This window comes from Pelophylax lessonae (assembly GCF_965119305.1).
Source record: "Pelophylax lessonae genome assembly, contig: HAP1_SCAFFOLD_354, whole genome shotgun sequence".
NCBI lineage: Eukaryota > Metazoa > Chordata > Amphibia > Anura > Ranidae > Pelophylax > Pelophylax lessonae.
The window spans coordinates 3262-75350 of NW_028119990.1; the positions used below are offsets into that span (position 1 = coordinate 3262).

Genomic DNA, 72089 nt, shown 5'->3' on the forward strand with positions numbered 1-72089 from the left:
GTGGCCTGGGTCGTGGTGCTGCTGGTAGAGCTCCTGTTGCAAGGAGAGGATGTGGTCGATCTGTGCCAGCTACACGCACAAGTGAAACACCTTCCTCAAGTGTTAGTAGGCGACAAAACCTGCATCAGTATTTGGTAGGGCATCATACGCCTCTAGAAGTGATGAGGCCAGAACACAGAGAGGCGATAGTAGATTGGTTTGCTGCTGACAGTGCCTCCAGTTCCTTCACATTGTCTCCCACCCAGTCTACTGCAGAAAGGTCAGAGTTGGCACCTGCAGCCAATGTCCAACTGTCTTTCACCTCACCCCCTTGCAAATCAGGCAAGCAGTCTGAGCCCCAAGCCATACAGCAGTCTCTTCTTCTTTTTGAGGACTCTGTCAGCAGGGTTTCCCAGGGCCATCCACCTAGCCCTGCCCCAGAAGTGGAAGAGATTGAGTGCAGCGATGCCCAACCACTCATTTCTCAAGATGAGTACATGCAAGGACCATCGCAGCACGTCTCCGATGATGTTGAAACGCAGGTGCCAACTGCTGCGGCGTTCAGCATTGTGGAGACCGACAAGGAGGGCAGGGGTGAAGACTGGGTGGAAGATGATGTGGAGGACGATGAGGTCCTCGACCCCACATGGAATGAAATGGAATGAACATCATGCAGGTGACCTGAGTAGTTTGGAGGAAGAGGCGGTGGTCGCACAGAGCCACCAGCACAGCAGAAGAGGGAGCAGGGTGCAGAAGCGGAGCGCCCGTGCCCTAGACACTACGCCTGCTACTGCCCAACGCAGCAAGGGAACGAGCGCACCAAAGTCAGCTCAAAGGAGTTCTCTAGCGTGGAAGTTCTTTAGAAAATGTGCTGATGACAGGACACGAGTGGTTTGCACCCTGTGCAATCAGAGCCTGAAGTGAGGCATAAACCTTCTCAACCTGAGCACAACCTGCATGATCAGGCATCTAAGTGCAAAGCACGAGCTGCAGTGGAGTAGACACCTTCAAAACCAAGAAACGTCTCTGGCTCATCCTGCTCCCTCTTCTGCTGCAGTCTCGGCATTACAAACATGAGCTCACATGGGTTGAACTGACAGTAAAGAACGTAGTATATGATGGCTAGAGGTACAGTAGGCGTTCACAGTATACACAAGTTGGTGGCGGGCTGTTTAGGCCGCAAACATGAGCTCACATGGGTTGAACGGACATCTTTTTTTTTACGCTCCAACATTTGAGCCACAGAAGCCTGCCTTTTTCCAGAACAACGTGACGACAGCATCATGGAAGGTTGAGTGTTAGACAACTGTGAGGAGAAGTAGAAGGAGGAGGAGAAGGAGAAGAGGCTGGACGGTGAGAGCATGGAGTGTGGCTTTATGGGTTCTGACAGTTTTGCTCCCACTGGGCTTGGTGATGGGATTTCAGGTGCCTTCTTAAGGCGGTTGTCCCTAGGTGAGTGTTGGGCTTACCACGACTTATGCATTGACTGCAAAGGCTGCAGATGGCAACACTGGTGTCAGCAACGGACACCCCCCCCCCTCCCATACCCACCACTGTGCACAGTGCAGCCATGCATGAACCTCACCCAGCACTCTACCATCCAGCACCATTCTCCATCCATTGCCACTTGCCAGCCCACTAGCCCAGTACAGTACTGTCTGCTTTGAAGGGGGCACGCACGCTGCATTGAAAGGGGGCATGCTGGTCACTACATTGAGGGGCATGTATGCTGGTCACTACATTGAAAGGGGGCATGTACAGTGCGCATGAGCGCGGGCACGAGAACGGACATTTTCTAGTCGCGCTCCGCACATCACCACAGACAATCCAGCTAAATACAGCGGCGGGAGGCTAAGTGGTGGCTGGGCTCTCTCCCGGAAGGTTCGTGAGGTGGTCATGCGGCGGGGATCGGGTGGACTGCCCAGGAAAAGGCCCTACAAGCGCGGCAACCAGAGGGATGGACTGCGGCCTATCTGCTCCGGGAAAACTCCCTCCCCAAAGATGGCGAGGGGCAAGCAGAGCACTCCGTGCGGTCGGGACGCGGCCCTGGAACGGCCTCCCACTCCAGCATCTCCCAACTTGGCAGCCGATTCCCCCTCAGTGGAGGACATGGGTGACCCCTTCTCCTCACAGGCATCGGGGGCATCCGGGAGATCTCCGGGCGCCGGGGTGAGTTACCAGCTACCCTCCCACCGCCCCCGAAAATGTCAGGCTCCCCGGGCTCCTCGATGGACCGGAACATGGCTGAAATGGCGGATTCACTGTCCAGCCAGCCTAGCCCCACGGGAGATAATCTGGCGCCCCCCCCCCCAGGCCCCTTTTCGGGTGATGCAGTGTTATTAGCAAGGTTTTCCACAATGCTCCAGCAGGAACTGTCCAAAGCATGTTCCATCATCACGACTGATATCAAACAGGATCTTCAGAGTTTTGGGGCAAGACTTGACACTATTAAAAGCAAGGTGGAGACTTCCGGTTCCGGCGCCTGATGCGATAGACGGGGAAACGGCGGCTCCGGACTCATCGGCATATTAGACCAGCTTGAACCACCTCCTCGGCCGGCAGGGACACTCTTCTGTGCTCCCCGCGCCTCCAGCCTGTATCGGCATGGATCGCTTCGTCACACACGGCAATCCGCCGCCTGGAGATCCCCGCTCAGCAGCCGCTCCGGCGCCGCAGGAATCCAATATGGCGGATGTCTCCTCTCCCCATGCGGCGGGGCCGGCAGAGCCAGGGCTGATGCCTCACTTTCCCTCCGCTCTACCACAGGAGGAAGAACAATATGCCAGGATTGCTCAGGCAGTGGCAGCGATCCTGTCCCCCACCATCACATCAGCCGTTGATAGAGCTGTCACTGCAGGAATCATTCAGCTCCGCAAGGAATTGGGAGAACATTCTAAAAGAATTACTGATATAGAATCACGCTTATCAGATGTGGAAGAAGAGATACAGGCCAATATGGCTAACGATCAACGCTGCTTACAGACTCAGAACTTTATTTTGGAAAAACTTGACGATTTAGAAAATCGTTCTCGCCGAAATAACCTCCGCTTTATCGGCATTCCGGAAACTGTCACCACTGCTGCTTTGGAGGACTATTGCTCTTCCACAATTCCCCAGGCCTTGGGGATCTCTGCTAAATGTGTTGTGGAACGGGCACACCGCCTGGGTCCCCCCTCCAATGATAGGCGCTCTCCGCGCCCGGTTATTGCCCGCTTTCTTAATTACTCCGACAGGGTAGCTGTTCTGAAATCCTTCAGGAATGCAACATCTTTACAGCTGGATGGCCACAAAATCCTGCTTTTTGCGGACTACTCTCAGGAGGTCGCAAGGCGGCGAAAGGCGTTCCAACCAATCTGCTCCGCGCTTTTTCACAAGGGCATTAAGTTCACTCTGGCCTATCCAGCTGTTCTCCGTTTCACCACTTCCACGGGAGAAGCTAAATCATTTTCACACCCGGAAGAAGCGACCAATTACCTGCAGGCATACCTGCATATCCATCTGGAGACTCAGGCACCAATATCTTCTTCCCGGTCCCCGGGATCCAGCGACTTGCGCAACCCCAGAAAGGATTCCCCTAAGAGGCCTCGTTATGCTCCTAAGTAGCGGTGGGGCAACTTCTAGGATCTTCATGTGGATCTTACTATCCTAGCACTATATTTACTTCACTCGGTGCTGATGGGCCCTTTCGGAACACATTTATACTGCCTTACCACATATTATTATCTGTGTTGAGTGCCGGTCCGCACTCTCCAGACTGTTGATATATACGATTCTGTATTACTTTCTCTGTATTTGGGATACACCCAGTTCTGCTCTCCCACTAATGTTTATGTTCTTTCTTGTTTTCGTCCTCACAGCCTTACCGGAGCTGCAATGGTATGTGTAAACCTCCTCAGTTCCCCAATTGAAATCCATGATTTGCACGTTTTCCGTCCCTGGCGCTGCAGTCCAAGCGGAGGTGCGGGAGGTATCCCACTTGATCCTCTAACCACATCTGCCAGGAGGTGGCCCCCTCTGCAACTCCGGTAACGTCGTTGGGAGATGACGCCCCATCAGGAAAAAGGTGAAGTCCACTAGAATGATGGTATGTGATGTCCTGTTTTTTACCCTTTTGTTAGCTAGCTTTGTTCTGCTAGTTGTAGTTGTACCCTCCTACCCCTCAGGGAATACCACCTGGCCCTATACACATGTCGAGACGCAGTGTGCTTTTTCACTAGATTCACTACTACTGACACACAGCCTACTCCCTATCTCTTACGCTCCCCACCTATGTAAGCTCTATCCTCTCCTAGCCCTCCCTGACGATCCAACATAATATGAAAATAGTATCTTGGAACGTCAAGGGGCTGCGTTCCCCCCACAAACGGATGGCCGTCCTAAGACACCTGAAAAGATTACGAGCTGATATTGCCCTACTTCAGGAGACGCATTTAACAGCTGCCGATTTCCACAGAATGCGCAAATTATGGGTGGGCCAGGTCTATGGCTCGGCCTCTGAAAAACAAAAGGCAGGGACCCTCATACTCATCCACAAAAATTTCCCTCATGAGGTGCTGTCGGAGGAATCTGACACTTCAGGGCGTCTGACGATCCTCAAGCTAAAAGTGAACTCATCTACTCTAGTCCTCACAAACATCTATGCCCCCAATTCCCCCACAAAATCCTACTTCTCTGAGCTGTCGTCCACCTTGGCTCCGTATGTGCACTGCCCCCTCTTGTTGGGAGGCGATTTTAACGCGGTCATGCACCTGGTGGAGGACAGATCGAGGGGCTCGCAATCCAAACCACCGCCTCACCCTGACCACACTCCCCTTTCTGAATTCGCCTCCTCTATCCACCTTACCGATGTCTGGCGGCTGTCCCATCCTCTCGGGAAGGACTATACCTTCTTCTCCCCTCCTCATGACAGTCTCTCTCGCATAGACTACTTCCTGTGTAACAACCTGTTTTTAAAACACACGACAGACCCAACCATTGAAACGATTGCCATATCTGACCATGCTCCCATCACTGTATCCTTCACCGATCCGGCTATGTCCCCATCCCCTACGATTTGGCGATTTCCCTCCTACCTATCTGACAATAAGGAACTACGCGACATTCTAGACTCCACATGGTCCTCCTTCCTACTAGATAACGCAACACACTCTGAGAATCCCATTCTGTTGTGGGAGACGGGTAAAGCAGTACTCAGGGGTAGGATCATCGCTTTCGCTGCGGCCCACAAACGAGCCACCAACGCTGGCTTCCAAGCTGCCAGCAAGGCTCTGCGCATAGCCCAAGCGCAACTGGCACATGACAATTCCTCCTCCACCCGACAGGCCTGGAAAGAGGCTAAGTCCAAGTTTGATCTTTGGGCGGAGGCCGGGGAGAGGTTCCATCACTCTCTCCTCGACCTCCGACTCCACAAATTTGGCAACAAATCCGGGAAACTCCTTGCTCATTTGTGCAAGGGTCCACGCTCCCCTACACATATTTCGTCCGTCAAAAAACCGGCCGGGGGTCTATCCACGGACTCCAAGGAAATTAATTCAATTATCAAGGGTTATTTTGCTTCCCTCTATGGTCCCGACCCCATCGACCCATCTAAGGCCAAATCCTTTTTGGACAAGGTACAACTTCCCACTTTAACCCCGTCTGATCTTCAAAAACTTAATGCCCCCATTTTGTTGGAAGAAGTCCAATCGGTTATCAATTCTCTGTCCACTGGAAAAGCCCCGGGTCCGGACGGATATACCTCAGATTTTTATAAACTGACTAATTCCTTCACCTCCCCCGCCCTCACCAATGTCTACACCCACATTATGAACGGAGGTCCCTACTTACCCACAGGCTTTCAAGCACACATTAAACTTATTCCTAAACCGGGGAAAGACCCTTCAGAACCCAGTTCGTATCGCCCAATATCCCTGTTGAACCTAGACACCAAAATTCTTTCCAAACTAATAGCCAATAGACTGGCCGATATCATGCCTTCCCTGATCCTGCCCTCCCAGTCAGGTTTTACTAAGGGCCGCTCGGCTACTTCTAACATCAGAAAGGTTTTGGCAGTCTTGCACAAGGCCCACATGGAACCCGTAAATGACATGGCTATAATTACATTAGATGCAGAGAAAGCCTTTGACAACGTCAGTTTCTCCTGGCTCCGGATGGTCCTGGAGCAACTCGGCTTCGGTGGCTCTTTTCTGCATCTAATCTCTGCCATGTACTCTGCCCCTCGAGCAAGTGTTGTAGCCTGCGGCCATGTCTCGGATTCCTTTCCTCTCTACAAGGGCACCAGACAGGGCTGCCCGCTCTCCCCATTGCTCTTCAATATTGCCATTGAACCCCTCTCCCGCTATCTGTCCTCACACCATTCCCTACACGGTATACATATGGGTGACCAGGAGATCCGCACAGCATTGTTCGCTGACGACATACTGATATTCACCGCAGACCCGACATCCGACATCCCCCTTATTCACGATATTTTTACGAATTTCCGTGACTGTTCTGGACTCCGCATCAATTTCGCTAAAAGTGAAATTCTCCCGCTATCTCATTCTGCTAACCAACCATGGTTGAAGCACTCAGTATTTGCCATTGCTAAATCACACATTAAATACTTAGGTATTAAAATAGGTAGATTGCCATCTTCTATATACACTTTGAACCTCCCCCCAGTGGTGGAGGTAATTAGGAGACAACTGGAGTCTTGGTCAGAGTTGCCCCTCTCCCTCCTGGGCCGCTGCCACTTATTTAAAATGGTCAGCTACCCAAAACTACTTTATCCCATGCAGACCATTCCCCTTCTTCTAAAACATAAAGACGTCCAGATTCTCTATAAAGCACTTTCACAGTTTATCTGGCACAACAAACGTCCCCGCATCTCAATGAAAAAACTCCAGCGGCCCAGGAGGGGAGGGGGCGCCAATCTTCCAGATGTGAGGTTGTACAATCTGTCATGTCTCTTGAGGGTGGGGATTGATTGGATAACTGAGATCCCTAGGTTTTCAAATGTATCCCTTGAAACACAAATGGTAGCACCCTATACTCTGGGAGCAATCCTCCACTGCCCACTATATGCCTTACCAACCAGCATCAGAACCAACATTCTCTTACGGGACACTATAATAGCCTGGCGTGAAGTCAACAAGAAAATGGGATTATCCCCATATTTTTCCCGACATCTGACCATCATGGGACACCCACTATTTCCCCAATCCAGACAATACCAGGCCTTCGCAAAATGGGCAATTGGCGGCCTTACTCACTTTGCACAACTTTTTGACCCGCTTTCTGGTCTCCCACGCCCCCCCTCGGACATCTACACCATTTACAGCATTCCACGACGGCACTTCATCCATGTGCAGCAGGCGATCTCCTTTGCCAAAGACCTTTGCCCACGTCAGTTCAAACGCTTTAGCGACTCCTTGCTGGATGTGCTGATGGTAAAACAGAAACTTAAACTCTCTGACGTATACAAACCTTTGTTGGGCCTCCGATCACCACAGCCTATCTCACCAACCGTTTCTCCATGGAATAAAGACTTTGACATCCCCAACATAGGGGAGCACATCCTACGGGGGTATAACTCGACGTGCAAATACATTGTAAACGAATTCTGGAGGGAACAACAACTAAAAATACTACACAGAGCCTACTCTCCCTTTTCGTTCTCAGCAACTACGACGGCCGCCCAGTCATGTTCTTGGTGCCTAGCCCACAGGCCCACCCTGGCTCATAGACTGTGGTCCTGCCCTCACATCTCTGCATTTTGGGAGGCAGTGCAACACCTGATCTCCACCACCACAGGCTTATCCCCGACGAATAACCCTCTCCTCCTGCTCTTTGGAAACCTCCATGGCCCTACTCTGGAAGTGGACCCCTCCCAAACACAAATCCTCAATGCCTTCAAGGCCTGGATATCGACATGTCTTATGATAGCAAGAAGAGCTATACTCCGGAAATGGACAATTCCTCACCCCCCTACTACTCAGGATGTTATCGAGGAACTCACCAGGCTCTATGCCAGGGAACTTTTGGACTCCAAGCTCCTAGCGGGTCCCACTGATCATCTCATGTCCAAATGGTCCCCGTTCCTGACGGTTTATCCTCAGGCCATCCCCAACCCCAACTGAAGCTTGAGAGGTATCATGTTAGCTGTGTCACACCGTGAATGTCTCCAGGTTAACAATATGGCTCATTTCTCCCTGCCAAGGTACTCCCCCCCCCTCCCCCTCTCTTCCCCCCCCCCCATTTTGGTTGGTAATATGGATCCCCCAAGTTATAGCCTAAGGGCTTTAGTGTCGTTAACATCTTATGTATAGAAAGGATTCATTGAGTGTCCTGTATGTTTATTCTTTGTGAAACTGTTAAACTCAAATAAAATTTGTTTAAAAAAAAAAAAGCAAGGTGGATGGCTCTCTGCTCCAGGTCAATCAGAATACTAAATTAGTGCCTGAGCTTCATGAACGGTTGGAGGAGGCCTATTTCAAAATTGAGGATCTGGAAAACGGATCGGGCCGTTATAATGTGCGCATAAGGGGTCTTCCTGAGACGCACCAAGACCTGGAAACGGCAGTCCAGGACCTTATGAGAGACTTGATTCCGGACATTTCTCCACATCAAATGGAAGTGGACAGGGTGCAGAGGGCCCTGACTGCACCGCGGCCGGATGGTCTTCCCCGTGACATCATTTTAAAGCCGCACTACTACAAAGTTAAGGAGAAGATGATGTCAGCGGCCAGGAACCGCCGGGACCTCACTCTGCTTGGCTCCCCAATACAGCTGTTCACGGACCTTGCCCCTTCCACAGTGCAGAAGAGCCGCACTCTTAAGCCTTTGCTTCAATGTTTGATGGACAATCATATCAAATATCGTTGGTCCTTCCCCTTTCGGCTGTCATTTACTTTCAACGGCAAGAACCACTCATTCACCATTTTCCATGCCGGAGAGGATTTGCTTCTGAAACTAGGCATCTTGTCCAGAGAACCGCGTTCTCCACAGTCACCATCGGCTGCCCAGCCTGATCGCCCGCTATCCCCGGTGTGGTCACATCGAGGCACCCCCTCCGCTGGGCAGCAAGGGGGCAGGTAGGGGCGCAAGACCTGAAATGTAGCCAGGATTACTTTTGCTTGTCCAAGCTTTTCTATTTTACCTGACTTATGTTCGTTGAAATGTTGATTCCCTTCCCTGTCAATCCCGGCGGCGCCGCCTTGACTCCCTGCCTTTATATGTTTTTCGGATTGTTGATCGGGATGTTACCGTGTGCCACTCCTGTGAACTTGCCCTCCTCTTGTGATGGGGGCAACCTCACGACACATGCCTCAGGTTTGGGAACTGGGGGAACACAATTCCCAAGTACTTTCTATTGTGTATTGCATTAGTGCCTTATCGGCATGGGGGGTAAATCCTCCTGCCCTCTCCTATTCTTTCTCTAACTTTCTTTTTCCTTCTCTTGGACCCAGGCTCTGTGTGCTAGCCCCGTGCTGCTGCTCCCAGACTCCCCGGACGGAGGGATGTTGAATTTTGCCAAGCTGGGACTTATTACGCTGCGACCAGGTAAGAGTGCACTGCCAAACCACCATGTCACCCCCGGGTTCCTCTAGATTCACACTGATATCACATAATGTGCAGGGCTTTAATTCTCCACTGAAGCGCACCAAGGCCTTCCTACAATACCAACGCCAGAAAGCGGACATTTTGCTGTTGCAGGAAACTCATTTTTCTAAAACTTCTGCGCCTAAATACCTCTCGGCTCATTATCCCCAATTTTATCTATCCTCGGGTCAGGACAAGAAGCGGGGAGTAGCTATCTGTTTTTCTCGTGGGGTCCAATTTACTCCGGTCACGGTGGTTGGGGATAGAGAGGGTCGGTACCTCATGGTGGTGGGCCTTGTTCATGATCAACTGGTCTCTTGTGTCTCTTATTATACCCCTAACACAGGTCAGATAGCATTTTTTCAGGATATTCTGCTCACGTTGCTTCCCAAAGTGCAGGGCAGGGTGATCCTAAGGGGGAATAGCAACCTCCCTCTAGAGAATACACTGGACAAGTCCGTCCGGGGCGTGCCCAGGTATAGACATGCACCGAAGAGCGGTTCCAAATTGGCCCGACTTCTTCACGACTGGGATTTGCTGGACCTGTGGAGGGAATATAAACCGACTCAGAGAGACTACACACATTTTTCTCATGTCCATGGTACCTACTCTCGCATAGATCACGTGTTTGCCAGCTCTGCCCTTGCCTCATGCGTGTGCTCTGCACAGATTCTGGCGACTTCTTGGTCCGATCATTCACCGGTATTAGTGCCGTTTTCGGCTTTGTGGTCCACTCAGGGTCCTTCTCCGTGGCGGCTTAACGCGGCTTTACTTAATGACCCTGGGGTCCTGGGGGAAATTGAACTAGATATTAAACAGTTTTTCCAGGAAAATAGGCCGGGTGATACGTCCCCAACCATTACCTGGGCGGTCCATAAGGCTACTATTCGCGGTAAATTGATTCGGATAGCGGCTAGACTAAAACGTACCCGGGAGAGCACAATAAGAGTGCAAGAGCAAACACTGAGTGCACTACTCCTTGAGCAACGGACACACCCCCACGTAGATATTAGACACAAAATTGATGTGGCCAGGCTGGCGCTGAATTTGATTCTCACGACCCAAGCGGAGAAGTACCTTCGGTGGTCCCGTCATAGATACTATACTATGGGAGATAGGCCTACCACTCTATTGGCGCGGAAGCTGGCCCCTCGCCCCTTTACGGCTGCCCTACCCAGGTTACGGTTGCGGACAGGGGGTCCTCTCTCGCAATCCTACCCTGCTTACATCTGAATTCACAAGGTTCTATTCCAAACTTTACCGGGCTCCAACGACCTACGATCGGAGACTAGCCGACTCATTTTTTGCCGACCTGAATCTGCCCTCGCTGTTACAGTCCCACGTCGATCTCATGAATGAGCAGATCGCGGAATCGGAGGTACTACAGGCGATTAAGGGATTACATCCCACCAAGGCCCCTGGGCCTGACGGTTTTCCGGGGTGTTTGTGTTCCTGGCCAACGAGTTCAACCTGGTTTTTAATGCAGACTTTAGCGTGTTTGTCCTTTGTGTATACTCCTATGTACCACATATATGCAACCCCATTATATACTTTCTCAGAAACAAGGACATCAAACAGACATTTATGAGTTCTGCTATAAGATTTATGAGTTTTAAAGTGAAGAATGATGTCAGAGTTAACACAATAACTAAATAAACAGAATGATTCATTCATAATCAATAAATCTGGGAATTGGGAATTCTTGTAATTTAAAAATAAGTTTAACACTCAAGTGGACTGGAGCTCAAACACATGGTGATCTTGGTGACAGCTTTCTAGTTTTGCGCATGTATTCTGTTGTTATTTTACATCTTAAGACTGGCTGTTATCATTTGCAGTCCTGACATGAAACTACAAGTGAAGGGCTAACAATGGCAGTACAAGTGAAGGGCTAAAGAAAGTAAGGAAAGGGCCCAAAAGTACACAATGAGGTGTTTCTTAGTTGTGGAGCCTGGCCTCCTATACTATCTGCTGGTTCTAAAAATATTCTTTTATACCCTGCCTGTTGGTCCTGGAATGTAATCGCTTGTGCCATCTATGGGTGCTAGCAGGCTGTTTACACAGACATAGGTGCAACAACTGTACTCAGGTAAACTGTGTTTAGTACTTTCTGCTAGGTGGTAGTGGGTTGTACAATGTGGTGTAATCTAATGTAAAGTCCTTCAGACTTTAGATGGCTAGATTGTGGCCAGTAAGAGTAGAAAATCCTCTGGCAACTCTGAAAATAAACACTGCCTTAGGCTTGATGGTCAATGGGAGTAAATCAAATTACATAGAATCTGTAGTATGTAGGAGGGAGACTATTGCGCCATCACTGGTATCAGAGAGAAGAACAGTACTCCATCATTGGTGTGAGTGGGAGGTTTAGTGCCCCATCATTGGCATCAGTGGGAGGAATAGTGTCCCATCATTAGTATTGACAGTGAGAGAAATAGTGTCCTATCGTTGGTATCAGGGGCAGGAATAGTGTTCCTATCATTGGCATCAGCGAGAGGAATAGCGAACCATCCTTGTTGTTAGTGAGAGGAATAGTGCCACGTTATTGGCATCAGTGGGAGGAATAGTGCCCCATCATTGCTATCATGGGGGGAATCTTGCCCTATCACTGGTATTAGTGGGAGGAACAGTACCCCATCATTGGTATTAGTGGGAGAAATAGTGCCCCATCATTGGTATCAGTGGCAGGAATAGTGCCCCATTATTTTTATCAGTTGGAGGAATAGTGCCCCATCATTGGTGTAGGTGGGAGGAATAGTGCCCCATCATTGTTGTCAGTGGGAGGAATAGAGCCCCATCATTGGTATCAGTGGGAGGAATAGTGTCCCATCATTGGCATCAGTGGGAGGAATAGTGTCCCATCATTGGTATCAGTGGGGGAAATAGTGCCCCATCATTGGTATCAGTGGAGTGGAAGGAAATAGTGCCACATCATTGGTATCAATGAGAGCAATAGTGCCCCATCATTGGTATCAGTGGGAGGAATAGTGTCCTATCATTGGTATCAATGAAAGGAATAGTGCCCCGTCATTGGCATCAGTGGGAGGAATAGTACTCTATTCTTGGTCTCAGCAGGAGGAATAGTGTCCCATCATTGCTATCGGTGGGAGGAATAGTGCCCCATCATTGACATCAGTGGGAGGAATAGTACTCTATTCTTGGTCTCAGCAGGAGGAATAGTGCCCCATCATTGGTATCAGTGTGAGGAATAGTGCCCCATCATTGACATCAATGGGAGGAATAATGCCCCATCATTGGTATCAATGAGAGGAATAGTGTCCGATCATTGGTATCAGTAGGAGGAATAGTGTCCCATCATTGGTATCAATGAAAGGAATAGTGCCTCCATCAGAGCTGGGACAAGGCCATCCAGCGCCCAGGGCGAAGACACCAAACTGCGCCCCCCCAAGATGTAGGAACATAATGTTTTAGCAATATAAAAAAGAGAATTGAGCACTAATTGGCACACTTAGCCCTAAGAAGATATTCCCTTTCCAAGCCAAATATTTCCACAAACAAATATCCTCCCTCCTCCCAGTACACATCTCTCCCTGCTGAAATCCCCCTCCCTGCACAAATCTTTCCCCCCATCCTCTCTAAGCTCAAAGCCTCTCTCTTCCCAAATGTTCCCTGCTAGCACAACTATCACTACTCAAAAAAGCTCTGTTAGCGCACATTCTCACCCCTCAAATTTCCCCTCCAAACACAAATTCTCCCCTCTCCAAATCCCCCCTCCCAGCACAAATCTTCTCCTCCCCCAAATGTCCCCTCCTAACACAAATACCCATCAATTTTCCTACTAGCACAAATCCTCTCCCCCAAATCCCCCCCCCCTCCAAAAAAAATGTTTTCCCTTCTTGCACGAATCCCCCCTCCTAGCACAAATCCTCTTCCCCATCCCCCCAGCACAAACCCCCCAAATTCCTCCTCCTAGCCCATCCCACCAAATCCCCCATCCTAGCACAAATCCCCCCTCTTAGCACAAATCCTCTTCCCCCATCCCCCCAGCACAAACCCCCCAAATTCCTCCTCCTAGCACATCCCACCAAATTCCCCCTCCTAGCACAAATCCTACCCCCAAATTTCCCCTCTAGCACAAATACCCCCAATCATCCCTACTAGCATAAATCCCCCCCTTTCCCATTTCTAACAGCCCAAAAACTCCCCATCCTGGCACAAATACCCCATCACCTCTTCTAGCCAAACCCCCCAAATACCCTCTTAGCCCAAATCCCCCCCATCCCCCCAGCACAAATCCCCCCTCCTGGCACAAATCCTCTTCCCTCCATCCCCACAGCAAAAAATACCCCCTCCTGGCACAAATCCTCTGCCCCCCCCCCCTTCCCACAGCACAAATATCCCTCCTGGCACAAATTCTCTTCCCTCCATCCACACAGCAAAAATCCCCCCTCCTGGCACAAATCCTCTCCCCCCCCCCATCCCAGCAGCACAAATCCCCCCTCCTAGCACAAACCCTCTTCCCCCATCTACCCAGCACATATCCCCCCTCCTGGCACAAATCCTCTTCCCCCAACCCCACCGCATAAGTCCCCCCCTCCTGGCACAAATCCTCCCCCCCCATCTCCCTAAATCACCCTCCTAGTACCCCCCAAATGTTCCCCTTCTAGAACAAGTCTTAATTTCCCCCTAGCACAAATCCCCCCATCATTCCTACTGGCACAACCCCCCCCCCCCCAAATACCCCTTTTTAACAGCCCCAAGACTTCCTGTTCTGGCACAAATCCCCCCACCCCATCCCAATAATCTCTTCAAAGACAATCCCCAAGTCCCCCCTCCTGGCACAAATCCTCACCCCCCCCCAGCACCCTCCCCCCAATTTCCCTGCTAGAAGAAATCTTATCTTGTCATCTCTCAAATTCCCCATCCCAGCACATTCCCCCCCCCCCCCCCCCATATCGATCCCACCTAGAAGTAATCATCTTCTCCCCACCCCTCCTAGTACAAATACTTTTGGGGGGATTGTCCTGGGGGGGGGGGGGGGAATAAGAGAATTTGTACTAGGAGGGGTGGGGAGGAGATGATTACTTCATGGTGGGATCGATATGGGAGAGGGGGGGGGGGGATTGTGCTGAGATGGTGGAATTTGAGAGGTGACAGGATAAGATTTGTGCCCCCGGTGCAGACAGTTCACCCTTTCCTCCAGACCTCAGATACAGCGCGGCACATCAATCTGTGATCCTCCTCTTCTGACTGGCTCCTTCTCATCTTCATATGTCAGAGCGGAGGAGGAGCCTAGGAGAAGACAATTCCTCAAGCTTTGCACGGAGAGATGCGGCTTCAGAAGGGGAGAAGATTGCGGCTCAGGAATGACACTGGATGTCAGATCGGGACTATACAGAGTTTGTTATCCCCTCTCCTCCCAGCAAAAAATGTGGAAAGGGGGCGGGTAACAAACTCTGTATAGTCCCGATCTGACATCCAGTGTCATTCCTGAGCCGCAATCTTCTTCCCCTTCTGAAGCCGCATCTCTCCGCTAGCCCAGCTGTCCGTGCAAAGGTTTAGGAAATGTCTTCTCCTAGGCTCCTCCTCCGCTCCTCCTCCGCTCTGACATATGAAGATGAGAAGGAAAAGCCGAAGTCCCGATCTGACGACCGCTACAGTGATAGGAGTCAGTGTGAAGCCTGGCGAGAAGAGAGAGAGAGAGTACATCCCGCTCTCTCCTCTCAACTAATAGCCACAGAAACACTCTTGGCAGCGCCCCCTCCACCTCCCATGCTAACGACGCCCAGGGCAGCCGACCCTGCCGCCCACCCCTTGTACCGGCCCTGGCCTCCATCACTTGTGTTAGTGAGAGGAATAGTGCTCCATCACTTGTGTTAGTGAGAGGAATAGTGCTCCATCACTTGTGTTAGTGAAATGAATAGTGCCCCATCTTTGGGGCACATATTGATGTGTCCACTCTGTTCACTCCTCTCCTTCCTGTCTCTATCCTCTTGTAGTATTGTGAGCTTGGTTTCTCCCTGACTAAAGAGTGCCCGTTGAAAATTGGAAGGAGGCAACCGCTGACCCTAAAACATTGTGAGTACTGACCAGAATTCTGTGCCCCAGTGAATACATGCAGATTCTCTTTACTCCAGAAGGCCCTTATATTTGCTGGCTTTGTGGTGTTCTCTTACATGGATTGTTTCAGTTATAATCTTCTGCTCTAGTGTACAGAGACTGCCTAGGAGAAAGAGAAGTGTCCTCTTGTTCTTCATTCTTCCTGGGGTATTCTCTAGTCTACTCGTGTATCTTTTCCAGGTTGTGATTTCATTTAAAGTAACAATGTAAGGTGGGTGATTGTGGGATTTAAAATTGTAACAATGTTTCTGAGTGCAGCATAAATGTTCACTCAGTGCTGACACCTAGTGGTCAGTCGGGGTATAACACTTTGGTGTGTTTGCAGTAGAATAGAGGAATATATACAGTCAGAATGTGGAGATGATCTCCACAATCCAGAGAGAATCAGGATGCGACTAGAAGAAAATCTGGAGGCATCCAGAGCCCTGCAGAGGAGAGGACACAGCTGAGGCGTGAAAGAGGCAGAAATCACAAACGTACCATAAAAATAAATGACTTAAATGTCATAAAAAAAAAAAAAAAAACTTAATTATTTTTTTTTTTTTTATTCCCCCAAACATACCTCAATTCTAATACTGAGCTCCATATTGTTCTGATCGGACAGTTACAGTATTTAGGGGAAATACTGGCACAAAAGATCAACACAACACTGCCACCGTGCGGCCATTTCATCAAACAGCAACAGGATGATTTATTTTTTTACGCTGTAATCGTAGAACAAAGACAATAAATGCGGCTCCAAAGGAAATACATAAAAATCATTGGATCAAACCATTTAAAAATTAAAAAAAATCTGATTGTTTCAACCCCCTTTAAGTGTGTGTCTACACATTTGTTCATCATTATTATTTTTTTTTTTTTTTTCCTAGCAGGAATGTCATTGATCGTGATGAGTGATTTAATATATTTATTATTACCAAATGTGCATACAATGAAAGTTAGTGAATGTTATAGTGCATGGGGATGGGATGAGAGCTGTGATAGTAGAAATATCGGCTTAGAAGAGTCTTTAGGAGAATGTATTTCCACCCAACCATACAAAGAGCCCCACATATGTGTTTTTTTTTTTGTCTCATTCTTTTTTTTTTTTTTTTTCAAATATCATTTTATTGAAAAGTTTTCCTTCTCTTTTATAAAAAAACAAAAAAAATAAACAGTACGACCACAATACATGTTTCTCTCATTCTTTATTAATGTGATAAATTGTATTATTACTGTCAGGAAAAGGGCACTCTAAAGGCAAACACTTTGTCTTCTTATTCACACTCAGACTTGTAATACAGGTGAATAGTAATGAGGGGAAATCTCTCATCTCTTTTCATTACAATATATCAGCATTGTTGTTGGGGGATGGGATTGGATCTTCTTATTGTACAACATTACAGGGACTGATCCTCATTGCTCTCCATCCTTTACTTCTGATGGATGATTACATATTCTATACATTCCAAACAAGAATCCTTCCAACTGAAAAGGAACACAAATCTCATCACCTCCTTCACACTCATCAGAAGACAAAATCCTATCTGAAGGAATCTCCCACAACTGCGATTGGATCAACTTTCCAATTCCTTCCTATAAATGGATCCCAGGAATTCCATAGACCGTTACAGTCATCTCCGATCCACTCAGCCGACCTTACCGGGAACATTGATCAACTCAGGGGGATTCATGAACCGAGAATAAGAAATACGTTGGAAATAATAATTTCAGGATGTTTCATTTCACAATACAGAATCCGCCCTGCTATAGAGATCAATAGAAAGTCTACAGAACAAGTATTTTCTGGGCTGAGAACAGAGAGATCTCACAATACATTTCTTTGGATTCCTCATAAGAAGACATTATTACTGGCTGATGAAGGAGACGCCCACAGCTGTGATTGGCTCAGATTTCCAATAGCAGTTTTCAAATTTGCCCGCCAGAATTGTGTAGATCGTTACATAGAAATATTCAGCCCTTTTATACCGCCAAATCCGACACGGAGGAGATCATCAGATGAGACATTTATCGGCTAAATCCCATTATTACTCCAATGCCATTCGTACAGAAGGATTCTCTGTTACTAAACCATGAGAAAACACTTCAATATGTTCTCAGAATCCAGGATCTCACCACTGCTACACACACAGCATGATAGAGAAATGTATTCTATTATAGATCTCTACTTTTCTATATATGATGGGGAAATCATCACATACAGATCTGATCATCAATTTATGTCTCTTTCAGACATTTATCAGTGAAAGATTGTCCTCATATCACAAGCAGAATATGTATAACAAGAAATGTCTGGTAGTAACCATGACACATAAATATGTACAATGAATGAATAAAGAAACTATTTCATGCCTTAAGAACCAGATCGGTTTCCTCTTTGTATCACACAATCCGCCAAATGTTACAAGGTTCTAAGAACGTAAAATTCTCTACAGAATACGAATATGTTGTGGCCACGCCCCTTTCGATTAGTCTCCTATCAGGTCCGCTCAGGTTTAATCAGGGAAGAGGTGTTATTCGTATATATAATTTCTTTTTTAGAGTAATATTCTATAAATATGACATCGTTTTTGACAATAATATCTGGTGATTCGGAGGATAAACGCCAACACCTACCCACTTCACCCCAACAAAGGTCCTTCTCAGGGCCACCCACCTTCTCATACAAAGGGCTGTCTATGTTGATATTTATACATTGCTACCGGAGTTATGTGAGTTTCTAGCAATTTTAGAACAAATTTGTGGAGAAAGAAGGTTCTTTTTAGCTGAACATACACTAAAAGATCTGATTGTACATTTTTCTTTAGTACAAAACTAAAAGGCACTTTATAGCTAACCGACGATTTTTAAAAAAGATTGCATAGTATGTGGCCAGTGTTTAGAATGGCAGCAGATTTCCGTTGGTTAAGATTTCCTTAACCTGCAAATAAAGGCACACTTATCTTTTCAGAAGCCATTTGCAGTGAGGATCCAGACTGGGCCCTCCATCCAGCACTGTGCAGGAGGACGAGGGAGAGGTGGCAAAGTCCCTTTCTGAGGTATGAAGGTGTCTCCTGGATACTCTTACTCTCCTTTCCTCCCATTGATTGGATGCATTTTCATCAAAATGCAGAAAGAGGAATCTGATCCAATGCTTTCCGACCCTCTCTCACTATTTCCTTCTCACCTGCAATGACAATTATATATATATAAATTAAGATCTGCATGCACAGCGTCTAAAGGGCCATACACACTATAAGATTTTCTGAAGACTTTTTTCCTTCAGACTTACCAAAACCATATAATATGAGGTCATACCTATACACTTTCAATTTGTATGCAATCTGGCAGGCCCTTGCACTACATAGAAAAGGTGAATCTGAAGGAAATCTAACCACAAAAGTTGGATAGTGTGTATCCAGCTTTACTCTGAATCCTGAACCTGGATTTGGGTCCCATATCCTAGCAATGTGTCTAATCCAAAGGATGGAGGACAATGGAAACCAGTCCCTATAAGGAGATCATCTGCTTATCTAAATTCACATCAATTCAATGTGTTATATTAGACAATAAAATCATAGAGACTCATAATTGCTGTTAGGACAGACAGGTGTCATTATAACACATTGCCCCCCCCCCCACCCGGATCACAATCTTCGGTGTCTAATTATACAATCAGATCTCCCAAACATGCATGTCCGGCTCCTTCTTAGATAGAAGTGGGTGGCTCTGAGAAGATCCATTGGGTTTGGTAATAGAAAATAATTGATTGGGTTTACTTGGCGGGCTTGTGGAAGGAATCTTCGAGGATTTTACCGCTTTGGAGGAAATATTTGGAAGCTGAAAACCGACACAAGTGATGTCATTTGGAGGAAGATGAACAGATTTATGAATAGAACTTCTACAATGTCGGATTTAGCGGTATAATGCGGCTGAATCTTCCTAACGGCCAGTAGAATTATGGCGGGAGATTTAAATATAGCAACTAGGAGCCATCATAGACGTGGTCTATTAATAGCCAAGAGGGAAAATAATTTCTGGAAATATGGAGTACAATGTGTTCTGACATTGGAGCTCTATGTAGGTGTGCATGGTTTTGGTTGGATGAGTTTAGCGGGGAGTAGACGATCAGCATAGAAAGATTGGAATGAAAAGAGATGAGAGAATGATGTCCTGTGATCACATTTCCCCTCATTACTATTCACCTGCATTACAAGTCTGAGTGCGATAAGAAGACAAAGTGTTTGCCTTTAGAGTGCACTTCATCTGACAGTAATAATACAATTTATCACATTGATAAAATATATCCTTTTTGAAGAATAGGAATAAAAACTGCGTATGTCCGGCTCTTTGTACAGAGATGTGGGTGACACGTTTGTGATGCTTCGATAAATATATCGTATTTGACTATTTTCCTCCTTTCACTGTAAATTTGGAAATTTGTTGAATTATGAGATACATGGACTTTTGATGTGATTAGGATCATGGAAAGCTTTTTTCTTGGCGCTGTATATTTTCCGGATTAGCCGGAATTGATTAACACTAGAAGAGCGGTGCTTGGAATGGAGGGGGGCAGATTACATTTTAATAGAGGCGAGGTCTTCCAGAGTGACTTCTTTACCTCTATATGACATTATACCTGAGTAGCCGCCAGTATAGATTTGCAGCAATATGTGACAATAAACATACTCAGAGTATTTGTATAAAAACATGTTTATCATGGTGAGCAGATAATGATACATTGTATATTAAACATGACATTGTGTAATCAGCTGAGACATTTGTATGTATAACAATCTCTCCCATCACATCACACAAGGATCTCATGTCACCGGCTGATGTTTTTCTTCCAGGCTCCTTCTACTCAGCTATAAATGAGCAGAGTTCTGTATTAGAGGGAAATGTTTCCTGGTGGTCACTCTTTACTCATCTAATGTGAAGATCATTCTAGAGGGAGATGTGAGAAGATTGTTTTCTGTGTAGAATTTGTGTAGAAAAGAAGATAGAAGGAAGAATGGGACACACACTCAGGAGGATGGAGGTGTTTGCAGCCTCTGTGTTCAGCCTCCTCAGCAGCTCCTGGCAGCTGTAAGTGACCCCCGATAAGTGACAGTCCAGTGAGCAGATCGGGTCCCCGATGAAGATCGGACAGCGTTCTATTTCACATAAAAGTCGGTTTTCTATCTACTGGGGAAACACAACAAGAGAGAGAAGATTCTCCAACTACTCCATGATACTGAGTGGGCGTGTCTGATGTGTAACCAATAGCAGAGCAGGAGGATTGTTGTGTACCGACCAATAGCAGTGCAGGACGTTTAACTATATAATCCCAGAAGAGGTGAGTGGGGAAGTTTATCTGTCCAATAGACTTTCTAGAATCATGTCTGAGACTGAGAGCGCCCCAGCCGCCGCTCCTCCAGCGGAGCCCGCCGCCAAGAAGAAGGCGACTAAGAAGGCGGCAGCCGGAGGAGGGAAGAAAGGCAGCAAGAAGCCGTCCGGTCCCAGCGTGTCCGATCTCATCGTCACAGCCGTGGCCGCTTCCAAGGAGCGCAGCGGGGTCTCCCTGGCCGCCCTCAAGAAGCTCCTGGCCGCCTCAGGATACGATGTGGAGAAGAACAACAACCGCCTCAAGGTCGCCATCAGGGCGCTGGTGACTAAGGGGAGCCTCGTCCAGGTGAAAGGACATGGAGCCTCCGGATCCTTCAAGATCAACAAGAAGCAGCAAGAGGGCGACAAGGCCAAGAAAGCCCCCAAAAAGAAGCCATCAGCTGCGGCCAAAAAGCCAGCCAAGTCCCCTAAGAAACCGGCGGCCAAGTCCCCCAAGAAGGCAGTAAAATCCCCCAAGAAGTCGGCCAAGAGCCCCAAGAAACCGGCAAAGGCTGCAGCTGCCAAGAAGGTGACAAAGAGCCCCAAGAAGCCCAAAGCTGCACCCAAGCCCAAAAAAGCCGCCAAGAGTCCGGCTAAGAAGGCGGCCAAACCCAAGGCAGCAGCCAAGCCCAAGAAGGCCGCTCCGAAGAAGAAATAAATCCAAGCAGCCGGAGGCCTCCTTCATCTACACCCCCCAAAGGCTCTTCTCAGAGCCACCCACCTCCTCCTAACAGAGCTACACATACCTACCTACACCCATCTCCTCCTAACAGAGCCACACATACCTACCTACACCCACCTCCTCCTAACAGAGCCACACATACCTACCTACACCCACCTCCTCCTAACAGAGCCACACATACCTACCTACACCCACCTCCTCCTAACAGAGCCACACATACCTACCTACACCCACATCATCCTAACAGAGCCACACATACCTACCTACACCCACCTCCTCCTAACTGAGCCACACATAACTACCTACACCCACATCATCCTAACAGAGCCACACATACCTACCTACACCCACCTCCTCCTAACAGAGCCACACATACCTACCTACACCCACGGCACACAGTGCTCCGCATCTCTTCTACACATCTAATAGCACACAGACATCAGAGATGGGCGCTGATCAATATTTCCTCTTCTAGATCATTCACTTGTTTTAGTATGTAAAAGTTTAAAGGAGAATCATTCTAATGATCGGGAGATCTCATCCTCCGCTCATCTTACAATGATTAGGAAGTCTCCTGTGTTGAGAATGTTAACTTTTTGAGAAGATAAATCTGTATGATTACCTAAAAGCTCCTATTGGCTGATATATATAATTTATATTCAATTGCCTGCCAATATTTTAATGGTTTAAAATATTTGCAGTAACAGTGGAACCCCCAACATGGGCGTCGTGCGATAATAAGTAAAGAGAAACTACTGCTCGTAATCCCCCCCCCCCCCCCGCCTATCCTCATATCCGTACACAATAGTGCTGAGTGAGGGATGGGCAGGAAAATGAATCTCCATACAGATGAATTGTTTTCCTCTCCAATCCCGGATGTATTCTTCCCTGTAATGTGTCCATGTGTGATCTGTGATGACACAGTTCTAGTATGGGGGGAGGGGAGATAGAGGAAAATCCCTCCTGATCCCCATAGTGACATCTCCATGTGGACTGTGTAAGGTTTACCCCCCTCCCCCCACAAATTAAATGGGCTGATTGGTCATCAGCTCTCTAAGCACGATTCCTAATGACTCGAAATCGATTCCATTGTTTGAAATAAGAAATTATTACGTTTCTAGAAAATGCAACTATGTGTCTCCTGAGAGAATGGGAACCAAAGAGACAAAGATTGTTTAATCTGTTCCTAGGAAAGTGTGTTTTACCGTTAAATATTGTAACATTGTATCTATTAGGGAAGATATAGAGGAAGTGTTAATTGTGTTACAGATGAGTTCCATTGTATTTATTACAATAAATCGGCAAGAGAAAGGATGTCCCTTCTAGATGAGAAATGTGAATGTTTTCTGTGTAATTATATTAGAGGTGAGCTTTACTTCCACACTGAGCTTCGGAGCGCAGAGAAGGGAGAGAAAAGAAAGATGTGGTGAAGGTGATCCCGGGGAATGTATAGGAATGTAGTAGCCGGTATTTTCCAGCATGTAGTCGGTGTGATGAGGTAGTATATATATATATAGAGCTCTGTATATAGGAGGATGTGGTGGCTCTGAAAAGAGCCTTTGTGTTGGGATGATGGGAGTAGTAGTAGAAGTGGTGGTGCCCTCCCCTTCTATGCCCTCTCTCCGCGGATGCGGCGTGCCAGCTGTATGTCTTTGGGCATGATGGTGACTCTCTTGGCGTGGATGGCGCACAGGTTGGTGTCCTCGAAGAGTCCGACGAGATAAGCCTCTGAAGCCTCTTGCAGAGCCATGACGGCGGAGCTCTGGAAGCGCAGGTCGGTCTTGAAGTCCTGGGCGATCTCTCGGACGAGGCGCTGGAAGGGCAGCTTGCGGATGAGCAGCTCGGTGGATTTCTGGTAGCGGCGGATCTCTCGGAGAGCCACGGTGCCGGGCCTGTAGCGGTGAGGCTTCTTGACTCCGCCGGTGGCCGGGGCGCTCTTGCGGGCGGCTTTGGTGGCCAGCTGCTTGCGGGGAGCTTTCCCTCCGGTGGACTTCCGGGCGGTCTGCTTGGTTCTCGCCATCTTTACTCAACTCTCTGCTGGAACAGTGAATGTGAGGCATTGCCGCTCTGCGGAGCCATTTATACACAGCACTGCCTTCCGATTGGACAAGTAACTCACACGCCTTTCAATGATTGGTTTTCTTAAAAAAAGCGGCATTTTTAAAATGCCCGCCAAAATCTGCACGTTATCTTTGTAAGTAGAGTCACCATCTTTGTGTGGGATGGGGGAGGGGAGTTACTTTACATCATACAAGCGATCTCTATTCTCAAAAAGAGAAAACATTCATCAGACATATCTTTATAGATTTAGGAATCATAGACTGTGAGAATGGACTGGCGGTAGATCTCTACCTTTCTATATGATGGGAAATAAAGGATTCCATGTTTCATTATCAGATCTGTGTAGGATCATGGAACTGACCTCTATCAGACATGTAGCAGTTATAGATTTCCTCATATTAAAACTAGAATAAGAAAAAAGTGAAATGACTGGTAGAAATCATGGCACTGCCAGATATGTACAATGAATCAATAACACAAATATTTCATGTCTGAAGAAGCAGATCTGTCCCCTCTTAGAAACATTGTAAACATGTTGCTGGTTTCTAGTTACAAAGTAAATGAAATTCTCTTCGGAGTATTGAATGGCTGAGGATCCTTTCTATCAGTTTTCCTTCCTGCCAAATGAGAAAATATTCATCAGAAATATGATATAAAATAAAAAAAGATCGGAGATTCCTAATCGGTGTAAGAATTAGAAGATCTGAGATTGGACAGTTTTTCTCCATAATACAGTAAATGAGATGACAGAAAATCCTCCTCCGATCTCACTGATCTGATTATTCCGTTCTTAGTGAATAACAAGTAGAAAGTTGACTTGCACAGCTTATTCCATCCAGCACAATTCTGTACTAACATGGAGGGACAGATCTCTGAGCAGACAATGAATCGTCCCCCCAGCATTGCCCTCCCTGCTCCGGGCAGATCTGGGATCAGTCGGTGTCATTGTTTCCAGATGGATCAGCGCTCAGGAAGTTTTCTATCAGATCCATTTGAATGAAATTGAACTAAACTGCTCCAATGTATTCTCTATGGAGGAGAAACACTGACACCTGCTGGTAAAAAGAGGAATGACTTCCGTGCGGGGATCTGTGAAGAGATACAATGTAATTTCATGGCTTCCTTTCCGAATCCATAGGAACAGAATAAAACGGATAAGTGTGTGCAGTTTGATAACAGAATTACAATTCATAGCTGAAGATCTGAGGAAATGGCATCCAGACTGCAAAATTTATCGGATTATTTTGCATGTTTTTTTTTGTGTCAGATAAAACCTTTAGAAGTCGGCAGATGAGGGATCGCTCGGTGCGATCATTATTTCTAGATGTCCCATGTGGATCAGTATTAAATCCTAACACCTATTGCTGAATTCCCCTTTCAATCAAATCCCTGTGTAATAATTATAATAGGTGTGCCGCTACTGCACCTTTCACACATAGATAGATAGATTTTCGGTCTATCTATCTATCTATCTATCTATCTATCTATCTATCTATCTATCTATCTATCTATCTATCTATCTATCTATCTATCTATCTATCTATCTATCTATCTATCTATCTATCTATCTGTCTGTCTGTCTGTCTGTCTATCATCTTATGTGGATCTAAGATCGATCTGTAATGAATGATCAATTTGTCTATACAGTGGTACACCTCTAATTAAACAAGTAGGCTAAAAGATCTGATTGCTGAGAATGGGGCATGTTTGATCCAGGGTGTATTGCTGCAGAATAACACATTAACTGATACAGTGCAATGATGTGGTGAGATTGGTTGGTGTATGAGCACTGAGGGATGGAATTGGTTTGTACCCCTCTGGTTATGTGCAGCAGCTGTGCAGGGTCCTATCCCATTCTAATAGAAGATGATGAGAGATCCGGGATTCTGGAGACATAATACATTGTGTGACATCTCATCTGTTCCAGGACTCTGGGGGAACATGACTTGTGAGAGATCAGCAAAGGGTTCTAGATGTCACAATCTATCCGTGCAGTGTATGACCGGAAGGAACCCAGAGCCGAGCGTTCATTGTGGGGACTTTATATAGTAATCTGGATAGGAAGGTCACCAGTGGAAGGTGTTAGAACATCTGTTATAAACAGGAGGATGGATTGAGGGGAGAACTTTATATGCAGGAAGCGTTAATGGTCTATGAAGTCTTCTCTGGTCAAAATATGTAATAAAAAGTCGGCTAAACGATTGTGATAATTATTGGGAAGGAAATGGATTTCTAGAAAATATTGGAAAACTGATAATTCTTCATAAGACCATTGTCTAAATGTTGGGGTGGCTAGAAGAATTTTAGTTTCCATATTGATGGAAAAAAAAGGGGGAGGGCAGTTGTATGGACATTTGAGTGCGCTCACATCTCTGGTATTCTTCTTTCTTTTTTCCGGTTGGGGTCATTTATCTAGGAGATCTGCACTCTACTAAAAGCTGGGAGGTATTATGTCTCGTTTTGGGTGGGGTGGGGGTGTTACAAATGCTGCATTTTATGGTATTTTTGCGATTTCTATGTACTTCATAATATATTATTTTATATATTCTTTTTTTATATTAGGATACTATTATATTTTATTCACTGAATGTGAATATTCCGATGTCTGAGTATGTAGTGAGGACATTTATTTGGAGGATCCTGGGTGACGTCAGAGACATGACCTCACCAGTAATGATGATCAGGTAACATCCAATGGTCACCCAAAAGGAGTGAAATGTTGTTCTTTCTATTGAACAAAGAGCATCATCGAGCGGGAAATTCAAATCACGGAACTGCTGAGGATTGGATGATTGAGAGCACAGAGAGGCGGACTTATTGTGACGTCTGGACGCGCCCTCCTCCAACCCCTCCCCCTTATTCTCCATCAGGTCCGCATATGCTGCATATAAAGCGAGGCTGGGTGCTTTTACTTCACATTCGTCTGATACACGAAGAGCTTGGAGATGTCTGGTCGCGGTAAAGGAGGAAAGGGTCTGGGGAAAGGAGGCGCTAAGCGCCACAGGAAGGTGCTCCGGGACAACATCCAGGGCATCACCAAACCCGCCATCCGACGTTTGGCCCGCAGAGGGGGTGTCAAGCGCATCTCCGGTCTCATCTATGAGGAGACCCGCGGAGTGCTCAAAGTCTTCCTAGAGAATGTCATCCGCGATGCCGTCACCTACACCGAGCACGCCAAGAGGAAGACCGTCACCGCCATGGATGTCGTCTATGCGCTCAAACGCCAGGGCCGCACTCTCTACGGATTCGGAGGCTAAACCCCAACATCCACCGACCCACTTCACCCCAACAAAGGTCCTTCTCAGGGCCACCCACCTTCTCCTACAAAGAGCTGTAACCATTTATTTCTCTTAGATCAACTTTTATCACGTCGGAATGAAAGCTTTTTAGCTAAACACATATTAATCCGATTGTACAACTTTATTTTACTTGGAATACAACAGATCGAAGCGATCTAGTGTTTATATTCTCTCCGCTTACAATATCATTAGATCACTTTATTATTTTTCAGCTAGCTTGTTGAGACACCGATAAACCCCTTTCTTAGGCATTATTTCCAGTCACCTCACATTTCTTTATAGAAAAATTCGGGGTGTGATAAGGGGACAATAAATATCGCTCAGTGACATTTCTAGATGATCATTACTCTATTTTCTCATCATAAAGAAAGGTAGAAGTCATGTGACTGTGGTGTTCTGTGTATAGCGGTGGATTCCGAGCACTTGCAATAAAGGACATTTTTTGGTCAGTAATAATCCGGTCACCCCTCTCTAATCTGATTGAAATTAAAGTGTTGATGTTTTTCCAATCAAAGTTCTCCTCTGCTGATCTCAGTATTCAGGGTCGGATTTGGCGGTATAAAAGAAATGGATTTTTGTGTAACGATTTACACAATTCAGGCGGGTGAAATTTGAAATATTGGCCAATCAGAGTTGTGGGAGATCCCACAGCCAGCCACTAATGTCTTTCCTATGAGTACAAAGAAAGTGTGCGCTCCCTCTCCTTTCTCAGAGTAGAGGTCACGTGTTCAGTGACTTTCTAATCATCTCTACAGCAGGGCGGACTCTGAAGTATCAAACAACAAAACGGACGTTTATCAATGTATGGATTATCGTTGTGAAATAAAGGGACCGTTGATGAATGTTCCACAATAGAAGCTGCTGTATTATCCTGATGGTAGATGGGAAGTGTAAAGAGAATTGTGGCGGGAAACATGAAGATTGCAGCAATCAGAACTGTGAGATTCCATGAGAGATGACATGACAATGTATATTTGTGTTGCGGTGAGAGTGAAGGAGGGGGGGGGGGGGGATTGTTATTTCTAGAATGATTTGAAGTAAAGGATGGAGGAGAATGAAGAGGAGTCCCTGTAATGAGAGGACATTGCTCTATAAAAAGGGACACTGAAAGCGTTCCAATATAAACATCTATCATCATTTCTTATTACTGCCACGTGTCATCCTAAGACATTGTTCCCCCCCATGGGGAATCACACCTTCTAGTCATAGTAAGTATTTTATTTCCTACCTGGAAAATAAATGCAATCTTTCATTGTTACAATTAGATCTCCGAATAACAATGTAGATGTATGCAGCTCTATGTATGGATGGGTGGGTGGCTCTGAAAAGAGCCGTTGTGTTGGGTGACGTGGATGAACCGGTGGGGATTACTTGGTCTTGGCGGCCTTGTGGCTCTCGGTCTTCTTGGGCAGCAGCACGGCCTGGATGTTGGGTAGGACTCCTCCCTGGGCGATGGTGACGCCCCCGAGCAGCTTGTTGAGCTCCTCGTCGTTGCGGACTGCCAGCTGGAGGTGTCGGGGGATGATGCGGGTCTTCTTGTTGTCGCGGGCGGCGTTACCGGCCAGCTCGAGGATCTCAGCGGTGAGATACTCGAGGACGGCGGCCAGATAAACGGGAGCTCCGGCCCCAACCCGCTCGGCATAGTTACCCTTCCTGAGCAGACGGTGAACACGACCGACTGGGAACTGCAGACCAGCCCGGGATGATCGGGTCTTGGCCTTAGCCCGAACCTTTCCTCCTTGTTTGCCGCGGCCAGACATGTCTCTGTGATATTGGAGTTCTCAAAGAGATATGAATGGCTGCAGCCGCTCCCTTTCCTGTTATACTTTGAATGATATGACGTCTCGCTCTATGATTGGCCACGTTTGAAGCCAGCCAATGCTCTCTAGGTTTGCATCTAGACCAATCGGTAAACGAGGAAGGAAAGCATGACGTCACTCCCCATCACATGACCATGTCTTCCAATAGAAGAGTGAGGAGGAAGGAAGCTCATTTGCATAGGACAGCCTATATAAGCAGCACATGAGGGCAGCGCCAGTACACTTTATCTTCTCAGAGCGGAGAAAACATTCTTATCCCTTATCATGCCTGAACCAGCCAAGTCCGCCCCTGCGCCCAAGAAGGGCTCCAAGAAAGCCGTGACCAAGAGCCAGAAGAAGGACGGCAAGAAGCGGAGGAAGAGCAGGAAGGAGAGTTATGCCATCTACATCTACAAGGTGCTCAAGCAGGTCCACCCCGACACCGGCATCTCCTCCAAGGCCATGAGCATCATGAACTCCTTCGTCAATGACATCTTCGAGCGCATCGCCGGCGAAGCTTCCCGCCTGGCTCATTACAACAAGCGCTCCACCATCACCTCCCGGGAGATACAGACCGCTGTCCGCCTCCTCCTGCCCGGAGAGCTGGCCAAGCACGCCGTCTCCGAGGGCACCAAGGCCGTCACCAAGTACACCAGCGCCAAGTAATACCCCTCCCCCATCCATCACCCCAACAACACACAAAGGCTCTTCTAAGAGCCACCCACATACTACACAACCGAGCTGTCATACAATTTTTATGTATCGTACAATTTATTACTTTTACAAGTTTTAGCTCTTCGGATAATTTAAAATGAACTCAAAATAGCATCATTAATAATCTTGAGATGAGAAGTAGGTCGGTCAGACTGGAAGGGGAATGAATAAAACCTTCTAATCTCATCCTTCTTTATTGCGGAGATCGTCTCCCCTTTCTGGCTGTATACATTTCCTATTCCTCGCCTTGTACTGCACACACCCAACTGCTCTAATCACCTCTGCTGCATTGTTACAATGAGAGATTCTCCGCAATCTCCCGCCTTACATTGTTCCTTTATCTGGGAAGATCGTGAAGCTTTTATTCCGCAACACAATGGGGGATAGAAGCAAGAAAAGTGAAACATTATATCTGCTCAGTCATCTCAGATCGGCTAATCCGACACTGACAATTATTCATAGAAAATATCACTCTTTCCCGGACAGTCCCTTCAATTCCAGGAAATATATATGTAGAAATATTATTGTTCTGTTTTAAGGTTTGATTTTGCACATCAGAATACAGAAGTTGCTCTGTTATTGGATGTTTGTTATAGAGAACTATGAGAAGTCTACGGAACAAATATTTTCTAGGCTGAAAACGGAGATAAATCTCCTAATAAAATTCTTTGGATTCCTCATAAAGACATCGCTGCCTAAATAAGACTGATAATGAAACCGCTCACAGTTCTGATTGGCTCAGATCTGAAATAGCTATTTTCAAATTTCCCGCCTGAATTGTGAAAACGTTACAGAGAAATAATCAACCCCATTATAACACCAAATCCCACACTGAGATCATCAGAGGAGATATTTATCCGATAAATATCTTTAACACTTTATTTTCAGGCAGATTCGATTAATATGGAATAAACAGAAATAGAAATGAAAGATTATTGAATAATGTAAAACATTTCCATATGTTCAAAATGCAGAATCCCTACCCCCCCCCCCCCCCACACACACACACACACACACACACACACACACACACTGCTACATACAGAACATGATAGTGAGATTACTTCTCTCATAGATCTCTACCTTTCTATGTGATTGGAAATAAAGTATTACATGTTTCATTATCAGATCTGTATATGATCGGGGAACTGGCCGATAATTAATGTTTCATTTTTCAGACATGACATGTAGCCGTTACGGATTTCCCCCCTACATCCTAAAATAAAGGAAAAGTGAAAGGGCTGGTAAAAATCTGTAGTAATCACAACACTGCCAGATAAATATATACAAATAATCAATAAACACAGTTTTTGTAACTAGATATCAGAAAAATGTTAACAATGTGTCTAAGTAAGTGAAATTCTCTGCAGAGTATTGAATGGCTGTGACCCCGCCCCTTCCATCAGTCTTCCATCAGGTCAGCTTTTTCTTATAAGCAAGAATGCAGGCCTTTTTTTTTTTTTTTTTTTTTTACAGTAATATTGTATAAATATGAAATTGTTATGATGTGTGACAGATGAATGTTTTCTGTGTAATCTCCAAGGAAGAACGAGGAAACCGCAGTAAAGGAAGAATAGCGCCAAATATGAACAGGGAATGGATGAAGAGAGGATTTCTGTACAATTCACTGTTTCCTTCATTTCTATTACTTGTGCAAGTAAAGTCTTCTATTTATTGCTGTAGTCCCACCCCCTCCCCCATATAATGTGAAAAATAGAATTAGGGTAATGCGAATTTTCCTGACCCTACAACAGCTCCAGAATAGGTGGAAGAAAAATCAATCAATGTTGTCTCTATCAGATCATCACAAATATGTTTAAAAACAGCAAAATGTATTGCAGTTAGTGCTGAGCTCCGACTATGTCACCCCGGAGTCATCTACTGATCCATCAAACGGTTCTCTGCACCTTATCATTGGATTATGGGTCCCATATCCCAACAATGTGTCTAATCTAAAGGATGGAGGGCAATGGACACCAAGGAGATCACCTGCTTATCTAAACTCACATCAATTCAATGTGTTATATTAGACTTTAAAATCATATAAAAAAAAAAAACTTAATTGCTGTTAGGACGGACAGGTGTCATTATAGCACATTGTCCCCCCACCCGGATCACAATTTTCGGTGTCTAATTATACAATCAGATCTCCCACACATGTATGTCCGGCTCCTTCTTAGATAGAAGTGGGTGACTCTGAGAAGATCCGTTGGGTTTGGTAATTAAAAAAAAAAAAAAAAATGATTGGGTTTACTTGGCGGGCTTGTGGCAGTAATATTCGAGGATTTTACCGCTTTGGAGAAAATATTTGAAAGCTGAAAACCGACACAAGTGACGTCATTTTGGAGGAAGATGAACAGATCTATGAATAGAACTTCTACAATGTCGGCTTTAGCGGTATAATGCGGCTGAATCTTCCTAACGGCCAGTAGAATTATGGCGGGAGATTTAAATATAGCAACTCGGAGCCATCATAGGCGTGGTCTATTAATAGCAAATTGGGGAAATAATTTCTGGAAATATGGAGTACAATGTGTTCTGACATTGGAGCTCTATGTAGGTGTGCATGGTTTTGGTTGGAGGAGTTTAGCGGTGAGTAGACGATCAGCATAGAAAAGATTGGAAGTAAAAGAGATGAGAGAATGATGTCCTGTGATCACATTTCCCCTCATTACTATTCACCTGCATTACAAGTCTGAGTGCGATAAGAAGACAAAGTGTTTGCCTTTAGAGTGCACTTCATCTGACAGTAATAATACAATTTATCACATTAATAAAATATATCCTTATTTAAGAATAGGAATAAATGCTGCGTATGTCCGGCTCTTTGTACAGAGATGTGGGTGACATGTTTGTGAGGCTTCAATAAATATATAATAGTCATAATAATTTATTTCTATATATTCTATATTTTTTTGCGGAGATCATCTCCACTTTCTAGCCATTTCCTATTCATCTCCTTGTACTGCACACACCGAGGTGTTGTACCTGGAATGACCACAAGGTGGCAGAGGTTACTAAACTTTTATGCCTCACTCAAACATTGTTACAATAACAGATTCTCAACAATCTCCCGCCATAAATTTGTTACTTTGTATTTGGGAAGATCGTGGAGCTTTTAACTCGCAACACAATGGGGAATAGAAGCAAGAAAAACGAAACATTGTATCTACTCGGTCAGCCCAGTCAAATCTTTGTCTATCTGTATCTATTTAATGAATAAGCAACAGATCATTGTACATAGCTAAATCAATGAGCTGCCTGATATGTAAATGACAAAAATATGTACAAAGTATCAGCTACATACAAATCTGATTACAATAATATCACCTCGGATAACAGTCCTTTATATAAGTTAGAAGTAGAAAATTGTTTCACTGAAATGTTTAGCTCATTTATTGGTGAAGTTACATATAATCTCCAATCCTGGACCCCCCCATCGTTCCATAACTTCCGAACATCACATAACTTCGGAGCTGAACAACGAACGTCATTAAAGTCTCTGGGAACAAGGCTGGGAAAATAAAAAAATAAAAAGTGCTCTTTTTTAAATGTATTATAATTTATGTTTTTTTTTTTTTTGTTTGTTTTTTAGTTAGGGTTTTAAGTGTTACAGAGTAAATATGGACATTTGAATTTAGTCAACTAGAGCAATAAAACCCCTGAAAAGCACAAGAAAAGAGATTAATGACCTGAAAATTATACAAAAATAACCCCCCCCCCCCACACACACACACACACACAAACACACAAATGTGTCCAAAGATCAAGTTTGCCCCTTTCGAGAAGGTTCACCCACCAAGCAATGAAATCTTCAACAAGTGGTGTTTGCTGCTCATATATTGTCTATAAACTAACACATTATTGGTTCAAACAGTATATTGCTGCTAACATTAACCACTTAATAGAGATGGCCTTGCGGTTCGCCCGGCGGTCGGTTCACGGCAAATTTTGCTTGTTCGCTACCCGACAAATTTGCAAACACATGGCGTCGTTTGCAACGGCCATATTAGTTTACATTGGGGAGAACTTTGACCCATGACACAGCCGTCAGGTGGAACAGGACAGCCAATTGAAACATTTCAGCACATGGACAGTCCCCCTACCCTATAAATAGACCTGTAGGGAGAGGTCTGCTGTGCTCATCAGTGAGAGTTTGCTAGACACATATAGCACTGTGAAGATCCACAAAAGTCCTTTTCAGGGCTGGTATTTCCGTATAGGCCTTCTACAGTCTCTTTTCAGGTTAGGGACAGGTATCCAGGGGTTGCTTTAGGGGTAGTTAGAGATTGGCTGCAGTCACACAAATTGCTATGTTAATGTCCACAATAGTCCTTTTCAGGGCTGGTATATCGGTATAGGTCCAGTCTTTCTTCAGTATAGGGACATGTTATCCAGTCTGTGCTGTAGGGGCAATTAGAGATTGTCATCTGCAGTGACACAAATCGCTCTGTTAATGTCCACAAAAGTCATTTAAAGTGCTGCAATGTCGGTATAGGGTCTATTACAGTCTCTTTAGTATTGGGGGCAGGTATCCAGTCTGTGCTGTAGGGGCAGTTAGAGATCGTCAGCAGTGACACAAATTGCTCTGTTAATGTCCACAACAGTCATTTAAAGGGCTGCAATTTTTTTGGTATTGCTGTGCAGTGCACTAAAAAGGGGGTGGGGGAGGGGGTTAATCTACAGTATAATATACTTTGTAGAAAGCATATTATAGTGGATTAGTAGTAGTATTGTGCACTGTGCAGCATTGTGACAGGTGTGCTGACTGAGCATTGCTGCAGCAATACTACACACAGTGACAAACTCCCTAGCCAATTATTTGTAGAACTGGTGTGATAGACCAGTGGCCCCCCAATACCACATATTGAAGTGGGGTGTTATCTGAGTATACTTTTACAAGTGCATTTGTGTCCTGCAACAATATTGCCTCTTTTGCTGAGTTAAGTCTGATACACACAGCGATAAACTCCCTGGCCATTTTTTTCAACAACTGGTGTGATAGACCAGTGGCCCCACAATACCACATATTGAAGTGGGGTGTTTTTTAACAGTATACTTTTCTAAGAGTGTACTTTAGTCCTGCAAAAAATTGTCCTCTCTTTCTGTGTTGACTGTGCTACACAAAGTGACAACAGTTACTGGCCAATTATTTGTAGAACTGGTGTGATAGATACCCCAATACCACATATTGAAGTGGGGTGTTATCTACCTTTTTCCAGATATAATGCAATTCTCTAGAGACTTTTGTCACAGGGTAATTAAAAAACATGACAGGCAGAGGAAGAGACAGAGATGTACGCAGGGGTGGTAGTGGTAGGGCAGGAGCAATAGGCCGGAGCCTAACTGTGAAGTTTCAAAAGGCGCGTGCAATTACGGCAAAGGACGCACCAGACTTGGTTGAGTGGGTCACTCAGCCTTCCTCTTCTGCACCCTCCTCATCCTCTCTATCTGCACCCTCTTCACGCTCTGCTGTGTGCACCCCCAAAGACACCACCACCACATACCCTCCACTTGAGTCACTGGAATTATTTTCCAATCCATCACAAGACGTTTGCGATGCACAGCCATTGTTGGCATTGGATCAGGAAGAGGAGGTAGCAACAGCCACCACTCAGCAGTCTGACGACAGTACCCAGATCAGCCCAAGGAGGTTGGTCCCCGCTGTTGCTGCCTACTCAGAGATCTTGAATGTTAGTAGTGGGGAAGGTGACGTGGATGATGACGAGCCTATGGACATCACGTGGGAGTCCACAAGAGAGAAAGAGGAAGGGAGTTCAGAGGGGGAGACGGGCCGGCAGATAGGGAGGAGAGGCAGGCAGAATTTGCATTGCACAAGAGGTAGAAAGCAGACTGCAAATGTATCAGGAGTGAGCCATCAACCATGTACAGTCACATCTGGCATTAGCAGGACGCCGGCACATGGCTCCGCAGTGTGGGTTTTTTTTTAATGTGTCCGTTGCTGACAACAGTGTTGTCATCTGCAGCCTTTGCAGTCCATGCATAAGTCGCGGTAAGCCCAACACTCACCTAGGGACCACCGCCTTAAGAAGGCACCTGAACTCCCATAACCGAGCCCAGTGGGAGCAACACCATCAGAACCCACAAAGCAACACTCCAGGCTCTCATCGTCCAGCCCCTTCTCCTTCTCATCTCTCCTCACATTTGCCCTCCACTCCCCCTTCCATGATGCCGTCATCACGTTGTTCTGGAAAAAGGCAGGCTTCTGTGGTCCAAATGTTGGAGCGGAAATAAATAATGATGCCGGATAACCCTCTTGCCCAACGTTTGACTGCTGGCTTGTCGGAACTGATAGCCCGCAAACTACTGCCATATCAACTGTGGGACTTGGAGGCCTTTTGTAAATTTGTGGCCATTGGAACAACACAATGGGAGGTCCCAAGCAGGAAATATTTCTCGCAAAAGGGCATTCCAGAGCTGTATGGCCATGTTCAGCGGCAAGTGAATATATCTCTGGCACACAGTGTTGGTGCCAAGATACATCTGACCACAGACACATGGTCTAACAATGGTCTGTCAGTTAAACCCATGTGAGCTAATTTTTGGAGCCTATACAGGCCAACACTTACTTCTGTATACTGTGCATGCCTACTGTACCTCTAGCCATCAAATACTAAGTTATTTGCTGTCAGTTCAAACCATGTGAGCTAATTTTTTTGGAGCCTATACAGGCCGACACTTACTTCTGTATACTGTGAATGCCTACTGTACCTCTAGCCATCAAATACTAAGTTCTTTGCTGTCAGTTAAACCCATGTGGGCTAATTTTTGGGGCCTTTTATGGCCGACACTTACTTCTTTTTTTTTTCCAAACAGATTTTTATTGGTTATAAACAGCAGATACAAGAAATGCATTCAAGGTGTCAAAAGACACAACAGAAAAAATAAATTTACATAAACAACAAGTAATACAAGGTATTGTTATTCGAGAGATATAGTCAGAAACAATTAACACTCATTTATCATTCCAAGTGATCCATGGTTCCCAGTGTTTGGTATGTGTCCTAAGAGAATGGGACTGTAATGCTAGTGATTTCTTAAATTCAAATGTGAGTGTCACTGAGGCTACAACCTCCAATAGGTTTGGTGCTTCTTTTTTTTTTCCATCTCCTAGTAATGGTGGCCCTAGCGGCCAGCAAAATGTGTGAAACAACCCATCTGACCTTACTAGGAAGCAGATCGATGGCCAGGGTATTGAGTGCCAAAGCCGGATTTAGCTTAATGGGCGATTGTGTTACAGAGGAGATGAGGCCAAAGACCTGGTTCCAGAAGCTTGTAAGGTTTTTACATGTCCACAAGATGTGGTATAAGTTGCCAACCTGGCCACACTCTCGCCAGCAGAGCGGGGAGTGTGCTGGGTAGAATTGAGACAGCCTATATGGTGTAAGGTACCAGCGGGAGAGAATTTTCTACGACAGTTCCCAGTGGTTGGTGCATTTCGACACCCCGTACGAGTGCCGGAAGGTGTGGGTCCACTGTTGTGGTGAGAAAGGTCGTTGGAGGTCGCCCTCCCACTTAATCATGGGATTTCATTTTTGAAAAGTTTTTTTTGGCATGGAATATGTTATAGAAGAAGGTGATGCCTTTTATCGACCCAGGAGGGGTTGTGAGGAACTGGTATACTGGGTATGGAATAGTGATGGGTGCTGGTGGGTTTTTAGTCAGGAACGTGGAGATACGAGTGTAAGTCTATAGTTCCGAACGAGGGATTTGGTATTGTTGAGTGAGGGAAGTAAATGGTTTCAGTCGATGTCGCTAAAGAGGTCGTCAATCCAGTGGATGTCACTGTCCTTCCATTTTAGGGTAGATAGACATGGGATCAAGATGTCTAGTAGTCGGATAGGTAGTCTTTGTTTACAATGGGCATCTCCTACATTTGTGTGTTTATGTAGTTCCCTCCAGGCTGCGATGGCGATTCTCATTGTAATCAACAAGTCTGGCATGTTTTGAGGTTTCCAATTGTCTGCTAGTAGTAAATGGTGCTCACCATTTGCTTCGTAATGGGCTCACCACATGCTGGCGGCCTGGACCCCGGAGTGAGGGGGCGGGTAGTGGCAGCCCGCTTTGTCCAGTAAGCGACGCTGGGGACTACCTGTTCACAGTGTGTTCCCATTGGGGGGGACAGGTACTCCTCTTTTCATCTTCCCACTCCGTTCGGGTTCTAGGTCCGCCCTCGCCCATGGTTTATTGAGGTACTACTCTTACTGGTATGCCTATAATGCAATTATGGTTGGGGGTTCCCTATGTTAGGGGCTCTCAACATGCCTTTTTTTGCTCATTGACAATTTTTCCTGTATTTGCACATTTGAAGCTGATGTTAATGCTTCTGTTTATGTAATCACGGCCTTACCCAATACTTTGTTATTACTGTATTATCTGAAAAACTTTCAATAAAAATTTATGTTTAAAAAAAAAAGAAGGCCCTTGAGCACCAGTGCAAATGAAACGCCCACAAAATTACCCCATTTAGCAAAGTAAACACCCAAACGTATATTCTGTTAAGCATAATGAGTCTTTTGAACATGTAATTTCTTTTCAAGTTTTTGGAAAATATGAAAAGAAAATTAAAGTGCATTTTTTTTACACAAAGTTGTTCATTTATAACAGGGATCCTCAAACGATGGCCCTCCAGCTGTTGCGGAACTACATGTCCCATGAAGCATTGTAAAACTCTGATATTCACAGACATGACTAGGCATGATGGGAATTGTAGTTCCTAAACAACTTGATGGCCATAGTTTGAAGACCCCTGATTTATAAGATATTTCAAACACATAGTATGCACATAGCAAAAATGACACCCGAAAATACATTGTGCTAATCCTCCTGAGTCTCGGCTCTCCCTCTATCTGTCTATTATATATTTTTTCCCCTAAATTGGGGGATAGTCTGTGTTGGTACGTGTGAGATCCACCTTTCCAAGTTTTTGGGGTTCATCTCATACTTCTGAAGATTTGAGGGTGCTGCCTGTTCCATACTCCCCCTACTCCTCATCCAGCGTTTTAGGGGTACAAACAATAGTAATTGGGGCCTAGTGTGGTTGTGTACGTGTGAGATACATACACTTTTTTGGATCATATTTTCTATTCCGCTATTTAATCAAAAACCTTTGGAGATCAGTTAAATTGGGGGATAGTCTGTTTTGGTATGTGTGAGATCCACCTTTCCAAGTTTTTGGGGTTCATCTCATACTTCTGAAGATTTGAGGGTGCTGCCTGTTCCATACTCCCCCTACTCCTCATCCAGCCTTTTAGGGGTACAAACAATAGTAATTGGGGCCTAGTGTGGTTGTGTACGTGTGAGATACATACACTTTTTTGGATCATATTTTCTATTCCGCTATTTAATCAAAAACCTTTTGGGATGAGTTAAATTGGGGGATAGTCTGTGTTGGTACGTGTGAGATCCACCTTTCCAAGTTTTTGGGGTTCATCTCATACTTCTGAAGATTTGAGGGTGCTGCCTGTTCCATACTCCCCCTACTCCTCATCCAGCCTTTTAGGGGTACAAACAATAGTAATTGGGGCCTAGTGTGGTTGTGTACGTGTGAGATACATACACTTTTTTGGATTATATTTTCTATTCCGCTATTTAATCAAAAACCTTTGGGGATCAGTTAAATTGGGGGATAGTCTGTGTTGGTACGTGTGAGATCCACCTTTCCAAGTTTTTGGGGTTCATCTCATACTTCTGAAGATTTGAGGGTGCTGCCCAGGACTGGGAGGTGAGTTGAATGCCCAAATATGTCATGGAAGAACTGGGTGCCCAGGAGAAGGGGGGCATGTTTTTGCTGAAAAAAAACTTTTTTGAAAAGGAGCTTTTATTCCACAACACAATGGAGGATAGAAGCAAGAAAAGTGAAACATTGTATCTGCTCAATCATCTCAGATCGGCTAATCCGACACTGAAAATTATTCATAGAAAATATCACTCTTTCCGGGACTGTCCCTTCACTTCCAGGAAATATATATGTTGAAATATTATTGTTCTGTTTTAAGGTTTGATTTTGCACATCAGAATACAGAATTTGCTCTGTTATAGAGATAGTTTGTTATAGAGATCTATAAAAAGTCTATGGAACAAATCTTTTCTGGGCTGAAAACCGAGAAAAATCTCCGAATACAATTCTTTGGATTCCTCATAAAGACATCGCTGACCAATGAAGGCTGATAATGAAACCGCTCACAGTTCTGATTGGCTCAGATCTGAATTAGCCATTTTCAAATCTTCCCGCTTGAATTGTGAAAAACGTTACAGACAAATAACCAGTCCCATTATAACACCAAATCCCACACTGAGAACTGAGATAATCAGATGAGATATGTATCCAATAAATATCTGTAACACTTTATTTTCAGGCAGATTAATTGATTAGTACGGAATAAACAGAAATAAAATTGGAAGATTATTGAATAGTGTAAAGCATTTCCATATGATCTCAGAATGCAGAACCCCCCCCCCCCCCCCTTCCACTGCTACATACAGAACATGATAGTGAGATGACTCCTCTCATAGATCTCTACCTTTCTATATGATGGGAAATAAAGTATTACATGTTTCATTATCAGATCTGTATATGATCGGGGAACTGACCGATAATTAATGTTTCATCTTTCAGACATGACATGTAGCCGTTACGGATTCCCCCCTACATCCTAAAATAAACAAAAAGTGAAAGGGCTGGTAGAAATCTGTAGTAATCATGACACTGCCAGATAAATATATATACAACGAATCAATAAACACAGTTGTTTCATTTCAGTCTCTTATTTGTAAATAGAAATCGGAAACATTTTAACAATGTGTCTAAGTAAATTAAATTCTCTGCAGATCATTGAATGGCTGTGACCCCGCCCCTTCCATCAGTCTTCCATCAGGTCAGTTTTTTCTTATAAGCAAGAATGCAGGCCTTTTTTTTCTCCTCAATATATTTTATTGTGAATAAAAAGGTAATTCAAAATAACAAGAGAAAAGAGCCAAGAGAAAATAAACACTGCCTTAGGCTTGATGGTCAATGGGAGTAAATCAAATTACATAGAATCTGTAGTATGTAGGAGGGAGACTATTGCGCCATCACTGGTATCAGAGAGAAGAACAGTACTCCATCATTGGTGTGAGTGGGAGGTTTAGTGCCCCATCATTGGCATCAGTGGGAGGAATAGTGTCCCATCATTAGTATTGACAGTGAGAGAAATAGTGTCCTATCGTTGGTATCAGGGGCAGGAATAGTGTTCCTATCATTGGCATCAGCGAGAGGAATAGCGAACCATCCTTGTTGTTAGTGAGAGGAATAGTGCCACGTTATTGGCATCAGTGGGAGGAATAGTGCCCCATCATTGCTATCATGGGGGGAATCTTGCCCTATCACTGGTATTAGTGGGAGGAACAGTACCCCATCATTGGTATTAGTGGGAGAAATAGTGCCCCATCATTGGTATCAGTGGCAGGAATAGTGCCCCATTATTTTTATCAGTTGGAGGAATAGTGCCCCATCATTGGTGTAGGTGGGAGGAATAGTGCCCCATCATTGTTGTCAGTGGGAGGAATAGAGCCCCATCATTGGTATCAGTGGGAGGAATAGTGTCCCATCATTGGCATCAGTGGGAGGAATAGTGTCCCATCATTGGTATCAGTGGGGGAAATAGTGCCCCATCATTGGTATCAGTGGAGTGGAAGGAAATAGTGCCACATCATTGGTATCAATGAGAGCAATAGTGCCCCATCATTGGTATCAGTGGGAGGAATAGTGTCCTATCATTGGTATCAATGAAAGGAATAGTGCCCCGTCATTGGCATCAGTGGGAGGAATAGTACTCTATTCTTGGTCTCAGCAGGAGGAATAGTGTCCCATCATTGCTATCGGTGGGAGGAATAGTGCCCCATCATTGACATCAGTGGGAGGAATAGTACTCTATTCTTGGTCTCAGCAGGAGGAATAGTGCCCCATCATTGGTATCAGTGTGAGGAATAGTGCCCCATCATTGACATCAATGGGAGGAATAATGCCCCATCATTGGTATCAATGAGAGGAATAGTGTCCGATCATTGGTATCAGTAGGAGGAATAGTGTCCCATCATTGGTATCAATGAAAGGAATAGTGCCTCCATCAGAGCTGGGACAAGGCCATCCAGCGCCCAGGGCGAAGACACCAAACTGCGCCCCCCCAAGATGTAGGAACATAATGTTTTAGCAATATAAAAAAGAGAATTGAGCACTAATTGGCACACTTAGCCCTAAGAAGATATTCCCTTTCCAAGCCAAATATTTCCACAAACAAATATCCTCCCTCCTCCCAGTACACATCTCTCCCTGCTGAAATCCCCCTCCCTGCACAAATCTTTCCCCCCATCCTCTCTAAGCTCAAAGCCTCTCTCTTCCCAAATGTTCCCTGCTAGCACAACTATCACTACTCAAAAAAGCTCTGTTAGCGCACATTCTCACCCCTCAAATTTCCCCTCCAAACACAAATTCTCCCCTCTCCAAATCCCCCCTCCCAGCACAAATCTTCTCCTCCCCCAAATGTCCCCTCCTAACACAAATACCCATCAATTTTCCTACTAGCACAAATCCTCTCCCCCAAATCCCCCCCCCCTCCAAAAAAAATGTTTTCCCTTCTTGCACGAATCCCCCCTCCTAGCACAAATCCTCTTCCCCATCCCCCCAGCACAAACCCCCCAAATTCCTCCTCCTAGCCCATCCCACCAAATCCCCCATCCTAGCACAAATCCCCCCTCTTAGCACAAATCCTCTTCCCCCATCCCCCCAGCACAAACCCCCCAAATTCCTCCTCCTAGCACATCCCACCAAATTCCCCCTCCTAGCACAAATCCTACCCCCAAATTTCCCCTCTAGCACAAATACCCCCAATCATCCCTACTAGCATAAATCCCCCCCTTTCCCATTTCTAACAGCCCAAAAACTCCCCATCCTGGCACAAATACCCCATCACCTCTTCTAGCCAAACCCCCCAAATACCCTCTTAGCCCAAATCCCCCCCATCCCCCCAGCACAAATCCCCCCTCCTGGCACAAATCCTCTTCCCTCCATCCCCACAGCAAAAAATACCCCCTCCTGGCACAAATCCTCTGCCCCCCCCCTTCCCACAGCACAAATATCCCTCCTGGCACAAATTCTCTTCCCTCCATCCACACAGCAAAAATCCCCCCTCCTGGCACAAATCCTCTCCCCCCCCCATCCCAGCAGCACAAATCCCCCCTCCTAGCACAAACCCTCTTCCCCCATCTACCCAGCACATATCCCCCCTCCTGGCACAAATCCTCTTCCCCCAACCCCACCGCATAAGTCCCCCCCTCCTGGCACAAATCCTCCCCCCCCATCTCCCTAAATCACCCTCCTAGTACCCCCCAAATGTTCCCCTTCTAGAACAAGTCTTAATTTCCCCCTAGCACAAATCCCCCCATCATTCCTACTGGCACAACCCCCCCCCCCCAAATACCCCTTTTTAACAGCCCCAAGACTTCCTGTTCTGGCACAAATCCCCCCACCCCATCCCAATAATCTCTTCAAAGACAATCCCCAAGTCCCCCCTCCTGGCACAAATCCTCACCCCCCCCCAGCACCCTCCCCCCAATTTCCCTGCTAGAAGAAATCTTATCTTGTCATCTCTCAAATTCCCCATCCCAGCACATTCCCCCCCCCCCCCCCCATATCGATCCCACCTAGAAGTAATCATCTTCTCCCCACCCCTCCTAGTACAAATACTTTTGGGGGGATTGTCCTGGGGGGGGGGGGAATAAGAGAATTTGTACTAGGAGGGGTGGGGAGGAGATGATTACTTCATGGTGGGATCGATATGTGAGAAGGGGGGGGGGGATTGTGCTGAGATGGTGGAATTTGAGAGGTGACAGGATAAGATTTGTGCCCCCGGTGCAGACAGTTCACCCTTTCCTCCAGACCTCAGATACAGCGCGGCACATCAATCTGTGATCCTCCTCTTCTGACTGGCTCCTTCTCATCTTCATATGTCAGAGCGGAGGAGGAGCCTAGGAGAAGACAATTCCTCAAGCTTTGCACGGAGAGATGCGGCTGCAGAAGGGGAGAAGATTGCGGCTCAGGAATGACACTGGATGTCAGATCGGGACTATACAGAGTTTGTTATCCCCTCTCCTCCCAGCAAAAAATGTGGAAAGGGGGCGGGTAACAAACTCTGTATAGTCCCGATCTGACATCCAGTGTCATTCCTGAGCCGCAATCTTCTTCCCCTTCTGAAGCCGCATCTCTCCGCTAGCCCAGCTGTCCGTGCAAAGGTTTAGGAAATGTCTTCTCCTAGGCTCCTCCTCCGCTCCTCCTCCGCTCTGACATATGAAGATGAGAAGGAAAAGCCGAAGTCCCGATCTGACGACCGCTACAGTGATAGGAGTCAGTGTGAAGCCTGGCGAGAAGAGAGAGAGAGAGTACATCCCGCTCTCTCCTCTCAACTAATAGCCACAGAAACACTCTTGGCAGCGCCCCCTCCACCTCCCATGCTAACGACGCCCAGGGCAGCCGACCCTGCCGCCCACCCCTTGTACCGGCCCTGGCCTCCATCACTTGTGTTAGTGAGAGGAATAGTGCTCCATCACTTGTGTTAGTGAGAGGAATAGTGCTCCATCACTTGTGTTAGTGAAATGAATAGTGCCCCATCTTTGGGGCACATATTGATGTGTCCACTCTGTTCACTCCTCTCCTTCCTGTCTCTATCCTCTTGTAGTATTGTGAGCTTGGTTTCTCCCTGACTAAAGAGTGCCCGTTGAAAATTGGAAGGAGGCAACCGCTGACCCTAAAACATTGTGAGTACTGACCAGAATTCTGTGCCCCAGTGAATACATGCAGATTCTCTTTACTCCAGAAGGCCCTTATATTTGCTGGCTTTGTGGTGTTCTCTTACATGGATTGTTTCAGTTATAATCTTCTGCTCTAGTGTACAGAGACTGCCTAGGAGAAAGAGAAGTGTCCTCTTGTTCTTCATTCTTCCTGGGGTATTCTCTAGTCTACTCGTGTATCTTTTCCAGGTTGTGATTTCATATAAAGTAACAATGTAAGGTGGGTGATTGTGGGATTTAAAATTGTAACAATGTTTCTGAGTGCAGCATAAATGTTCACTCAGTGCTGACACCTAGTGGTCAGTCGGGGTATAACACTTTGGTGTGTTTGCAGTAGAATAGAGGAATATATACAGTCAGAATGTGGAGATGATCTCCACAATCCAGAGAGAATCAGGATGCGACTAGAAGAAAATCTGGAGGCATCCAGAGCCCTGCAGAGGAGAGGACACAGCTGAGGCGTGAAAGAGGCAGAAATCACAAACGTACCATAAAAATAAATGACTTAAATGTCATAAAAAAAAAAAAAAAAAACTTAATTATTTTTTTTTTTTTTATTCCCCCAAACATACCTCAATTCTAATACTGAGCTCCATATTGTTCTGATCGGACAGTTACAGTATTTAGGGGAAATACTGGCACAAAAGATCAACACAACACTGCCACCGTGCGGCCATTTCATCAAACAGCAACAGGATGATTTATTTTTTTACGCTGTAATCGTAGAACAAAGACAATAAATGCGGCTCCAAAGGAAATACATAAAAATCATTGGATCAAACCATTTAAAAATTAAAAAAAATCTGATTGTTTCAACCCCCTTTAAGTGTGTGTCTACACATTTGTTCATCATTATTATTTTTTTTTTTTTTCCTAGCAGGAATGTCATTTTCTGATCGTGATGAGTGATTTAATATATTTATTATTACCAAATGTGCATACAATGAAAGTTAGTGAATGTTATAGTGCATGGGGATGGGATGAGAGCTGTGATAGTAGAAATATCGGCTTAGAAGAGTCTTTAGGAGAATGTATTTCCACCCAACCATACAAAGAGCCCCACATATGTGTTTTTTTTTTTGTCTCATTCTTTTTTTTTTTTTTTTTCAAATATCATTTTATTGAAAAGTTTTCCTTCTCTTTTATAAAAAAACAAAAAAAATAAACAGTACGACCACAATACATGTTTCTCTCATTCTTTATTAATGTGATAAATTGTATTATTACTGTCAGGAAAAGGGCACTCTAAAGGCAAACACTTTGTCTTCTTATTCACACTCAGACTTGTAATACAGGTGAATAGTAATGAGGGGAAATCTCTCATCTCTTTTCATTACAATATATCAGCATTGTTGTTGGGGGATGGGATTGGATCTTCTTATTGTACAACATTACAGGGACTGATCCTCATTGCTCTCCATCCTTTACTTCTGATGGATGATTACATATTCTATACATTCCAAACAAGAATCCTTCCAACTGAAAAGGAACACAAATCTCATCACCTCCTTCACACTCATCAGAAGACAAAATCCTATCTGAAGGAATCTCCCACAACTGCGATTGGATCAACTTTCCAATTCCTTCCTATAAATGGATCCCAGGAATTCCATAGACCGTTACAGTCATCTCCGATCCACTCAGCCGACCTTACCGGGAACATTGATCAACTCAGGGGGATTCATGAACCGAGAATAAGAAATACGTTGGAAATAATAATTTCAGGATGTTTCATTTCACAATACAGAATCCGCCCTGCTATAGAGATCAATGGAAAGTCTACAGAACAAGTATTTTCTGGGCTGAGAACAGAGAGATCTCACAATACATTTCTTTGGATTCCTCATAAGAAGACATTATTACTGGCTGATGAAGGAGACGCCCACAGCTGTGATTGGCTCAGATTTCCAATAGCAGTTTTCAAATTTGCCCGCCAGAATTGTGTAGATCGTTACATAGAAATATTCAGCCCTTTTATACCGCCAAATCCGACACGGAGGAGATCATCAGATGAGACATTTATCGGCTAAATCCCATTATTACTCCAATGCCATTCGTACAGAAGGATTCTCTGTTACTAAACCATGAGAAAACACTTCAATATGTTCTCAGAATCCAGGATCTCACCACTGCTACACACACAGCATGATAGAGAAATGTATTCTATTATAGATCTCTACTTTTCTATATATGATGGGGAAATCATCACATACAGATCTGATCATCAATTTATGTCTCTTTCAGACATTTATCAGTGAAAGATTGTCCTCATATCACAAGCAGAATATGTATAACAAGAAATGTCTGGTAGTAACCATGACACATAAATATGTACAATGAATGAATAAAGAAACTATTTCATGCCTTAAGAACCAGATCGGTTTCCTCTTTGTATCACACAATCCGCCAAATGTTACAAGGTTCTAAGAACGTAAAATTCTCTACAGAATACGAATATGTTGTGGCCACGCCCCTTTCGATTAGTCTCCTATCAGGTCCGCTCAGGTTTAATCAGGGAAGAGGTGTTATTCGTATATATAATTTCTTTTTTAGAGTAATATTCTATAAATATGACATCGTTTTTGACAATAATATCTGGTGATTCGGAGGATAAACGCCAACACCTACCCACTTCACCCCAACAAAGGTCCTTCTCAGGGCCACCCACCTTCTCATACAAAGGGCTGTCTATGTTGATATTTATACATTGCTACCGGAGTTATGTGAGTTTCTAGCAATTTTAGAACAAATTTGTGGAGAAAGAAGGTTCTTTTTAGCTGAACATACACTAAAAGATCTGATTGTACATTTTTCTTTAGTACAAAACTAAAAGGCACTTTATAGCTAACCGACGATTTTTAAAAAAGATTGCATAGTATGTGGCCAGTGTTTAGAATGGCAGCAGATTTCCGTTGGTTAAGATTTCCTTAACCTGCAAATAAAGGCACACTTATCTTTTCAGAAGCCATTTGCAGTGAGGATCCAGACTGGGCCCTCCATCCAGCACTGTGCAGGAGGACGAGGGAGAGGTGGCAAAGTCCCTTTCTGAGGTATGAAGGTGTCTCCTGGATACTCTTACTCTCCTTTCCTCCCATTGATTGGATGCATTTTCATCAAAATGCAGAAAGAGGAATCTGATCCAATGCTTTCCGACCCTCTCTCACTATTTCCTTCTCACCTGCAATGACAATTATATATATATAAATTAAGATCTGCATGCACAGCGTCTAAAGGGCCATACACACTATAAGATTTTCTGAAGACTTTTTTCCTTCAGACTTACCAAAACCATATAATATGAGGTCATACCTATACACTTTCAATTTGTATGCAATCTGGCAGGCCCTTGCACTACATAGAAAAGGTGAATCTGAAGGAAATCTAACCACAAAAGTTGGATAGTGTGTATCCAGCTTTACTCTGAATCCTGAACCTGGATTTGGGTCCCATATCCTAGCAATGTGTCTAATCCAAAGGATGGAGGACAATGGAAACCAGTCCCTATAAGGAGATCATCTGCTTATCTAAATTCACATCAATTCAATGTGTTATATTAGACAATAAAATCATAGAGACTCATAATTGCTGTTAGGACAGACAGGTGTCATTATAACACATTGCCCCCCCCCCACCCGGATCACAATCTTCGGTGTCTAATTATACAATCAGATCTCCCAAACATGCATGTCCGGCTCCTTCTTAGATAGAAGTGGGTGGCTCTGAGAAGATCCATTGGGTTTGGTAATAGAAAATAATTGATTGGGTTTACTTGGCGGGCTTGTGGAAGGAATCTTCGAGGATTTTACCGCTTTGGAGGAAATATTTGGAAGCTGAAAACCGACACAAGTGATGTCATTTGGAGGAAGATGAACAGATTTATGAATAGAACTTCTACAATGTCGGATTTAGCGGTATAATGCGGCTGAATCTTCCTAACGGCCAGTAGAATTATGGCGGGAGATTTAAATATAGCAACTAGGAGCCATCATAGACGTGGTCTATTAATAGCCAAGAGGGAAAATAATTTCTGGAAATATGGAGTACAATGTGTTCTGACATTGGAGCTCTATGTAGGTGTGCATGGTTTTGGTTGGATGAGTTTAGCGGGGAGTAGACGATCAGCATAGAAAGATTGGAATGAAAAGAGATGAGAGAATGATGTCCTGTGATCACATTTCCCCTCATTACTATTCACCTGCATTACAAGTCTGAGTGCGATAAGAAGACAAAGTGTTTGCCTTTAGAGTGCACTTCATCTGACAGTAATAATACAATTTATCACATTGATAAAATATATCCTTTTTGAAGAATAGGAATAAAAACTGCGTATGTCCGGCTCTTTGTACAGAGATGTGGGTGACACGTTTGTGATGCTTCGATAAATATATCGTATTTGACTATTTTCCTCCTTTCACTGTAAATTTGGAAATTTGTTGAATTATGAGATACATGGACTTTTGATGTGATTAGGATCATGGAAAGCTTTTTTCTTGGCGCTGTATATTTTCCGGATTAGCCGGAATTGATTAACACTAGAAGAGCGGTGCTTGGAATGGAGGGGGGCAGATTACATTTTAATAGAGGCGAGGTCTTCCAGAGTGACTTCTTTACCTCTATATGACATTATACCTGAGTAGCCGCCAGTATAGATTTGCAGCAATATGTGACAATAAATATACTCAGAGTATTTGTATAAAAACATGTTTATCATGGTGAGCAGATAATGATACATTGTATATTAAACATGACATTGTGTAATCAGCTGAGACATTTGTATGTATAACAATCTCTCCCATCACATCACACAAGGATCTCATGTCACCGGCTGATGTTTTTCTTCCAGGCTCCTTCTACTCAGCTATAAATGAGCAGAGTTCTGTATTAGAGGGAAATGTTTCCTGGTGGTCACTCTTTACTCATCTAATGTGAAGATCATTCTAGAGGGAGATGTGAGAAGATTGTTTTCTGTGTAGAATTTGTGTAGAAAAGAAGATAGAAGGAAGAATGGGACACACACTCAGGAGGATGGAGGTGTTTGCAGCCTCTGTGTTCAGCCTCCTCAGCAGCTCCTGGCAGCTGTAAGTGACCCCCGATAAGTGACAGTCCAGTGAGCAGATCGGGTCCCCGATGAAGATCGGACAGCGTTCTATTTCACATAAAAGTCGGTTTTCTATCTACTGGGGAAACACAACAAGAGAGAGAAGATTCTCCAACTACTCCATGATACTGAGTGGGCGTGTCTGATGTGTAACCAATAGCAGAGCAGGAGGATTGTTGTGTACCGACCAATAGCAGTGCAGGACGTTTAACTATATAATCCCAGAAGAGGTGAGTGGGGAAGTTTATCTGTCCAATAGACTTTCTAGAATCATGTCTGAGACTGAGAGCGCCCCAGCCGCCGCTCCTCCAGCGGAGCCCGCCGCCAAGAAGAAGGCGACTAAGAAGGCGGCAGCCGGAGGAGGGAAGAAAGGCAGCAAGAAGCCGTCCGGTCCCAGCGTGTCCGATCTCATCGTCACAGCCGTGGCCGCTTCCAAGGAGCGCAGCGGGGTCTCCCTGGCCGCCCTCAAGAAGCTCCTGGCCGCCTCAGGATACGATGTGGAGAAGAACAACAACCGCCTCAAGGTCGCCATCAGGGCGCTGGTGACTAAGGGGAGCCTCGTCCAGGTGAAAGGACATGGAGCCTCTGGATCCTTCAAGATCAACAAGAAGCAGCAAGAGGGCGACAAGGCCAAGAAAGCCCCCAAAAAGAAGCCATCAGCTGCGGCCAAAAAGCCAGCCAAGTCCCCTAAGAAACCGGCGGCCAAGTCCCCCAAGAAGGCAGTAAAATCCCCCAAGAAGTCGGCCAAGAGCCCCAAGAAACCGGCAAAGGCTGCAGCTGCCAAGAAGGTGACAAAGAGCCCCAAGAAGCCCAAAGCTGCACCCAAGCCCAAAAAAGCCGCCAAGAGTCCGGCTAAGAAGGCGGCCAAACCCAAGGCAGCAGCCAAGCCCAAGAAGGCCGCTCCGAAGAAGAAATAAATCCAAGCAGCCGGAGGCCTCCTTCATCTACACCCCCCAAAGGCTCTTCTCAGAGCCACCCACCTCCTCCTAACAGAGCTACACATACCTACCTACACCCACCTCCTCCTAACAGAGCCACACATACCTACCTACACCCACCTCCTCCTAACAGAGCCACACATACCTACCTACACCCACCTCCTCCTAACAGAGCTACACATACCTACCTACACCCACCTCCTCCTAACTGAGCCACACATACCTACCTACACCCACCTCCTCCTAACTGAGCCACACATACCTACCTACACCCACCTCCTCCTAACAGAGCCACACATACCTACCTACACCCACCTCATCCTAACAGAGCCACACATACCTACCTACACCCACCTCCTCCTAACAGAGCCACACATACCTACCTACACCCACCTCCTCCTAACTGAGCCACACATACCTACCTACACCCACCTCCTCCTAACAGAGCCACACATACCTACCTACACCCACCTCCTCCTAACAGAGCCACACATACCTACCTACACCCACCTCCTCCTAACTGAGCCACACATACCTACCTACACCCACCTCCTCCTAACAGAGCCACACATACCTACCTACACCCACATCATCCTAACAGAGCCACACATACCTACCTACACCCACCTCCTCCTAACTGAGCCACACATAACTACCTACACCCACATCATCCTAACAGAGCCACACATACCTACCTACACCCACGGCACACAGTGCTCCGCATCTCTTCTACACATCTAATAGCACACAGACATCAGAGATGGGCGCTGATCAATATTTCCTCTTCTAGATCATTCACTTGTTTTAGTATGTAAAAGTTTAAAGGAGAATCATTCTAATGATCGGGAGATCTCATCCTCCGCTCATCTTACAATGATTAGGAAGTCTCCTGTGTTGAGAATGTTATAACTTTTTGAGAAGATAAATCTGTATGATTACCTAAAAGCTCCTATTGGCTGATATATATAATTTATATTCAATTGCCTGCCAATATTTTAATGGTTTAAAATATTTGCAGTAACAGTGGAACCCCCAACATGGGCGTCGTGCGATAATAAGTAAAGAGAAACTACTGCTCGTAATCCCCCCCCTATCCTCATATCCGTACACAATAGTGCTGAGTGAGGGATGGGCAGGAAAATGAATCTCCATACAGATGAATTGTTTTCCTCTCCAATCCCGGATGTATTCTTCCCTGTAATGTGTCCATGTGTGATCTGTGATGACACAGTTCTAGTATGGGGGGAGGGGAGATAGAGGAAAATCCCTCCTGATCCCCATAGTGACATCTCCATGTGGACTGTGTAAGGTTTACCCCCCTCCCCCCACAAATTAAATGGGCTGATTGGTCATCAGCTCTCTAAGCACGATTCCTAATGACTCGAAATCGATTCCATTGTTTGAAATAAGAAATTATTACGTTTCTAGAAAATGCAACTATGTGTCTCCTGAGAGAATGGGAACCAAAGAGACAAAGATTGTTTAATCTGTTCCTAGGAAAGTGTGTTTTACCGTTAAATATTGTAACATTGTATCTATTAGGGAAGATATAGAGGAAGTGTTAATTGTGTTACAGATGAGTTCCATTGTATTTATTACAATAAATCGGCAAGAGAAAGGATGTCCCTTCTAGATGAGAAATGTGAATGTTTTCTGTGTAATTATATTAGAGGTGAGCTTTACTTCCACACTGAGCTTCGGAGCGCAGAGAAGGGAGAGAAAAGAAAGATGTGGTGAAGGTGATCCCGGGGAATGTATAGGAATGTAGTAGCCGGTATTTTCCAGCATGTAGTCGGTGTGATGAGGTAGTATATATATATATATAGAGCTCTGTATATAGGAGGATGTGGTGGCTCTGAAAAGAGCCTTTGTGTTGGGATGATGGGAGTAGTAGTAGAAGTGGTGGTGCCCTCCCCTTCTATGCCCTCTCTCCGCGGATGCGGCGTGCCAGCTGTATGTCTTTGGGCATGATGGTGACTCTCTTGGCGTGGATGGCGCAGAGGTTGGTGTCCTCGAAGAGTCCGACGAGATAAGCCTCTGAAGCCTCTTGCAGAGCCATGACGGCGGAGCTCTGGAAGCGCAGGTCGGTCTTGAAGTCCTGGGCGATCTCTCGGACGAGGCGCTGGAAGGGCAGCTTGCGGATGAGCAGCTCGGTGGATTTCTGGTAGCGGCGGATCTCTCGGAGAGCCACGGTGCCGGGCCTGTAGCGGTGAGGCTTCTTGACTCCGCCGGTGGCCGGGGCGCTCTTGCGGGCGGCTTTGGTGGCCAGCTGCTTGCGGGGAGCTTTCCCTCCGGTGGACTTCCGGGCGGTCTGCTTGGTTCTCGCCATCTTTACTCAACTCTCTGCTGGAACAGTGAATGTGAGGCATTGCCGCTCTGCGGAGCCATTTATACACAGCACTGCCTTCCGATTGGACAAGTAACTCACACGCCTTTCAATGATTGGTTTTCTTAAAAAAAGCGGCATTTTTAAAATGCCCGCCAAAATCTGCACGTTATCTTTGTAAGTAGAGTCACCATCTTTGTGTGGGATGGGGGAGGGGAGTTACTTTACATCATACAAGCGATCTCTATTCTCAAAAAGAGAAAACATTCATCAGACATATCTTTATAGATTTAGGAATCATAGACTGTGAGAATGGACTGGCGGTAGATCTCTACCTTTCTATATGATGGGAAATAAAGGATTCCATGTTTCATTATCAGATCTGTGTAGGATCATGGAACTGACCTCTATCAGACATGTAGCAGTTATAGATTTCCTCATATTAAAACTAGAATAAGAAAAAAGTGAAATGACTGGTAGAAATCATGGCACTGCCAGATATGTACAATGAATCAATAACACAAATATTTCATGTCTGAAGAAGCAGATCTGTCCCCTCTTAGAAACATTGTAAACATGTTGCTGGTTTCTAGTTACAAAGTAAATGAAATTCTCTTCGGAGTATTGAATGGCTGAGGATCCTTTCTATCAGTTTTCCTTCCTGCCAAATGAGAAAATATTCATCAGAAATATGATATAAAATAAAAAAAGATCGGAGATTCCTAATCGGTGTAAGAATTAGAAGATCTGAGATTGGACAGTTTTTCTCCATAATACAGTAAATGAGATGACAGAAAATCCTCCTCCGATCTCACTGATCTGATTATTCCGTTCTTAGTGAATAACAAGTAGAAAGTTGACTTGCACAGCTTATTCCATCCAGCACAATTCTGTACTAACATGGAGGGACAGATCTCTGAGCAGACAATGAATCGTCCCCCCAGCATTGCCCTCCCTGCTCCGGGCAGATCTGGGATCAGTCGGTGTCATTGTTTCCAGATGGATCAGCGCTCAGGAAGTTTTCTATCAGATCCATTTGAATGAAATTGAACTAAACTGCTCCAATGTATTCTCTATGGAGGAGAAACACTGACACCTGCTGGTAAAAAGAGGAATGACTTCCGTGCGGGGATCTGTGAAGAGATACAATGTAATTTCATGGCTTCCTTTCCGAATCCATAGGAACAGAATAAAACGGATAAGTGTGTGCAGTTTGATAACAGAATTACAATTCATAGCTGAAGATCTGAGGAAATGGCATCCAGACTGCAAAATTTATCGGATTATTTTGCATGTTTTTTTTTGTGTCAGATAAAACCTTTAGAAGTCGGCAGATGAGGGATCGCTCGGTGCGATCATTATTTCTAGATGTCCCATGTGGATCAGTATTAAATCCTAACACCTATTGCTGAATTCCCCTTTCAATCAAATCCCTGTGTAATAATTATAATAGGTGTGCCGCTACTGCACCTTTCACACATAGATAGATAGATTTTCGGTCTATCTATCTATCTATCTATCTATCTATCTATCTATCTATCTATCTATCTATCTATCTATCTATCTATCTATCTATCTATCTATCTATCTATCTATCTATCTATCTATCTATCTGTCTATCATCTTATGTGGATCTAAGATCGATCTGTAATGAATGATCAATTTGTCTATACAGTGGTACACCTCTAATTAAACAAGTAGGCTAAAAGATCTGATTGCTGAGAATGGGGCATGTTTGATCCAGGGTGTATTGCTGCAGAATAACACATTAACTGATACAGTGCAATGATGTGGTGAGATTGGTTGGTGTATGAGCACTGAGGGATAGAATTGGTTTGTACCCCTCTGGTTATGTGCAGCAGCTGTGCAGGGTCCTATCCCATTCTAATAGAAGATGATGAGAGATCCGGGATTCTGGAGACATAATACATTGTGTGACATCTCATCTGTTCCAGGACTCTGGGGGAACATGACTTGTGAGAGATCAGCAAAGGGTTCTAGATGTCACAATCTATCCGTGCAGTGTATGACCGGAAGGAACCCAGAGCCGAGCGTTCATTGTGGGGACTTTATATAGTAATCTGGATAGGAAGGTCACCAGTGGAAGGTGTTAGAACATCTGTTATAAACAGGAGGATGGATTGAGGGGAGAACTTTATATGCAGGAAGCGTTAATGGTCTATGAAGTCTTCTCTGGTCAAAATATGTAATAAAAAGTCGGCTAAACGATTGTGATAATTATTGGGAAGGAAATGGATTTCTAGAAAATATTGGAAAACTGATAATTCTTCATAAGACCATTGTCTAAATGTTGGGGTGGCTAGAAGAATTTTAGTTTCCATATTGATGGAAAAAAAAGGGGGAGGGCAGTTGTATGGACATTTGAGTGCGCTCACATCTCTGGTATTCTTCTTTCTTTTTTCCGGTTGGGGTCATTTATCTAGGAGATCTGCACTCTACTAAAAGCTGGGAGGTATTATGTCTCGTTTTGGGTGGGGTGGGGGTGTTACAAATGCTGCATTTTATGGTATTTTTGCGATTTCTATGTACTTCATAATATATTATTTTATATATTCTTTTTTTATATTAGGATACTATTATATTTTATTCACTGAATGTGAATATTCCGATGTCTGAGTATGTAGTGAGGACATTTATTTGGAGGATCCTGGGTGACGTCAGAGACATGACCTCACCAGTAATGATGATCAGGTAACATCCAATGGTCACCCAAAAGGAGTGAAATGTTGTTCTTTCTATTGAACAAAGAGCATCATCGAGCGGGAAATTCAAATCACGGAACTGCTGAGGATTGGATGATTGAGAGCACAGAGAGGCGGACTTATTGTGACGTCTGGACGCGCCCTCCTCCAACCCCTCCCCCTTATTCTCCATCAGGTCCGCATATGCTGCATATAAAGCGAGGCTGGGTGCTTTTACTTCACATTCGTCTGATACACGAAGAGCTTGGAGATGTCTGGTCGCGGTAAAGGAGGAAAGGGTCTGGGGAAAGGAGGCGCTAAGCGCCACAGGAAGGTGCTCCGGGACAACATCCAGGGCATCACCAAACCCGCCATCCGACGTTTGGCCCGCAGAGGGGGTGTCAAGCGCATCTCCGGTCTCATCTATGAGGAGACCCGCGGAGTGCTCAAAGTCTTCCTAGAGAATGTCATCCGCGATGCCGTCACCTACACCGAGCACGCCAAGAGGAAGACCGTCACCGCCATGGATGTCGTCTATGCGCTCAAACGCCAGGGCCGCACTCTCTACGGATTCGGAGGCTAAACCCCAACATCCACCGACCCACTTCACCCCAACAAAGGTCCTTCTCAGGGCCACCCACCTTCTCCTACAAAGAGCTGTAACCATTTATTTCTCTTAGATCAACTTTTATCACGTCGGAATGAAAGCTTTTTAGCTAAACACATATTAATCCGATTGTACAACTTTATTTTACTTGGAATACAACAGATCGAAGCGATCTAGTGTTTATATTCTCTCCGCTTACAATATCGTTAGATCACTTTTATTATTTTTCAGCTAGCTTGTTGAGACACCGATAAACCCCTTTCTTAGGCATTATTCCCAGTCACCTCACATTTCTTTATAGAAAAATTCGGGGTGTGATAAGGGGACAATAAATATCGCTCAGTGACATTTCTAGATGATCATTACTCTATTTTCTCATCATAAAGAAAGGTAGAAGTCATGTGACTGTCGTGTTCTGTGTATAGCGGTGGATTCCGAGCACTTGCAATAAAGGACATTTTTTGGTCAGTAATAATCCGGTCACCCCTCTCTAATCTGATTGAAATTAAAGTGTTGATGTTTTTCCAATCAAAGTTCTCCTCTGCTGATCTCAGTATTCAGGGTCGGATTTGGCGGTATAAAAGAAATGGATTTTTGTGTAACGATTTACACAATTCAGGCGGGTGAAATTTGAAATATTGGCCAATCAGAGTTGTGGGAGATCCCACAGCCAGCCACTAATGTCTTTCCTATGAGTACAAAGAAAGTGTGCGCTCCCTCTCCTTTCTCAGAGTAGAGGTCACGTGTTCAGTGACTTTCTAATCATCTCTACAGCAGGGCGGACTCTGAAGTATCAAACAACAAAACGGACGTTTATCAATGTATGGATTATCGTTGTGAAATAAAGGGACCGTTGATGAATGTTCCACAATAGAAGCTGCTGTATTATCCTGATGGTAGATGGGAAGTGTAAAGAGAATTGTGGCGGGAAACATGAAGATTGCAGCAATCAGAACTGTGAGATTCCATGAGAGATGACATGACAATGTATATTTGTGTTGCGGTGAGAGTGAAGGAGGGGGGGGGGGGGGGGATTGTTATTTCTAGAATGATTTGTGATGATGAGAAGTAAAGGATGGAGGAGAATGAAGAGGAGTCCCTGTAATGAGAGGACATTGCTCTATAAAAAGGGACACTGAAAGCGTTCCAATATAAACATCTATCATCATTTCTTATTACTGCCACGTGTCATCCTAAGACATTGTTCCCCCCCATGGGGAATCACACCTTCTAGTCATAGTAAGTATTTTATTTCCTACCTGGAAAATAAATGCAATCTTTCATTGTTACAATTAGATCTCCGAATAACAATGTAGATGTATGCAGCTCTATGTATGGATGGGTGGGTGGCTCTGAAAAGAGCCGTTGTGTTGGGTGACGTGGATGAACCGGTGGTGATTACTTGGTCTTGGCGGCCTTGTGGCTCTCGGTCTTCTTGGGCAGCAGCACGGCCTGGATGTTGGGTAGGACTCCTCCCTGGGCAATGGTGACGCCCCCGAGCAGCTTGTTGAGCTCCTCGTCGTTGCGGACTGCCAGCTGGAGGTGTCGGGGGATGATGCGGGTCTTCTTGTTGTCGCGGGCGGCGTTACCGGCCAGCTCGAGGATCTCAGCGGTGAGATACTCGAGGACGGCGGCCAGATAAACGGGAGCTCCGGCCCCAACCCGCTCGGCATAGTTACCCTTCCTGAGCAGACGGTGAACACGACCGACTGGGAACTGCAGACCAGCCCGGGATGATCGGGTCTTGGCCTTAGCCCGAACCTTTCCTCCTTGTTTGCCGCGGCCAGACATGTCTCTGTGATATTGGAGTTCTCAAAGAGATATGAATGGCTGCAGCCGCTCCCTTTCCTGTTATACTTTGAATGATATGACGTCTCGCTCTATGATTGGCCACGTTTGAAGCCAGCCAATGCTCTCTAGGTTTGCATCTAGACCAATCGGTAAACGAGGAAGGAAAGCATGACGTCACTCCCCATCACATGACCATGTCTTCCAATAGAAGAGTGAGGAGGAAGGCAGCTCATTTGCATAGGACAGCCTATATAAGCAGCACATGAGGGCAGCGCCAGTACACTTTATCTTCTCAGAGCGGAGAAAACATTCTTATCCCTTATCATGCCTGAACCAGCCAAGTCCGCCCCTGCGCCCAAGAAGGGCTCCAAGAAAGCCGTGACCAAGAGCCAGAAGAAGGACGGCAAGAAGCGGAGGAAGAGCAGGAAGGAGAGTTATGCCATCTACGTCTACAAGGTGCTCAAGCAGGTCCACCCCGACACCGGCATCTCCTCCAAGGCCATGAGCATCATGAACTCCTTCGTCAATGACATCTTCGAGCGCATCGCCGGCGAAGCTTCCCGCCTGGCTCATTACAACAAGCGCTCCACCATCACCTCCCGGGAGATACAGACCGCTGTCCGCCTCCTCCTGCCCGGAGAGCTGGCCAAGCACGCCGTCTCCGAGGGCACCAAGGCCGTCACCAAGTACACCAGCGCCAAGTAATACCCCTCCCCCATCCATCACCCCAACAACACACAAAGGCTCTTCTAAGAGCCACCCACATACTACACAACCGAGCTGTCATACAATTTTTATGTATCGTACAATTTATTACTTTTACAAGTTTTAGCTCTTCGGATAATTTAAAATGAACTCAAAATAGCATCATTAATAATCTTGAGATGAGAAGTAGGTCGGTCAGACTGGAAGGGGAATGAATAAAACCTTCTAATCTCATCCTTCTTTATTGCAGAGATCGTCTCCCCTTTCTGGCTGTATACATTTCCTATTCCTCGCCTTGTACTGCACACACCCAACTGCTCTAATCACCTCTGCTGCATTGTTACAATGAGAGATTCTCCGCAATCTCCCGCCTTACATTGTTCCTTTATCTGGGAAGATCGTGAAGCTTTTATTCCGCAACACAATGGGGGATAGAAGCAAGAAAAGTGAAACATTATATCTGCTCAGTCATCTCAGATCGGCTAATCCGACACTGACAATTATTCATAGAAAATATCACTCTTTCCCGGACAGTCCCTTCAATTCCAGGAAATATATATGTAGAAATATTATTGTTCTGTTTTAAGGTTTGATTTTGCACATCAGAATACAGAAGTTGCTCTGTTATTGGATGTTTGTTATAGAGAACTATGAGAAGTCTACGGAACAAATATTTTCTAGGCTGAAAACGGAGATAAATCTCCTAATAAAATTCTTTGGATTCCTCATAAAGACATCGCTGCCTAAATAAGACTGATAATGAAACCGCTCACAGTTCTGATTGGCTCAGATCTGAAATAGCTATTTTCAAATTTCCCGCCTGAATTGTGAAAACGTTACAGAGAAATAATCAACCCCATTATAACACCAAATCCCACACTGAGATCATCAGAGGAGATATTTATCCGATAAATATCTTTAACACTTTATTTTCAGGCAGATTCGATTAATATGGAATAAACAGAAATAGAAATGAAAGATTATTGAATAATGTAAAACATTTCCATATGTTCAAAATGCAGAATCCCTACCCCCCCCCCCCCCCCACACACACACACACACACACACACTGCTACATACAGAACATGATAGTGAGATTACTTCTCTCATAGATCTCTACCTTTCTATGTGATTGGAAATAAAGTATTACATGTTTCATTATCAGATCTGTATATGATCGGGGAACTGGCCGATAATTAATGTTTCATTTTTCAGACATGACATGTAGCCGTTACGGATTTCCCCCCTACATCCTAAAATAAAGGAAAAGTGAAAGGGCTGGTAAAAATCTGTAGTAATCACAACACTGCCAGATAAATATATACAAATAATCAATAAACACAGTTTTTGTAACTAGATATCAGAAAAATGTTAACAATGTGTCTAAGTAAGTGAAATTCTCTGCAGAGTATTGAATGGCTGTGACCCCGCCCCTTCCATCAGTCTTCCATCAGGTCAGCTTTTTCTTATAAGCAAGAATGCAGGCCTTTTTTTTTTTTTTTTTTTTTACAGTAATATTGTATAAATATGAAATTGTTATGATGTGTGACAGATGAATGTTTTCTGTGTAATCTCCAAGGAAGAACGAGGAAACCGCAGTAAAGGAAGAATAGCGCCAAATATGAACAGGGAATGGATGAAGAGAGGATTTCTGTACAATTCACTGTTTCCTTCATTTCTATTACTTGTGCAAGTAAAGTCTTCTATTTATTGTTGTAGTCCCACCCCCTCCCCCATATAATGTGAAAAATAGAATTAGGGTAATGCGAATTTTCCTGACCCTACAACAGCTCCAGAATAGGTGGAAGAAAAATCAATCAATGTTGTCTCTATTAGATCATCACAAATATGTTTAAAAACAGCAAAATGTATTGCAGTTAGTGCTGAGCTCCGACTATGTCACCCCGGAGTCATCTACTGATCCATCAAACGGTTCTCTGCACCTTATCATTGGATTATGGGTCCCATATCCCAACAATGTGTCTAATCTAAAGGATGGAGGGCAATGGACACCAAGGAGATCACCTGCTTATCTAAACTCACATCAATTCAATGTGTTATATTAGACTTTAAAATCATATAAAAAAAAAAACTTAATTGCTGTTAGGACGGACAGGTGTCATTATAGCACATTGTCCCCCCACCCGGATCACAATTTTCGGTGTCTAATTATACAATCAGATCTCCCACACATGTATGTCCGGCTCCTTCTTAGATAGAAGTGGGTGACTCTGAGAAGATCCGTTGGGTTTGGTAATTAAAAAAAAAAAAAAAAAAATGATTGGGTTTACTTGGCGGGCTTGTGGCAGTAATATTCGAGGATTTTACCGCTTTGGAGAAAATATTTGAAAGCTGAAAACCGACACAAGTGACGTCATTTTGGAGGAAGATGAACAGATCTATGAATAGAACTTCTACAATGTCGGCTTTAGCGGTATAATGCGGCTGAATCTTCCTAACGGCCAGTAGAATTATGGCGGGAGATTTAAATATAGCAACTCGGAGCCATCATAGGCGTGGTCTATTAATAGCAAATTGGGGAAATAATTTCTGGAAATATGGAGTACAATGTGTTCTGACATTGGAGCTCTATGTAGGTGTGCATGGTTTTGGTTGGAGGAGTTTAGCGGTGAGTAGACGATCAGCATAGAAAAGATTGGAATGAAAAGAGATGAGAGAATGATGTCCTGTGATCACATTTCCCCTCATTACTATTCACCTGCATTACAAGTCTGAGTGCGATAAGAAGACAAAGTGTTTGCCTTTAGAGTGCACTTCATCTGACAGTAATAATACAATTTATCACATTAATAAAATATATCCTTATTTAAGAATAGGAATAAATGCTGCGTATGTCCGGCTCTTTGTACAGAGATGTGGGTGACATGTTTGTGAGGCTTCAATAAATATATAATAGTCATAATAATTTATTTCTATATATTCTATATTTTTTTGCGGAGATCATCTCCACTTTCTAGCCATTTCCTATTCATCTCCTTGTACTGCACACACCGAGGTGTTGTACCTGGAATGACCACAAGGTGGCAGAGGTTACTAAACTTTTATGCCTCACTCAAACATTGTTACAATAACAGATTCTCAACAATCTCCCGCCATAAATTTGTTACTTTGTATTTGGGAAGATCGTGGAGCTTTTAACTCGCAACACAATGGGGAATAGAAGCAAGAAAAACGAAACATTGTATCTACTCGGTCAGCCCAGTCAAATCTTTGTCTATCTGTATCTATTTAATGAATAAGCAACAGATCATTGTACATAGCTAAATCAATGAGCTGCCTGATATGTAAATGACAAAAATATGTACAAAGTATCAGCTACATACAAATCTGATTACAATAATATCACCTCGGATAACAGTCCTTTATATAAGTTAGAAGTAGAAAATTGTTTCACTGAAATGTTTAGCTCATTTATTGGTGAAGTTACATATAATCTCCAATCCTGGACCCCCCCATCGTTCCATAACTTCCGAACATCACATAACTTCGGAGCTGAACAACGAACGTCATTAAAGTCTCTGGGAACAAGGCTGGGAAAATAAAAAAATAAAAAGTGCTCTTTTTTAAATGTATTATAATTTATGTTTTTTTTTTTTTTTGTTTGTTTTTTAGTTAGGGTTTTAAGTGTTACAGAGTAAATATGGACATTTGAATTTAGTCAACTAGAGCAATAAAACCCCTGAAAAGCACAAGAAAAGAGATTAATGACCTGAAAATTATACAAAAATAACCCCCCCCCCCCCACACACACACACACACAAACACACAAATGTGTCCAAAGATCAAGTTTGCCCCTTTCGAGAAGGTTCACCCACCAAGCAATGAAATCTTCAACAAGTGGTGTTTGCTGCTCATATATTGTCTATAAACTAACACATTATTGGTTCAAACAGTATATTGCTGCTAACATTAACCACTTAATAGAGATGGCCTTGCGGTTCGCCCGGCGGTCGGTTCACGGCAAATTTTGCTTGTTCGCTACCCGACAAATTTGCAAACACATGGCGTCGTTTGCAACGGCCATATTAGTTTACATTGGGGAGAACTTTGACCCATGACACAGCCGTCAGGTGGAACAGGACAGCCAATTGAAACATTTCAGCACATGGACAGTCCCCCTACCCTATAAATAGACCTGTAGGGAGAGGTCTGCTGTGCTCATCAGTGAGAGTTTGCTAGACACATATAGCACTGTGAAGATCCACAAAAGTCCTTTTCAGGGCTGGTATTTCCGTATAGGCCTTCTACAGTCTCTTTTCAGGTTAGGGACAGGTATCCAGGGGTTGCTTTAGGGGTAGTTAGAGATTGGCTGCAGTCACACAAATTGCTATGTTAATGTCCACAATAGTCCTTTTCAGGGCTGGTATATCGGTATAGGTCCAGTCTTTCTTCAGTATAGGGACATGTTATCCAGTCTGTGCTGTAGGGGCAATTAGAGATTGTCATCTGCAGTGACACAAATCGCTCTGTTAATGTCCACAAAAGTCATTTAAAGTGCTGCAATGTCGGTATAGGGTCTATTACAGTCTCTTTAGTATTGGGGGCAGGTATCCAGTCTGTGCTGTAGGGGCAGTTAGAGATCGTCAGCAGTGACACAAATTGCTCTGTTAATGTCCACAACAGTCATTTAAAGGGCTGCAATTTTTTTGGTATTGCTGTGCAGTGCACTAAAAAGGGGGTGGGGGAGGGGGTTAATCTACAGTATAATATACTTTGTAGAAAGCATATTATAGTGGATTAGTAGTAGTATTGTGCACTGTGCAGCATTGTGACAGGTGTGCTGACTGAGCATTGCTGCAGCAATACTACACACAGTGACAAACTCCCTAGCCAATTATTTGTAGAACTGGTGTGATAGACCAGTGGCCCCCCAATACCACATATTGAAGTGGGGTGTTATCTGAGTATACTTTTACAAGTGCATTTGTGTCCTGCAACAATATTGCCTCTTTTGCTGAGTTAAGTCTGATACACACAGCGATAAACTCCCTGGCCATTTTTTTCAACAACTGGTGTGATAGACCAGTGGCCCCACAATACCACATATTGAAGTGGGGTGTTTTTTAACAGTATACTTTTCTAAGAGTGTACTTTAGTCCTGCAAAAAATTGTCCTCTCTTTCTGTGTTGACTGTGCTACACAAAGTGACAACAGTTACTGGCCAATTATTTGTAGAACTGGTGTGATAGATACCCCAATACCACATATTGAAGTGGGGTGTTATCTACCTTTTTCCAGATATAATGCAATTCTCTAGAGACTTTTGTCACAGGGTAATTAAAAAACATGACAGGCAGAGGAAGAGACAGAGATGTACGCAGGGGTGGTAGTGGTAGGGCAGGAGCAATAGGCCGGAGCCTAACTGTGAAGTTTCAAAAGGCGCGTGCAATTACGGCAAAGGACGCACCAGACTTGGTTGAGTGGGTCACTCAGCCTTCCTCTTCTGCACCCTCCTCATCCTCTCTATCTGCACCCTCTTCACGCTCTGCTGTGTGCACCCCCAAAGACACCACCACCACATACCCTCCACTTGAGTCACTGGAATTATTTTCCAATCCATCACAAGACGTTTGCGATGCACAGCCATTGTTGGCATTGGATCAGGAAGAGGAGGTAGCAACAGCCACCACTCAGCAGTCTGACGACAGTACCCAGATCAGCCCAAGGAGGTTGGTCCCCGCTGTTGCTGCCTACTCAGAGATCTTGAATGTTAGTAGTGGGGAAGGTGACGTGGATGATGACGAGCCTATGGACATCACGTGGGAGTCCACAAGAGAGAAAGAGGAAGGGAGTTCAGAGGGGGAGACGGGCCGGCAGATAGGGAGGAGAGGCAGGCAGAATTTGCATTGCACAAGAGGTAGAAAGCAGACTGCAAATGTATCAGGAGTGAGCCATCAACCATGTACAGTCACATCTGGCATTAGCAGGACGCCGGCACATGGCTCCGCAGTGTGGGTTTTTTTTTAATGTGTCCGTTGCTGACAACAGTGTTGTCATCTGCAGCCTTTGCAGTCCATGCATAAGTCGCGGTAAGCCCAACACTCACCTAGGGACCACCGCCTTAAGAAGGCACCTGAACTCCCATAACCGAGCCCAGTGGGAGCAACACCATCAGAACCCACAAAGCAACACTCCAGGCTCTCATCGTCCAGCCCCTTCTCCTTCTCATCTCTCCTCACATTTGCCCTCCACTCCCCCTTCCATGATGCCGTCATCACGTTGTTCTGGAAAAAGGCAGGCTTCTGTGGTCCAAATGTTGGAGCGGAAATAAATAATGATGCCGGATAACCCTCTTGCCCAACGTTTGACTGCTGGCTTGTCGGAACTGATAGCCCGCAAACTACTGCCATATCAACTGTGGGACTTGGAGGCCTTTTGTAAATTTGTGGCCATTGGAACAACACAATGGGAGGTCCCAAGCAGGAAATATTTCTCGCAAAAGGGCATTCCAGAGCTGTATGGCCATGTTCAGCGGCAAGTGAATATATCTCTGGCACACAGTGTTGGTGCCAAGATACATCTGACCACAGACACATGGTCTAACAATGGTCTGTCAGTTAAACCCATGTGAGCTAATTTTTGGAGCCTATACAGGCCAACACTTACTTCTGTATACTGTGCATGCCTACTGTACCTCTAGCCATCAAATACTAAGTTATTTGCTGTCAGTTCAAACCATGTGAGCTAATTTTTTTGGAGCCTATACAGGCCGACACTTACTTCTGTATACTGTGAATGCCTACTGTACCTCTAGCCATCAAATACTAAGTTATTTGCTGTCAGTTAAACCCATGTGGGCTAATTTTTGGGGCCTTTTATGGCCGACACTTACTTCTTTTTTTTTTCCAAACAGATTTTTATTGGTTATAAACAGCAGATACAAGAAATGCATTCAAGGTGTCAAAAGACACAACAGAAAAAATAAATTTACATAAACAACAAGTAATACAAGGTATTGTTATTCGAGAGATATAGTCAGAAACAATTAACACTCATTTATCATTCCAAGTGATCCATGGTTCCCAGTGTTTGGTATGTGTCCTAAGAGAATGGGACTGTAATGCTAGTGATTTCTTAAATTCAAATGTGAGTGTCACTGAGGCTACAACCTCCAATAGGTTTGGTGCTTCTTTTTTTTTTCCATCTCCTAGTAATGGTGGCCCTAGCGGCCAGCAAAATGTGTGAAACAACCCATCTGACCTTACTAGGAAGCAGATCGATGGCCAGGGTATTGAGTGCCAAAGCCGGATTTAGCTTAATGGGCGATTGTGTTACAGAGGAGATGAGGCCAAAGACCTGGTTCCAGAAGCTTGTAAGGTTTTTACATGTCCACAAGATGTGGTATAAGTTGCCAACCTGGCCACACTCTCGCCAGCAGAGCGGGGAGTGTGCTGGGTAGAATTGAGACAGCCTATATGGTGTAAGGTACCAGCGGGAGAGAATTTTCTACGACAGTTCCCAGTGGTTGGTGCATTTCGACACCCCGTACGAGTGCCGGAAGGTGTGGGTCCACTGTTGTGGTGAGAAAGGTCGTTGGAGGTCGCCCTCCCACTTAATCATGGGATTTCATTTTTGAAAAGTTTTTTTTGGCATGGAATATGTTATAGAAGAAGGTGATGCCTTTTATCGACCCAGGAGGGGTTGTGAGGAACTGGTATACTGGGTATGGAATAGTGATGGGTGCTGGTGGGTTTTTAGTCAGGAACGTGGAGATACGAGTGTAAGTCTATAGTTCCGAACGAGGGATTTGGTATTGTTGAGTGAGGGAAGTAAATGGTTTCAGTCGATGTCGCTAAAGAGGTCGTCAATCCAGTGGATGTCACTGTCCTTCCATTTTAGGGTAGATAGACATGGGATCAAGATGTCTAGTAGTCGGATAGGTAGTCTTTGTTTACAATGGGCATCTCCTACATTTGTGTGTTTATGTAGTTCCCTCCAGGCTGCGATGGCGATTCTCATTGTAATCAACAAGTCTGGCATGTTTTGAGGTTTCCAATTGTCTGCTAGTAGTAAATGGTGCTCACCATTTGCTTCGTAATGGGCTCACCACATGCTGGCGGCCTGGACCCCGGAGTGAGGGGGCGGGTAGTGGCAGCCCGCTTTGTCCAGTAAGCGACGCTGGGGACTACCTGTTCACAGTGTGTTCCCATTGGGGGGGACAGGTACTCCTCTTTTCATCTTCCCACTCCGTTCGGGTTCTAGGTCCGCCCTCGCCCATGGTTTATTGAGGTACTACTCTTACTGGTATGCCTATAATGCAATTATGGTTGGGGGTTCCCTATGTTAGGGGCTCTCAACATGCCTTTTTTTGCTCATTGACAATTTTTCCTGTATTTGCACATTTGAAGCTGATGTTAATGCTTCTGTTTATGTAATCACGGCCTTACCCAATACTTTGTTATTACTGTATTATCTGAAAAACTTTCAATAAAAATTTATGTTTAAAAAAAAAAGAAGGCCCTTGAGCACCAGTGCAAATGAAACGCCCACAAAATTACCCCATTTAGCAAAGTAAACACCCAAACGTATATTCTGTTAAGCATAATGAGTCTTTTGAACATGTAATTTCTTTTCAAGTTTTTGGAAAATATGAAAAGAAAATTAAAGTGCATTTTTTTTACACAAAGTTGTTCATTTATAACAGGGATCCTCAAACGATGGCCCTCCAGCTGTTGCGGAACTACATGTCCCATGAAGCATTGTAAAACTCTGATATTCACAGACATGACTAGGCATGATGGGAATTGTAGTTCCTAAACAACTTGATGGCCATAGTTTGAAGACCCCTGATTTATAAGATATTTCAAACACATAGTATGCACATAGCAAAAATGACACCCGAAAATACATTGTGCTAATCCTCCTGAGTCTCGGCTCTCCCTCTATCTGTCTATTATATATTTTTTCCCCTAAATTGGGGGATAGTCTGTGTTGGTACGTGTGAGATCCACCTTTCCAAGTTTTTGGGGTTCATCTCATACTTCTGAAGATTTGAGGGTGCTGCCTGTTCCATACTCCCCCTACTCCTCATCCAGCGTTTTAGGGGTACAAACAATAGTAATTGGGGCCTAGTGTGGTTGTGTACGTGTGAGATACATACACTTTTTTGGATCATATTTTCTATTCCGCTATTTAATCAAAAACCTTTGGAGATCAGTTAAATTGGGGGATAGTCTGTTTTGGTATGTGTGAGATCCACCTTTCCAAGTTTTTGGGGTTCATCTCATACTTCTGAAGATTTGAGGGTGCTGCCTGTTCCATACTCCCCCTACTCCTCATCCAGCCTTTTAGGGGTACAAACAATAGTAATTGGGGCCTAGTGTGGTTGTGTACGTGTGAGATACATACACTTTTTTGGATCATATTTTCTATTCCGCTATTTAATCAAAAACCTTTTGGGATGAGTTAAATTGGGGGATAGTCTGTGTTGGTACGTGTGAGATCCACCTTTCCAAGTTTTTGGGGTTCATCTCATACTTCTGAAGATTTGAGGGTGCTGCCTGTTCCATACTCCCCCTACTCCTCATCCAGCCTTTTAGGGGTACAAACAATAGTAATTGGGGCCTAGTGTGGTTGTGTACGTGTGAGATACATACACTTTTTTGGATTATATTTTCTATTCCGCTATTTAATCAAAAACCTTTGGGGATCAGTTAAATTGGGGGATAGTCTGTGTTGGTACGTGTGAGATCCACCTTTCCAAGTTTTTGGGGTTCATCTCATACTTCTGAAGATTTGAGGGTGCTGCCCAGGACTGGGAGGTGAGTTGAATGCCCAAATATGTCATGGAAGAACTGGGTGCCCAGGAGAAGGGGGGCATGTTTTTGCTGAAAAAAAACTTTTTTGAAAAGGAGCTTTTATTCCACAACACAATGGAGGATAGAAGCAAGAAAAGTGAAACATTGTATCTGCTCAATCATCTCAGATCGGCTAATCCGACACTGAAAATTATTCATAGAAAATATCACTCTTTCCGGGACTGTCCCTTCACTTCCAGGAAATATATATGTTGAAATATTATTGTTCTGTTTTAAGGTTTGATTTTGCACATCAGAATACAGAATTTGCTCTGTTATAGAGATAGTTTGTTATAGAGATCTATAAAAAGTCTATGGAACAAATCTTTTCTGGGCTGAAAACCGAGAAAAATCTCCGAATACAATTCTTTGGATTCCTCATAAAGACATCGCTGACCAATGAAGGCTGATAATGAAACCGCTCACAGTTCTGATTGGCTCAGATCTGAATTAGCCATTTTCAAATCTTCCCGCTTGAATTGTGAAAAACGTTACAGACAAATAACCAGTCCCATTATAACACCAAATCCCACACTGAGAACTGAGATAATCAGATGAGATATGTATCCAATAAATATCTGTAACACTTTATTTTCAGGCAGATTAATTGATTAGTACGGAATAAACAGAAATAAAATTGGAAGATTATTGAATAGTGTAAAGCATTTCCATATGATCTCAGAATGCAGAACCCCCCCCCCCCCCCCCTTCCACTGCTACATACAGAACATGATAGTGAGATGACTCCTCTCATAGATCTCTACCTTTCTATATGATGGGAAATAAAGTATTACATGTTTCATTATCAGATCTGTATATGATCGGGGAACTGACCGATAATTAATGTTTCATCTTTCAGACATGACATGTAGCCGTTACGGATTCCCCCCTACATCCTAAAATAAACAAAAAGTGAAAGGGCTGGTAGAAATCTGTAGTAATCATGACACTGCCAGATAAATATATATACAACGAATCAATAAACACAGTTGTTTCATTTCAGTCTCTTATTTGTAAATAGAAATCGGAAACATTTTAACAATGTGTCTAAGTAAATTAAATTCTCTGCAGATCATTGAATGGCTGTGACCCCGCCCCTTCCATCAGTCTTCCATCAGGTCAGTTTTTTCTTATAAGCAAGAATGCAGGCCTTTTTTTTCTCCTCAATATATTTTATTGTGAATAAAAAGGTAATTCAAAATAACAAGAGAAAAATAAAGCAGTAGTGAGACCGCAAGACTATCTCACTGCAGGAGAAGTGACATTTTATCCAAAACAAGAAATGCATGTAGATGCAGATATGTAGATGTTAGTAAACATGTCAAATGACTTTATTGGACAATTTCCTACTTCTAACTTCTATAAAGGACTGTGTGCTGTCCGAGGTGATATTGTGATCAGATTTGTATGTAGCTGATACTTTGTACATATTTTGTGTCATTTACCTATCAGGCAGTTTATGCCTTTATCTATGGACATCGATCTGCTGTTGATGATGGAAATAGATACCAATAGACAAAGATATAATGTTTAGTTTTTCTTGCTTCTCTCCCCCATTGTGTTGTGGGATAAAAGCTCCGTGATCTTCCCAACGTGTGATTTGAGATAAAGTAACAATGTAAGGCGGGAGATTGTGGATGATGTTTTATTGTAAGAATGTGTGAGTGCGGCATATAGATGTTTAGGAGATCTGATTGTAGGTTTCCTATTGTGATCCGGGTGAGGGAACAACGTGCTATATATTTATTTATTTATTTATATTTGTTTATATCGTATTTATGTGTGAAGGAAGGATGTGGTCTCCTTACAGGGACTGGCTGTCATTTTCCTCCATCCTTTGATCTCCAGAAGATATTCAACAGCATTAGAGATCATTGAATATTAAATACCAAACAAACATCCCCCATCTGAAAAGGAACACAGATCTCAGATCCCCCTTCACACTCCTTGGAAGGAAAAATACATTTTATTATCGGAAGAAAACGCCCAGAACTTTGATTGGTGCAATGTTCGCATTTTATAACTCATATTTCCCGCCGGAATTCTATGGAACGTTCCAATTATCTCAGATAGAATAATCCCACACTAAAATCTCATATCTCTTCCTCCGGGAACATCGATCAACCGTCCTCTGAATTGTCGGGCAGTTTATCTAACCATGAATAATAAATACGTTAGAAATATAAATGTCACATTTCTTCCAGTCTTTTTTCTTTTACTTCACAATACAGAATCCGCCCTGCTAGAGAATGTTTCCTATAGAGATCAAAGAAAAGTCTACTGAACAAGTATTTTCTGGGGGGGAAACGGAGAAAGATCTCAGAATACATTTCTTTGAAATCCTTATAAGAAAGACATTACTGGCTAAAGAAGGAAACGCCCACATCTCTGATTGGCTCAGATTTTATATTGCTCTGTTTTGAATTTGCCGCCTGAATTGTGAAGAACGTTACAGAGAAATAATCAGCTCTATTGTACCGCCAAATCCGACACTGAGATCATCAGATGAGACATATATCCGAGAAAATTAACATATACACTTCTGTATATGATCGTGGAACTGGTCGATAATTAGTGTTCTGTCTTTCAGAGATGAAGTAGTTACAGATTTCCCTCATATTAAAACCAGAATAAAAAAGTGAAAGTGTTGGTAGAAATATGTAGTAATAATGACACTGCCAGATACATATGTACAATGAATTAATAAAACAAATGTTTCTATTTTATCGGTCCCGTTTTGTAAATAGAAATAGCAAAATATTGACAATGTTTCTAAGTAAGGGAAATAAATAAATAAATATATATATATATATATATATATATATATATATATATATATATATATATATATATATATATATATATATATATATATATATATATATATATATATATCATCATCATGATATGTCAGAAAAAAATGTACAGTGGATCAATAAAGGAAACATTGCGCTTCTGATAAATTACACCCGTTTCTATTCAGTAAAACATTTAAAAGCTTCCAAATAAATTAACTTCTCTGCAGTGTAATAAATGACTGAACCCCGCGCCCTTCTCAGCATGTCTCCCATCAGGTCCGCTCAGCCTGTGAAATGTCTGAAGATGTGTGTCTTTGTTTCCTTTTCACAATATTTATAAATTTAAATTATATGAAATTACTATGAACAATTTCATGAAACTGGTTACTTTGTTTCTGGTAATAAAGTGTTAAGTTTCCTGTTCGTGTAATCTCCAGGAATAAATCGAAAATAAATGAGAAGAAGGAATACATGAATCTTCTGGAAATGTATTGCTGTGTATGTAATGCAACATTAATGTATCTGAATATAATATAATGATTAGGAGCCTTATAAATGAATAAGATTATCTTTATTTTGTATGAATGGTGTGACTCCGCCTCTTTCGCAGGAAGGTTTCCATCTGGTCCGCTCAGGCTGTATATAAGGAGGGCGGGCAGACAGCTGATCTCAGTCTGTCTTTGTAGCAGAGAATCATCATGTCTGGGCGCGGTAAAGGAGGGAAGGGTCTGGGGAAAGGAGGCGCCAAGCGGCACAGGAAGGTGCTCCGGGACAACATCCAGGGCATCACCAAACCCGCCATCCGACGTTTGGCCCGCAGAGGGGGTGTCAAGCGCATCTCCGGACTCATCTATGAGGAGACCCGCGGAGTGCTCAAAGTCTTCCTGGAGAATGTCATCCGCGATGCCGTCACCTACACCGA

General features: G+C 44.3%; 10 protein-coding genes across 10 annotated transcripts; 6 read left to right on the forward strand and 4 right to left on the reverse strand.

The window, feature by feature from the left end:
• Positions 1-20998: 20998 nt before the first annotated feature.
• On the forward strand, positions 20999-21643 carry LOC309543790 (histone H1B-like; the record flags this gene model as incomplete). Its single annotated transcript, XM_082276227.1, has 1 exon — positions 20999-21643. One exon carries the CDS (start codon positions 20999-21001, stop codon positions 21641-21643), a length of 645 nt encoding a protein of 214 aa, XP_082132353.1.
• A 1633-nt stretch (positions 21644-23276) lies between these two features.
• On the reverse strand, positions 23277-23695 carry LOC309543791 (histone H3.2; the record flags this gene model as incomplete). Its single annotated transcript, XM_082276228.1, has 1 exon — positions 23277-23695. Exon 1 carries the CDS (start codon positions 23685-23687, stop codon positions 23277-23279), a length of 411 nt encoding a protein of 136 aa, XP_082132354.1. The 5' UTR covers positions 23688-23695.
• Positions 23696-26673: 2978 nt separating this feature from the next.
• On the forward strand, positions 26674-26985 carry LOC309543792 (histone H4; the record flags this gene model as incomplete). Its single annotated transcript, XM_082276229.1, has 1 exon — positions 26674-26985. The coding sequence occupies one exon, from the start codon at positions 26674-26676 to the stop codon at positions 26983-26985; it is 312 nt and encodes a 103-aa protein (XP_082132355.1).
• A 1409-nt stretch (positions 26986-28394) lies between these two features.
• On the reverse strand, positions 28395-28787 carry LOC309543793 (histone H2A type 1-like; the record flags this gene model as incomplete). The annotated part of the gene is made up of 1 exon (XM_082276230.1): positions 28395-28787. One exon carries the CDS (start codon positions 28785-28787, stop codon positions 28395-28397), a length of 393 nt encoding a protein of 130 aa, XP_082132356.1.
• Positions 28788-29111: 324 nt separating this feature from the next.
• LOC309543813 (histone H2B 1.1-like) lies at positions 29112-29492 on the forward strand (the record flags this gene model as incomplete). Its single annotated transcript, XM_082276248.1, has 1 exon — positions 29112-29492. The coding sequence occupies one exon, from the start codon at positions 29112-29114 to the stop codon at positions 29490-29492; it is 381 nt and encodes a 126-aa protein (XP_082132374.1).
• Positions 29493-49754: 20262 nt separating this feature from the next.
• LOC309543809 (histone H1B-like) lies at positions 49755-50399 on the forward strand (the record flags this gene model as incomplete). The annotated part of the gene is made up of 1 exon (XM_082276245.1): positions 49755-50399. One exon carries the CDS (start codon positions 49755-49757, stop codon positions 50397-50399), a length of 645 nt encoding a protein of 214 aa, XP_082132371.1.
• A 1939-nt stretch (positions 50400-52338) lies between these two features.
• LOC309543797 (histone H3.2) lies at positions 52339-52757 on the reverse strand (the record flags this gene model as incomplete). Its single annotated transcript, XM_082276234.1, has 1 exon — positions 52339-52757. The coding sequence occupies exon 1, from the start codon at positions 52747-52749 to the stop codon at positions 52339-52341; it is 411 nt and encodes a 136-aa protein (XP_082132360.1). The 5' UTR covers positions 52750-52757.
• Positions 52758-55719: 2962 nt separating this feature from the next.
• LOC309543802 (histone H4) lies at positions 55720-56031 on the forward strand (the record flags this gene model as incomplete). The annotated part of the gene is made up of 1 exon (XM_082276239.1): positions 55720-56031. The coding sequence occupies one exon, from the start codon at positions 55720-55722 to the stop codon at positions 56029-56031; it is 312 nt and encodes a 103-aa protein (XP_082132365.1).
• A 1422-nt stretch (positions 56032-57453) lies between these two features.
• LOC309543799 (histone H2A type 1-like) lies at positions 57454-57846 on the reverse strand (the record flags this gene model as incomplete). The annotated part of the gene is made up of 1 exon (XM_082276236.1): positions 57454-57846. The coding sequence occupies one exon, from the start codon at positions 57844-57846 to the stop codon at positions 57454-57456; it is 393 nt and encodes a 130-aa protein (XP_082132362.1).
• Positions 57847-58170: 324 nt separating this feature from the next.
• On the forward strand, positions 58171-58551 carry LOC309543800 (histone H2B 1.1; the record flags this gene model as incomplete). The annotated part of the gene is made up of 1 exon (XM_082276237.1): positions 58171-58551. The coding sequence occupies one exon, from the start codon at positions 58171-58173 to the stop codon at positions 58549-58551; it is 381 nt and encodes a 126-aa protein (XP_082132363.1).
• Between the last annotated feature and the right edge of the window lie 13538 nt (positions 58552-72089).